This window comes from Pongo pygmaeus, chromosome 6 (genome assembly GCF_028885625.2).
Source record: "Pongo pygmaeus isolate AG05252 chromosome 6, NHGRI_mPonPyg2-v2.0_pri, whole genome shotgun sequence".
Taxonomy (NCBI): Eukaryota; Metazoa; Chordata; class Mammalia; order Primates; family Hominidae; genus Pongo; species Pongo pygmaeus.
The window spans coordinates 33716753-33788841 of NC_072379.2; the positions used below are offsets into that span (position 1 = coordinate 33716753).

The 72089-nt window shown below is 37.6% G+C and overlaps 1 pseudogene; it reads right to left on the reverse strand.

Moving 5' to 3' along the window:
* Positions 1-3013: 3013 nt before the first annotated feature.
* On the reverse strand, positions 3014-46130 carry LOC129041511 (ribosome-binding protein 1-like; annotated as a pseudogene).
* Between the last annotated feature and the right edge of the window lie 25959 nt (positions 46131-72089).

Sequence of the window (72089 nt, forward strand, 5' to 3'; positions counted from 1 at the left end):
ACACTATGTACTCATTTCTGTCCACTTTATTTTGCTTCATATTATTTTTGTACCTTTCATTTGTGGCATTTCATATGGCAATAATCTGTTCCTTTTAAATACTGTATACAATTTTGAATGAATATTCCACAGCTTATTGATACATTTTATTGGTGATGGCATTTAGATTATTTTCACTTGGGACTATTAGAACTAAAGCAGCTATGAGTATTTCTGTATGTATCTCTTGAAATACACATACATAATGTTTTTTTCAAAAAATTAAGACAAATAAGTGAAATTGCTGTGTTATAGTCAACTTCGATTAATAATGCCAAATGATTTTTCTAAGTGGTTTTATATCAATTTATACAGTCACCAGCAATATATGGGCTTCCAGCTGCTTCCTATTCTTGGCCTATTTGGTACTGTCGATCATTTTGACATTCTGATGCATATAAAGTGACATTAAGTTATGGTTTTAATTTGTATTTTTAATATTTTTAGTAAGCATGAGGATACTGGGCATTGACCATTTGTATGTTATTTTTGCAAAGTTTCTGTTCACATTTCTTGCCCATTTCTAAACCCTGAATATAATTTTTTGTTAGTTTCACGTTCACTATTTTTTTCAGTCCATAATTCTCCTTTTCACTCTCTAGAAGGTGAATTTTTATTAACAGAAGTTTCTAATTATAATGTAATCTTATTTATTACTCCTTTTCTTTGTAATTGGTGGGTTATTTTGTTATGCTTAACTCTGTTAAAAAACTCCTTACTTAATAAAATTATGATGGTACACTCCAATATTATGTTTCTTATTGTTTTATCTTTCACATTTAGATTATTAATTCAGGTTTAATTGATTTTTGTGTTAAATATTACGTAAGGGATCAACTGTCATTTTTTTTTTTTTCTGTATTGCTATTGTACTCCTCCCTCCAGGGTCACCAACGTTGGTTTTAATGGCATCAACACTCAGGAGATCGCAGGTCAGTTCTGGTTGGCAATATCTAGGGGTAAGGGGCTGTGGCCTCCAGTCAGCCCCACAGCCTTCCAGAACTTGCTGCCCTATCCCGCCCACCTCCCATGCCACCCCACTGAAAAAAGACAAAATAATTGTGTGTCCAGAATTGGTGGGTTCTTGGTCTCACTGACTTCAAGAATGAAGCCACTTACCCTCACTGTGAGTGTTACAGTTCTTAAAGGCAGCGTGTCCAGAGTTTGTTCCTTCTGGTGGGTTCATGGTCTCACTGGCTCAGGAGTGAAGCTGCAGACCTTCGCCGTGAGCGTTACAGCTATTAAGGTGGCAAGTCTGGAGTTATTCATTCCTTCCAGTGGTTTTGTGGGCTCACTGGCTTCAGAAGTGAAACTGCAGACCTTCGTGGTGAGCGTTACAGCTCACAAAGGCAGTGTGGACCCAAAGAGTGAGCAACAGCAAGATTTATTGCAAAGAGCAACAGAACAAAGCTTCCACAGCTTGGAGGGGGACCACAGCGGGTTGCCACTGCTGGCTCAGGCAGCCTGCTTTTATTCTCTTATCTGGCCACACCCACATCCTGCTGATTGGTCCATCTTACAGAGAGCTGATTGGTCTGTTTTACAGAGAGCTGATTGGTCCTTTTTGATAGGGTGCTGATTGGTGTGTTTACAATCCCTGAGCTAGACACAAAAGTTCTCCATGTCCCCGCTAGATTAGCTAGATACAGAGTGCTGATTGGTGCATTTACAAACCTTGAGCTAGATACAGAGTGCTGATTGGTGTATTCACAATCCCTTAGCTAGACATAAAGGTTCTCCAAGTCCCCACCAGATCAGCTAGACACAGAGCACTGATTGGTGCATTTACAAACCTTGAGCTAGACACAGAGAGCTGACTGGTGTATTCACAATCCCTTAGCTAGACATAAAGATTCTCCAAGTCCCCACCAGATTAGCTAGACACAGAGTGACTATTGGTGCATCCACAAACCCTGAGCTAGACACAGGGTGCTGATTGGTGTGTTTACAAACCTTGAGCTAGATACGGAGTGCTGATTGGTGTATTTACAATCCCCTAGCTAGACATAAAGGTTTTCCAAGTCCCCACCAGACTCAGGAGCCCAGCTGGCTTCACCCACTGGATCCTGCATGGGGGCCACAGGTGGAGCTGCCTGCCAGTCCCCTGCCCTCCACCTGCATTCCTCAGCCCTTGGGCAGTTGATGGGACCCAGAGCCGTGGAACAGGAGGCAGCACTCATCAGGGAGGCTCAGGCCATGCAGGAGCCCATGGTGGTGGGGGGAGACTCAGGCATGGTGGGCTGCAGGTCCTGAGCCCTGCCCCGTGGGGAGGCAGCTAAAGCCTGGCAAGAAATCGAGCACAGTGCCAGTGGGTCAGCACTGCTGGGGGACCTGGTGCACCCTCCACAGCTTCTGGCCCGGGTGCTAAGCCCCTCACTGCCTGGGGCCCCATGGCTGGCCGGTCATTCTAAGTGCAGGGCCGCCAAGCCTATGCCCACCCGGAACTCCAGCTGGCCCACAAGTGCCCTGCGCAGCCCCGGTTCCCACCTGTGCCTCTCCCTCTACACCTCCCGGCAAGCCGAGGGAGCCGGCTCTAGCCTCAGCCAGCCCAGAGAAGGGCTCCCACGGTGCAGCGGTGGGCTGAAGGGCTCCTCAAGTGCATCTAGAATGGGCGCCAAGGCCGAGGAGGCACCAAGAGCGAGCTAGGGCTGCAAGGGCTGCCTGCACGCTGTCACCTTTCAATTGCATCAACGGACAGACCCCAGAGCTCCTGGCCTCCCACACACACCGCAAGGGCTGTCAGAGACAAGGAGGGCTTTGGTGTCACTCAGTGGTGGCCTAGGGCTGTGTCCAGGATCGTGTTTATCAAATGTGACACAGGTTCGTTTACAAATGGGAGCTCTGGAAGGTCTACTTCTGTGGCTCCAAGACACTATCAAGTCTCTAATGGCTTCTCTTAGAGTTACTGAAAGTTGGGCCTGGGTAACGCTGTGTAGGTTGGTTGGTTTATTTGTAAGAAATGTGTACACATTTTGGTAAGTCCAACACTAACTTCTTTTTCCTCAGAGGAGACTCAGACAGAGGTGCCCTCCTTTGAGCTGCTGCCGTCCTCCGTCTTTTCCAGCTGTTCCTGCAGCTTCTTCACTGTGTCCTTCTCCCCTGCCAGCTGCTCCTGGGTCATTTTCAGAAGCTCCTGTAGTTTGGTCGCGGCATGGCCCGGGTCATTCGTTAACTTCTTCTCTTTTTCTAGTCTCTCCTTCAGCTGCACGGCCTCCTCCATTTCTGAAGACTCCAGGATACAGGCTGCACTGAGCTTTTCCAACTCTTCTTGTAACCAACACACTGAGGCCTGAGGAGCCTCAAACTCTGCCGTGAGCTTCTGCAGCTGTGTTTGCTTGTCCTCCAGGATGGCTTCTGTCCGCTCCAGCTGCGTCTTCAGCTGAACGGGGTTGTGCTCGGCTAGGGGGTTTGGGGGTGAGTCTGGGGAGGAAACTGGGGACCCTGCTATGTCACCATCCTCTACATGGCTCTTCATTTCACTCAACTGCTGCCTGAGCAGGGTGAGCACATCCTTCTGTTTCTGGGCTTCACTCTTGGCTGCATCCAGCTGAGATTGAGATTCTAGTAGAAGTTGCCTCAGCAGCACCACTTCCATGGCATAGTTCTGGCACAGCGATGGGGGCTGCCATGTGCTTCTCCAGCTCTGCCTCCAAATTTGAGATGTGCTGCCTCACCTGGTCTGAACTTTCAAGTTCTCCTTTTAGCTTCTCTACAATCTCTTTGAGATGTTTCACGGCCCAGTGACTTCTGGAGTACCTCCTCTGTGGTGCCCACCTTGGCCCTCGACACCTGCTCCTCCTCCTCCAGGATCTTCTGCAGGCCTCTCAGCATCCCCTCCATCTCTGCCAGGATGCTGCCGTGCTGGTCACACCCGGCCTGCAGCGTGCTCGGTGTCTCCTCAGCCTCCCTCAACTTAGAGTCCGGGTCCAAGGAGGGCCGGCAGGAGCTGGCGACTGCTTCAGCAGTCTGGGGCCTTTCTCTTTTAGCTCCTACAGCCACTCAGTGTAATTCTGTTGTGCCAAAATCCACCATAATTTATTGAAAAGCACATTAGTTACTACTGGTCCACACTGTCACATTTGTCCTAAATGGAATACTTATATGGAGGCGTTTATTTCTGGACTTTCTTTGGTTTTATTGGTTTATTTTTGAATCAACAGCACACTAAATTATCAGCTTAAAATAAGTTTTACTATCAAGTGATTAAATTTTCTGTCTGTATTCTTCATGCATGTCTTAACTATTCTTAGTCCTTTATATTTCCAGATAGATTTTAGAATCGGTTTCCAGTTTCTACACATACAAAGAGAGTACTGGACTTTTCTTAGAATGACATTGTATGTACAAATCAATTTTGGGAGAACAAACATCTTTACAATATTGAGTCTTAATAGATTTTACTTTTAAGAGCAGTTTTAGGTTTACAACAAAATTGAGACAAGTTAAAGAAATTGCCCATATACCTCCTGACCCCACATATGCACACTTTCCCCGTTGTCAACATCCCCCACCAGAGGGGTACATTTGTTGCAGCTGATGTGAATCCACACCGAAACATCATTATCATGCAGAGTCAATGGTTTATGTAGGTTTCACTCTTGTAGTCATTCTGTGCGTTTGGACAAACTTATAATGATATATCCATCATTAAAGTATTGTACAAAGTAGCTTCACTGCCCTGAAACTCTTCTGTGCTCCACTTACTCATCTCTCCCTTCCCTTAACTCCTGGCAAGCACTGATTGTTTTACTGTCTCCATAGTTTTCCCTTTTCCAGAATGTCATATAGTCGGAATTTTAAAGTATGTATCCTTTTCAGATTGGCTTCTTTAACTTAGTAGCATGGATCTGAGTTTCTCCCATTTCTTTTCATGGCTTGATAGCTTACTTATTTTAAAATGCCGAGGAACGTTTTATCATTTGAATGTACTGCAGTTTATTTATCCATTTGTCTGCTGAAGGACGTCTTGATTGCTTCCAGCATTTGACAATTATGAATAAAGCTGCTGTAAACATCCTGTGTAGGTTTATGTGTAGATAAATGTTTGCAGCTCCTTTGGGTAGATACCAAGGAGTGTGATTGCTGGATTGCATGGTGAGAATACGTTTAGTGTGAAGTAAAATGAACACACTGGCTGCAGTGAGTGAGCACAGGGTGATTACTCACTGTGGCCAATGAGTTAATTTTTTCCATTATTCCCAGGAGTGAGCAGCTCCAGAGGAATATCCTGTTTGCACCTCTGAGCTAAGACGGTTCCTGTAACCCTGTGTCTGGAGCTGAGGTAACATGGCAGAAAACTCCTCCCAGTAGCCTCCTGAAAGGCATCCAACAGACTTCTGGTTTGGGGTTGGAAAATTCCAAACCAATCAGGACTGAATGAATTTGAGTCATTTATTTGCATATACAGACCTGATTGAGAGCTGGGGCAGGAACTTTCCCTATTTAAGCCAGACACCCTCTTTATCTCCAGAGTGCACTTTTGTTGTACTTTGGAGACTGCATCTCTCTGATCAGCAGATTTATCATTATTATTAGAAAATAAAACACTTCTTTATTTTTCCTCTGCAAACCTCATAGTCTTTTGTTAACATTAGTTTTATAAGAAACTTCCAAATTGTCTTCTAAAGAGGTCATGCCATTTTGTATTCCCACCTGCACTGAATGAAAGTTCCTGTTGCTCCATATCCTCATCAGAACTTGGTGTGGTCAGTGTTCTGGATTTCGGCCTTTCTAATAGGTGCGTAGTGGTATCTCATTTTTACTTTAATTTCCACATCCCTGATGCCATATGATGTGATGTGAAACATCTTTTCCTACGTTTATTTTCCATCTGTATATCTGCTTTGGTGTGGTGTATAATATTGAACCTTTTAATCAATGAAATTTGATATGTATATTAGGTTTAATTTAGTTTCTAGCCATATATTTTTATAGCTTTTTGAGTGGAATCTTGTCCATGTTTTATATATCTGTTCCTGGAAAGATGTTTCTGAAACTATTATAAATGGCATTGTTTAAGATATTTTCTATTGTTTTGTACTTCTATATCGATATAAATGTGATTTTTATGTATAGACCTGATATACATAAATTGATATGTGTATAATAAACATTACATATATTTTATTATATATTATCTTATATATTTTATATGTTATATATAATCTTTTTCTTTTGGGAAATTGGCCCTAATATTTTAAATCTTTTGAGCTAGTTTAAATTATGCACAAAACTCTTGATAGATTTTTGTCAATCTACTAATATGGTAGTTGTGTCAATAGAGGACACAGGAAAAAAAACATGGTCACATATGTTTGATAACATTATGGCATAAATGCCCTATAACAATCATAAAGAATTTTTATGTGATCATATTTTAATTACTTTAATATTATTTAATATTTAACATTGAATTATTTTAATATTTTACTATCTTCCCAATGTAGCCTTATGTTTTGTTATTATTTTTGTTATGATCACATAAAAATTCTTAAGAGTTCTTAAAACATTATGTTTAGAAAAGTTGGAAAAAAGCTCAATTCTCCTAAGGTGTCAATAGGTAATATTTTGCTATATTTGTTCTCTGAGTAGATAGGTAGAAAGATAGAATTATTTTTGTCAAAATTGTTTAGAAAGAATTCTCAAAAAACTGTTAAGAACAAGTATCTCCTCCTACTTAGCCACGTGATGACTTTTACACCTAAGTATGTTAGCATTAATTACATCACCTAATATAGCTTCATGTGTTCCAAAAACGTTTTAGGACTGTTTTTTTTTAGCCAACACTCAATATTGGTTCATTCGTTTCGTTGGGTTTCCATGATTTTTATGCTTTTTTAAAAGTCTAAAATGGGTTACTCCAACTGTTTTTTTTCCTTTTTCCTGACATTGGAAAAGTATGCAGAAATGTTTATCTGTAGAATGCCCTATGTTCTAGATTTGTCTGTGATTAGATGCAGCTGAAAAATATTTGGAAACACTAAAAATGAAGTGATATTATATAGTTTTTATCCAATCCCATCAGGAAGCACATTGGATGAAGTCACTCGTCTAAAATTTATGTACGGATTATTTTGTCAATAGGTAAATATATATTCTGTGTAATAGGATACCATTGTTTCATTTTCAATCCTGTTGTGCTACTTTTTGTGACTTATTATATTTTTCAGGACCGTCCAATAATTGTAAGGAACATTATTTTGCTCTCAACAGAAATATATTGAAATTTTTAACATAACGTGTTTACTCTTTTTTTTGGTATATTAAATATTTCTTTCTACCATCCTAGTTTTGCAGACAGTTTTATTAACACCTATTGAGATAACCATATCACTTGTGGTGGGGTGCGATGGCTCACATCTGTAATCCCAGCACTTTGAGAGGCCGAGGTAGGCAGACCTCATGTGAGGTCAGGAGTTGGAGACCAGCCTGGCCAACATGATGAAACCCCGTCTCTGAAAGTACAAAAATTAGCCGGGTGTGGTGGCGGGCTTCTGTAGTCCCAGCTACTCAGCAGGCTGAGGCAGGAGAATCCCTTGAACCAGGGAGGTGGAGGTTACAGCAAGCCTAGATGGCGCCACTGCACTCCAGCCTGGGCAACAGACTGTGTCTAAAAAAAAAACCAAAAAACTTGTATCACCTGTTTCCCTTTGTTTTGTTACACTAATATCCTGCAGCTGAGCTAGAATCCCTAAAGCCAAATGAACTTGATTATAATGCAGTATTCTTTTCATTGATATATTGATTCTGTTTGCTTTTTTTATGTTTTTATCCAAGTCCATAAAAGAGCCAGAAATAGAAATATTCTTTCTTGTATTCATGTCTGATTTTAGTATCAAGTTCTCTTTTTCCTCAGAAAATAAATTAGAATGTCTTTTTTTTCTAGTTTATGAAAGGTTTTGCCTAAGATTTGTGTTATTTCTGTTTTAAATATTTAATAAGATTCATCTGTGCTTTACATTTTGAGTAATGTTATTTAATTATGGTTTGAATTTTAATGTTTTATGTTAAAAAAGGAAATACAAATTTTTCATTTATATTTTTTGTTTCTTATTATAATTTTTTCTAGCAATTTTGTATTTTATCTAAGATTTTGAATTTATGAGCATAAAGTAGACCACAGTATTCTCTTCTAATTTCTATGTCATTAATATCCATGGTGATGTTCTGTTTTTTATGTCTTATATTGTGTACTTTTGTGTGTGCTGTCTCTGATATTCTCAGGTGTTATAAATTTTATTAGTGTTTTCAAAGAACAAATTTTTATCTTTATTGATGCCTTTATTATAGACTTGTTTCTCATTTCATTATTATTATTCTTACGATGGTGACCAGCTTTCCACTTAGGAACGTAAGACAGGGGAACAAAAGAGAACAGGATGCACAGGTAAATATGAATTCAGGTATGCCTTTTTTTTTTTAGTATCAGTATATTCCCTTCCAATATTTGACACTTGCTTACACTAATATATATGTTTATCTGAAATTCAATTGGACCAGAATAGCCTGTGTTTTATTTGGCAACCCTATTAATACTACTTCTTGTAGATTTAATGCCCTGATTGTTGATTTTTGTTTCTTTGGGTAGATATTTATTTACTTCTAGGCTTTGATTTTTTTTACATTTGCATTTAAGGCTATAAATTAACTCTCGGCATAGTTTAGATGGAACACTCGATTTTTAGCCTGTCTTAATTTCATTACCATTGTGTTTAAAATATTTTCTACTTACTTTGTAAATATGTTTACAAAATGACTGATGAAAGCTCATTCTTTACAACACATACTATGGGAAACTACTGAAATATCCATCAACAATAGAATACCTAAAGGTCTGTTATTTGTACAATATAATACTAAAGAACAATTTTAAAAGAAGAAACTACTGATAAATTTAACAACTGGGATGGATCTCAAAGGCATTAAAAGTAACTACAGGGTTATACTATTCTGGCTGAGGTGCCATTGGCTGGAAAAGCACAGGGCAAACTTTTCTGAGGAGATAAAAATGTTCTATATTGTAATCTCAGTGATTGTTCTAGAAATATATGTAAAAATTTTAAGAGACACATGCTTACAATTTGTACTCTTACTACTTGAAAATTATATTTCTTTTTTAAAGGCAATGAACAAAAAAGAGATTGGTTATGATTAAAACTGCAAAAGGATTTGCATCACCAATTACTGGTGTGGAAGAGAAACCTATCACATTAAAAATACCAGATCTTAGTTGTCGCTAAACAGCTTACTTAACACTATACATCACAACAAAAGAAGTGTTAAATTCAGGTAAGCTTATTTAATAATTATAATTATGAGACACTTTAATATTTTATTTTACTATCTTCCCAATATAGCCTTATGTTTTGTTATTATATAATCAATATTACATGTAAAGAATCAAAACTGAAAATAACATAAACAATTTGTCAATGAATACAAGGTTGGAAAAGAAAATAATAGAGATTTAATTCCATATTACTGAGTTTAATTCTAAGACTAATTCATTTATTTCACAAGCATTGATTGAGCATTTAGTACACCATGGTCCACATCAGAAAATGAGATTTCAGTTTTGAACAGACAACAATCTATGGGTGATGTTCCTTAAACTTAAAGCTTATAAATAGTTCCAATAATATTTAATATAATAGAAAACACACAAATGGGAAAAATGAGGGGAGGCCCTTCTTTTACTTTCATTCACACTTTTAATAATTGCTCTGCAGAAAATTTAAAGAATAAACTTCACACTAAATCTACAATGTCTCCAACTTACTAAAACTCAAAAGTCAAAAATTATCCCCAAGTTCTGCCATATTACTTTCTTACTGAGTCAAATTTTGATCCATTAAACACTTTTTCAAGTAGCCTCTCATTTTAAAAAGAAAAGAAAAAAGATTTGTCAATGTGGGCTTGTGATAGGTGACATCACTCTGGTGTTCTAATCAATAATTGCACTGTTGAGTTATCTCCCCCATTCTGAGTTTAATTATCCAGCTTTTCTGACTCATTTCTTTAGACCTTCAACTCCAGCATACTTAATTGACTATCAGTGACTTACACCCTAAGCCTTATTATTACCAGGAATTAATCCACCTCTGAGTTTTTTGAACTCTATGATTCTCTTAACTGGCCGATATATATTCTTTCATATCTCTCTCCCTTTTATTTCATTCTGCACTTGTTAGACAGTTATCCCATCAGATCATCTTCTCTTCTCTCCTGTGTTCTGAGTCCACTCAAGGTTTTATTTTTGCACCCATACCCATAATAGAATTAGAGGTTTACCAATTTAATTGTGCCCTAAGTTTATGTCTTTCATTGTTCTTTGTCCACAAAGAACAAGAGACATATCTCACTCACAATTATTTAACAATATTTTATCTTTCTTATTATTTTGCTGCTCAGCCTAAGCTGTTGTTGCCATAATTGTGATGACTAGCTTCACCACAATTTCGTGCTAAGCAACTTTGGCCAGGGTCTTAGAGATACCAATGATTTTCCTCATCTCTGATTGACTCATTATAACTCTTCTTTTAGCAGCTGTTCAAAATATTTTCCACTGCCTTCATATCCCCAACCTACTTCCACACTCCACTCTTGGGTGAAGGCTCTGGTTCCTTTGTCATTCTGGAGATAAATGACATTCTGCAATCTACCATCTGTATGATGTTTCTAAAATAAAAACAAAATCCATCATATCACTCTCCAGTGCCATTATCTGGCTTCAGCTTATCTTCCCAGCTGACATTTTTTAGACACTCATGGATTCTACTTTTTTTTTTAACTTCTTCAATGTCTCAACTTATCCTTGCTTTCTCATACTTCCTTGCCTCTGCCTACCCTCTGCCTAGAATTTTATTTGCCCTTTTCTTCATTTCTCTCTCTTCTGAATGCATTTTAAGACTCACCTTCTTTGGACTCCTTCCCCAAGCTAGTTTAAGGGCAGCTCACTATAACACCAGCCCTTTTGTTCCAAAACCACCTTGAACATATACATCTCTTACATTTCTGTCGAATGTGCTTTAAGCAGCTTGAGAGCCAAGACTAGTATCCATTTAATAACTTTTTTCTCCAAGCTAGTCACACTGCCTAACATATGATAAGATGCCTAGTAGATTGTTACAAATATATTTTCAAAAATAAATATTCTGAACGTTACTGACAGCCACCTTGAAATTTCTGGATTGTTTTACAGAATATCTCATTTCTTTTATTTCTGTTACATTTATCTTTTTTTTTCTTTTTTTATCCATTTCCTTTTTATCCCGCATGCGTTTTTCCCTCTTTCTCATTGGTAGAAATGGAAAATCTTTAATCATTGCTATAGCAGTGCAATTTGCTTTTGAAATTCAATCCTCTTCCACCTCTGGAATAATGTACCGTATCATTCTACTTTATATTTTTTGTCTAAAAATATTTTCCCTTCTTTTCATTTTGAGAAAACGTATTTTCTTAACACTGCTTCCAGGTAAAATTATCTTTCCCATGCTTTCCTTTCAAATATCTCTGCACTGCCCCCACAATTCTTTTTTTGAGATGGCATCTTGCTCTGCTGCCCAGGCTACACTGCAGTGGTGCGATCTCGGCTCACTGCAAGCTCCACCTCCCGAGTTCACGCCATTCTCCTGCCTCAGCCTCTCGAGTAGCTGGGACTACAGACACCCGCCACCATGCCCGGCTAATTTTTTTGTATTTTTAGTAGAGACGGGGTTTCACCGTGTTAGCCAGGGTGGTCTGGATCTCCTGACCTCGTGATCCGCCCGCTTCGGCCTCCCAAAGTGCTGGGATTACAGGCGTGAACTACAGCGCCCGGCCCTGCCCCCACAATTCTAAACTCTCCCTGTACATCCCTTTTCATTACTAATTTGATCTTTAACTAATGACAATCTCATTTCTGCCATTACTCTTCTAGTGAGATTGCTTTCCTTATTTGTGGTTCAAAACACGCTCTGCAGCCATGATCCTCAAGCTCTCTATTCTTAACAAACTGTAAGCCCAAGTGTTCTTAGTTAAAGAGATCCTCCACCCAACTGTTAGAATGAGCCATAGACTGGCGTTCTGTTCACTGCCTTTGTCTTCTCCTTTCTACATGTTTTATTCTTTGAACGCATCACCTGGTGACCATTTAAATTTAAATGTCCTGCTAGCAATTACAGTCATGTGCTGCCTGACAACATTTTGTCACATACATGATGATGGTCCCATAAGATTATGATACATACTTTTACTGTACCTTTTCCATGATTAGGTATGTTTAGACACACAACTACTTTGCATTGTGTTACAATTGCTGTACTAGTTTGTACCCTGGGAGCAATAGGTTGTAGGATACAGCCTACGTGTGTTGCATGCTCTTGCATCTATGGTTATGTAAGTACACTCCATGGTGTTCACACAATGATGAAATTGCTTAATGATATATTTCCTAGAACATATTCCTGTCATTAAACATTGACTGTGTATTCAGAGCACAGGGTCTATCTTCCTGGACAACATGCAAATGTAGATTCTGAGCCATTTTGATAAAAATAGGTTTAGTGTGGTTGCCATTGAATTAAAATTATGTGGGGACCAGCTGCACTTTGGGCCACAGGCTACTCAATTCTCCAGAGTGTTACTCAGCCTTACATACCTTACCCACAGCCTCTTCACTGCTACTGAACCCAGCCTTCCAAAAACACAGTCATGCTCCTGGGGAAAATTTGGGATTGAGCTCCTGTGAGCCTCTGGTCACTACATTTTTATCAACTAATCAAGATATTATCTTGCTCTTTGTGTTTTTCTGTTTACAGACACCTTATCTAATATATATTGATAATTCATTAACACTGGACTTACAGCCAACAGTCCTATGAGTTATACTTAAATGAAGTGTTTTCTAACACAGGAATTTTCTCCATAAGGCACATCACAGCCTTCTTGCACTTAGGAACATTAGACAACACTTCAGCACTATACATAGGAACATTTTAAATGGGAAAATGACCAAGAAGAAGCACAAAAATTTAAAAATGTGACACTAAATGGACTTGAAGCAGACACTTGTTGGTTTGTTTATTATTCTTATTTATTTTTTATTTTTGAGATGGAGTCTCCCTCTGTCACCCAGGCTGGAGTGCAGTGGCGCAGTCTTGGCTCACTGCAACATTCACCCCCTGGATTCAAGCAATTCTCCTGCCTCAGCCTCCCAAGTAGCTGGGATTACAGATGCCCACCACCATGCCCAGCTAATTTTTTTGCATTTTTTTTTTAGTAGAAACGGGGTTTCACCATGTTGGCAAGGCTGGTTTCAAACTCCTGACCTGAAATGATCTGCCTGCCTCGGCCTCCCAAAGTGTTGGGATTACAGGTGTGAGCAGCTGCGCCTGGCATAGATGCTTGTTTATAGTATGAAAGTTGAGACAAGAACACAGTGTTCACTTTGTTCAGGCTCAGCTGAGAATGTGCATATTGAATGGCTCCAAATTTTTCACTCCTCTGCACATGTTCACAAATGACCTCAAAAGCACTGAAAATATTGATCTTGGAGTAACAACTCAATTTCAGCAAGTGGGTGGATTTACACATAAAATTCATGAATAATGAGGACATACTTTATGTATAGTTCTGTGGCTTCTTTATTGACTTGCACTCATTTAACAGCTGCTTAACTATTTAGAAACATTTTACAATAAAATTATTCCTACCTCCCTCAGGACACTCTCTTCCTTTCCTTGGCTAATTCTCCGCATATCTACAGTATCTCAAGCCAGATCCTGACTTTTGCTCGTGCTAAACCACAATTTTCACAATGTCATGTCCCTTGTATGCAATTTGTACAGTGATAGACATTGTTTACAAATTGAAGAGGCCCTCATCTTTCCCCAAAGATGCTTTACTTGCCCTCTGCCTGGTAGAAAGATTAGGCTAGATAGAACTAATTTAAGGTTGTGCTGCAATTCTGGTAAAAGGTTTTTGTTTGTTTGGTTTTTGTCTTTTTTTTTTTTTTTTTTTTTCACCTGTGCCTCCGCTCCTGCTATTGTGTGGCTTCCTCAATTTTCCAACTGAGAGCATGGGGTGCTTCCAGTCCTTAACCCCACTACTGTACATCCCAAACTCTGATATTTGTTTCCCCAGTACCACAAGACTGCTATAAATTCCAGTGTTCTTTAGATTTTTCTGCTTTGCTTTTTATCATCCTATGCCATCCAGTTTTAAATTTTGGCAAGTAGCAAGTGATGATTGGACTGATTTCTCTGTCTTTCTCTTCCAAAATCACTAAATTTGTCTGTGAAGCCTCCTAGACTGCCAAAATTTTAGTTGGTTTCTTTGTTTCAGAAAGATGAACTTCTAACTATATGTTTTGCCTGGATTTATATGCTCAGAATTAGAAAATATACTCAGGGAAAATGGCTACAAAATATAGCCTCATCTCTCCCCAGGTCTCAAAGATCTTGGTCCCTCAAGGCTCCAAAAGCTTCAGCAGGTCCCCACTGCCTTCTAGTATATATATATAACATTATGTTTAGGTCTTAGCAGAAATATTTTCCCACAACTAATTAATTCATAATAGCCACAGGTAGACCTCTCAATGAATTTTCCCCAAGAACTCTGTGTCTTCTTCCTACTGCTTGTCTATTCATGGTTGGCCATCTCCATTTTTCTGCTGGTTGACTATTAGATTTTAATAATAGGGCAATGTGAACCTTCATGAATTTCCATACTGAAAACTGATTTTTCTTTCTTTGGTGCTTTTGTCTTCTCTGCGATATCTTGACCTGCATAATTTATTAGGAGTACTAATATTCAGGTGTCATGAGAGCCATTGGTTTCTACGTCCTTTTAATGTTACCTACCTATATCTTTTTCACTGTGAATAAGACCTCTTTATTATTCATTTTCCATGCCCTTACCTTACATGATGATGTGTGGACACCTGCAAGTAGAATGAAAGTAAAATATGCATTTGTTTGATATAAATTAATTCAATGCATAAGTTAAGTATGATTAGGTCTTTTTTTTTTTTGAGACGCAGTCTTGCTATGTCACCCACGCTGGAGTGCAGTGGCGTGATCTCAGCTCACTGCAAGCTCTGCCTCCTGGGTTCACCCCATTCTCCTGCCTCAGCCTCCCGAGTAGCTGGGACTGCAGGTGCCTGCCACCGTGCCCGGCTAATTTTTTGTATTTTTTAGTAGAGATGGGGTTTCACCATGTTAGCCAGGATGATCTCAATCTCCTGACCCCATGATCCGCTTCTAAGAAGGCTCTCTTTCAGTGGAACAACTCTGTATTGGATTTTTTTCTTAATAATAATATTTGTAATACGTTTTAGACACTGCTGACATGCAAATTTACCTTTGCAGAGTAACAAGTTGAAATTCATTTTTTTGTTTCTTATTTTGAATGAGTTTATCAGATTTTTGTTTTATAGAAAGAGGAAATTTTTCAATATAGTTATATTTAAGCTTACAAATGAAGAAAGGGTGATTTTATTTGTTTTGTTTTTTCTTTCTATGCTTGTTGAGATGTTTTTCCAGAAAATATTAAGAGAATCAAAAAGTAAGCAAAAACAAGGAGAAAATAATTTCAAATCACACATTTGAGAAAGGATTTGTATCAAAATATGCAAGAAGTCTTAAATATTAACAATTAAAATCAAACAGCCCAATTACATAATGAAGAAAAATTATAAATAGACTGAATGAATATAAAGATGAAACTTAAAATGACTTGTCATTAGGGAATGGCAAAATAAAACCATAACGAGAAACCCCTACAATCTATTATAATGCCTACAATCTAAAAAAAAAAAACAACTGACACTACCAACTGCTGTGGAGAATTCAGGGCAATAGGAACTCTAATTCTTTTCTGGTGGAAATGCAGAATGGGACAGTCACTTTGGAAGGCAGGGAGTTTCTAAAAACATTAAACATAGTCTTACCATGGTATCCAGCAGTTGAACTCCCATATATTTACCCAACTGATTTCAAAACCTATTTCCACACCCAAGCCTGTATATGAATTTTTACAGTAGCTTTATTTATAATTGCCAAAACTTCGAAACAATCAAGATAGTCTTCAAGAGGTGAATGGGCCTGGTACAGTGGCTCACGCCTGTAATCCCAGCACTTTGGTAGGCCAAGATGGGCAGATCACTTGAGGCTAAGAGTTCAAGACCAGCCTGGCCAACATGGCAAAACTCCCTCTCTACAAAAAATACAAAAATTAGCCAGGCATGCTGGCCCATGTCTGTAAGCCCAGCTACTCAGGAAGATGAGGCATGAGAATTGCTTGAACCCTAGAGGTGGAGGTTGCAGTGAGCCAAGATTGCACCACTGCACTCCAGCCTGGGTGACAGAACAAGACACTGTCTTTAAAAAAAAAAAGAGAGAGAGAAATGGATAAACAATTTTCTTACAAATATATGATGGAATATTATTCGTCAATAAAAAGGAATGAGCTATCAAGTCCTGAAAATTAGTAGATGAATCGTAAATGCACATTATTAAGTGAAAAAAAAATCTGAAAAGGCTATGTACCATATACCAATTATATGGTATTCTGAAAAAATAAAAATTATAGAGACAATAAGATCAGTGGTTTCCAGAGACTAAGGCAGAGAAGTATTGAATGAGTGAATGACGGTAGTTTTAGGGTTATGAAACTATTCTCAGTTTTTGATGAGCCCAGTAATGGTGGGCTCATGACACCAAGTATTTCCTAAGTGCTCATAGCACAAAATGTGTATATTAATGTATACAGTTAAATATTTTCACAGAGCAGAAGTTTTTAATTGTATTGTAGTCTATATTATTATTATTATATTTTTCTTTTTGGATTGTGCTGTTAAGAACTCCCGCCTAGTTCAAAGTCACGTAGAATGTTTTCACTTACTTTTTCTCCTATAAGATTTACAGTTTTGCATTATATATTTAGGTCTATGGTCTTTTTTGACTTAATTTTGATGTAAGGTTGTGTAAGGTTTGTGTCTGATTATATTATTTTGGATATACAGATCCAGCTGTTTCAATACTGTTTTTTGAAAAGACTATTATTTTTTCTATTAAATTACCTTCCCTCCCTTTTCAAAGATTGCTTCACTGGGTTTGTGTGGTTTCATTTTTGTATTATATGTTCTGTTATATTTATTTATGTATCTGTTTTTCACCAGTACCACATGACTCAATTACAGTAGCTTTATAATTTGTCTTGAATTAGGGTGGTGACAGTCTTTCAACTTTGTTCTTCTTCAGTATTGTATTGGCAAATCTGAGTCTTGTGACTTCCCATATAAATTTAACAATTAGTGTGTCAATATCCACAAAACAACTGGCTGAGATACTGAGTGGGAAGGCATAGAATCTATATATCAACTTGAGAAGAGTTGACATCTTAATAATACTTAGTGTCCCTGTCAATGAGCAAACAATATCTCTCACATAACTGAATTTCTTTGTTTTCTTTCATCAGAGTATTGTAGTTTTATACATATGGATTCTATACAAATTTTTGTTTATTTAATTCTAGGCATTTAATTTTTGGAGCTATATTAAATGGTACTTTTAATTTCAAATGTCAATTATTCATTGTTGTTATATTTGAAAGCAATTAACTTTTGCATATTAACCTTGCATCCTATGACCTTGCTATAATCACTTATAAGTTCTAGCAATTTTTTGTGAATTCTTTGGGATTTTCTGGATAGATGATTATAATTATAACCATAATTAGATCATCTGAGAACAAAGACAAGTTTTCTTTCTAATTAGCATAACTTTCATGCCCTCTGTTTTTCTTATTGCATGCACTGAGACTTCGAGAACAATGTTGGAGAGATGTGGTGAGATAGGCATGTCTACTGATAACACATTCCCTGAATTTTTACTTTTCTGAGAAAGTTTTTATTTCTTCTTCACTTTTGAAGAATAATAACAGTAGAGAATTCTAAATTGGCATCTTGGGTTTTTTGTGTTTTTTTCTTTTCTCATTCAACAATTTTTAGTATTTCACTTCACTTTCTTCTGACTTGTGTGGTTTCAGATGGGAAGTCATATATAACTCTTATTCCTGTTCTTCTATGGAGGAACTGCCTCATTCTCCCCATGTGACTTCCTTCAACACTTTCTCTTTGTCCTTTGTTTCATGCAGTTTGACTATGATATGCCTAGATGAAGACTTTTTGGTTTTTCACCCTGCATGGTTTTCACTGTGCCTCCTGGATCCGTGGTTTATTGTATGTCATTTATTTTAAAAAATTCTCAGTCATTATTAATTCAAATATTCCTTTTGTTTCTTTATTCTTTTTCTACTATTCCTATTATATGCATTTATAGCTTTTGTAATTATCCCTCAGTTTGGGGTGTTCTGGTATATTTTTAAATTTTTTGGTTTCTGTATTTCAATTTGGGAAGTTTCTATTACATATGTTCAGACTCAGTGATTTTTCCTCAGCTGTGTCCAGTCTAAGAATGAGTCCATTATAGAAAGTCTTTTTCTCTACTACAGTGTTTTTGTTATCTGGCATTTTCTTTTGTTTGTTTCTTAAATTTTCCATCTGTATGCACGTTACCCATATGTTCTTGTGTATTGATGACTTTTTCATTAGACTCCTTAATATATTATTCTAAGTTATTTTAAATTCCTGGTCTAATATTTCCAGAGTCTCTTCCATACCTGATGCTGGTTCTGATGCTTGCTTGTCTCTCCAGCCTGTGTGTTTTCTTGCCTTTCAGCTTTGCAGTGTGTGTTGAAAGCCAGACACAATGTGTCAGGTCATTAGGGTTTGAATGTGATACTTTCTGTACCTCGGACTAGGAGTTGGTCTGAGTTGAATGTCTGCTCTAACTGCAAGTGACAGACGTTTTATTTTACTATAGTGTTTTTTTTTTAATTGTTCTCCACTTATGTGAGATACAATACTAGAAGATATTGGAATTGCCTAATTGATGTTCTTCCAGCTCAGATAAGGTTCTGGTAAAATGGTTTCTCTACAGAGAAGGTTTCTGTTATTGAGAATGCTCTGAGCGTATTTCAGAATGTTTTTTTCTCCCCTTCCTGCCCAAAACACAAGTGGATTTTTGTCTATTCTTCATTGAGTAAGGCTGTGAGAACTACGTTTGGTAAAACTCATGAAAATGTGGGGCCTCAGTCTAGACCCTCAGAGAGTTTTTACCTCAAGCTAATCCACATTCAGTTGGCAATAATTCATCACAATTATCATTCTTTTTTCCTATCACTTATTGGTTTTAGCATATTTTTATTCACTGCTGGAAGCAGATCTTCACTATACTTCTCTGTGTTCATCTGTCTCTCCAGACTTTGGAATGGCAGTTTGTCTTATGACCTCGATTTCTGATGGATATGAGAAGTCATTGATTTTCAGTTCGCTCAGCTCTTTCCTTATTTGAGGTCAGGAGTGATGCCTTTTAATCTCTTTATATCTTGAAGCTAATATGAAGTTTCTTCTTCATATTTGAAGGATTATTTCAGTGGATATATAATTTTTATGTTGGTGGCTTTATTTTCTTTCGATGCTTCAAATATTTCATTTCATTCACTTCCTGGTTGAATGGTTTCAGAGGATAATTTTATTCTAGTTCATATCTTTTTTCTTCTATAGCTAAGGTGTTTGCTTCTCTAACTTTCTGGTTTCTTTCAAGATTTTCTCTTTTTCTGTATTTTGTTTTCTGCAGTTTGAAAATAATATTTCTAGGTGTAGAGATTTTTGTTGTTGTTCTTAGCAAGCTTGGTCTATTCTGAGTTTTTTTCTTTTAAACTCTGGTTTGATGTCTGTATTAGTCCATTTTCATGCTGGTAATAAAGACATACCCAAGATGAGGTAATTCATACAGGAAAAAGTTTTAATGGACTTACTGTTCCATGTGGCTGGGAAAACCTCACAATCATGGCAGAAGCCAAGGAAGAGGAAGTCACATCTTACATGGATGCAAGCAGGCAAAAAGAGAGCTTGTGCAGGGAAACTCCTCTTATAAAACCATCGGATCTTGTGAGACTTATTCAATATCATGAGAGCAACATGGGAAAGACCTGCCCCCATTAATCAATTACCTCCCACAGAGTCCCTTCCACAACACATGAGACTTCAAGATGAGATTTGGGTGGGGACACAGCCAAACCATAACATTCCACTCCTGGCTGCTCCCAAATCTCATGTCCTCACATCTCAAAACCAACCATGACTTCCCAGCAGTCCCCCAAAGTCTTCACTCATTTCAACATTAACTCAAAAGTCCACAGTCAAAAGTCTCATCCAAGAAAAGGCAAGTCCCTTTCATCTATGAGCCAGTAAAATCAAAAGCAGGTTAGTTACTTCCTAGATACAATGGGGGGTACAGGTATTGGATAGATACAGCAATTCCAAATGGAAGAATTTGCCCAAAAGAAAGGGACTACAGGACCCATGCAAGTCTGAAATCCAGCAGGGCAGTCAAATCATAAAGCTCCAAAATGATCTCCTTTGACTCCATGTCTCACATCTGGGTCATGCTGATGCAAGAGGTGGGTTTCCATGGTCTTGGGCATCTCCACCTCTGTGGCTATGCAGGGTACAGTCTCCCTCCTGGCTGCTTTCATGGGATGGCATTCAGTGTCTATGGCTTTTTCAGGTGCACAGTGCAAGCTGTTGGTGGATCTACTATTCTGGGGTCTGGAGGATGGTGACCCTCTTCTTACAGCTCTGCTAGGCTGTATCCCAGTGGGGATTCTATGTGGGGGCTCACACACCACTTTTCCCTTCCACATTGCCCTAGCAGAGGTTCTCCTTGAGGGCTCCATCCCTGAAGCAAACTTCTGCCTGGACATCCAGGGATTGCCATTAATCCTCTAAAATCTAGACAGAGGTTCCCACACCTCAATTCTTGACTGTGCACCTACATGCTCAACACCACATGGAAGTTGCCAAGGCTTGGGACTTGCACTCTCTGAAGCCATGTCCCAAGCTATACGTTGGTTCTTTTTAGCCATGGCGAGAGTGGCTGGGACATGGGACACCAAGTCCCTAGGCTGCACAAAGCAGGCAGGGGCCTGGGCCTGGCCTACAAAACCATTTTTTCCTCCTAGATCTCCAGTTCTGTGAGGTGAGGGGCTGCCACAAAGATCTCTGACATGCCCTGGAGACATGTTCCCCATCATCTGGGCAATTAACATTTGCTTCCTCATTACTTATGCAAATGTCTGCAGCTGGCTTGAATTTCTCCTCAGGAAATGAGATTTTCCTTTCTATTGCATTGTCAGGCTGCAACTTTTCTGAACTTTTATGCTCTGTTTCCATTTTAAAACTGAATGCCTTTAACAGCACCTGAGTCAGCTCTTTAATGCTTTGCTGCTTAGAAATTTCTTCTGCCAGATATCCTAAATCATCTCTTTCAAGTTCATAGTTCCACACATCTCCAGTGAAGGGGCTAAATGCTGCCAGTTTCTTTGCTAAAACATAACAAGAGTTACCTTTGCTCCAGTTCCCAACAACTTCCTTATGTCCATCTGAGACCACCTCAGCCTGGATTTCATTGTCCATATCATTATCAGCATTTTGGGCAAAGGCATTCAACAAGTCTCTAGGAAGTTCCAAACTTTTTGACATTTTTCTGTCTTCTGAGCCCTCCAAACTGCCCTAACCTCTGCCTATTACCCAGTTCCAAAGTTGCTTCCACATTTTTGGGTATCTTTTCACAGAGCCCCACTGTACTGGTGCCAATTTACTATATTAGTTATCTTTCATGCTACTAATAAAGACAAACATGAGACCCAGTAATTTACATAGAAAAAAAGTTTTAATGGACTTACAGTTCCATGTGGCTGGGAATTGTGTGGGGAAGCCTCACAATCATGGCGGGAGACAAAGAGAAGCAAGTCATGTCTTACATGGATGGGAGCAGGAAAGAGAGAGCTTGTGCAGGGAAACTCCCCCTTATAAAACTATTAAATCTCATGATACTTATTCACTATCATGAGAACAGCATGAAAAAGACCTGCCCTCATGATTCAGTTACTTCCTGCTGGCTCCCTCCCACAACATGTGGGAATTCAAGATGAGATTTTGGTGGGGACACACAGTCAAACCATATTAGTGTTTCATATGGTTTGCGCCTTGGTCCCCACCCAAATTTTATCTCAGTTGTAATCCTCACATGTCCAGGGAGGGACCTATGATCCTCAAGTTTTAAGGGAAGCAGGTGATTGGATCATGGGGATGGTTTCTTACATGCTGTTCTCATGATAGTGAGTGAGTTATCATGAGATCTGATGGTTTTATAAGTATTTGACAGTTCATCCTTCACACTCACTCTCTCCTGCCTGACACAATGTAAGACATGCCTGCTTCCCTTTGTGCCGTGGTTGTAAGTTTCCTGAGGCCTTCCTAGCTAGGTGGAACTGTGAACCAATTAAACCTATTTTCCTCATATATTACCCAGTCTCTGGCAGTTCTTTATGGCAGTGTGAAAACAGACTAAGACAGTGTGACTTATTAATTTTGAAAAATTGTTGAACACTATTGATTCAAATATTTTTTTCTGCTCTGTCTTCTGTTTCTTCTCCTAATATTCATATTATGTGTATATTAAACCTTTTAAAGTTGCTCTTCTTTTCTTGGATGTTGTGTTGTTTTTTTCTTTTAATTTTTTTTTTTACTCTTTTCATTTTGGTTTGAAAAGTTTCCATTGAGAAATTTTAAGTGTACTGATTTTTCCCTTGTCCATGCCCAGTCTTCAGAGGAACCCATCAAAGGCATTCTCCAACTCTGTTACAATGAGTTTGATTCCTAGTGTTGCCTTTTGTTTTATTTTTTGAATTCCCTTTTCATAACCCATTGGTTCTTTTTCCATTAGATCCCTTAATATATTAATCATACCAACGTTAATTTCTCTGTCTGATAATTCTAACACATTATGTCTGAGCCTGGTTCTAGTGATTTTTTTCCTCTTCAAATAGTTTCTTCTGCCTTTATTGCATGCCTTATGATGTTGAATGGACTATAGCATTTAATGCAAGTTTTTATATTAATCTTTCCTGTCAATTTGCTGAGTACAATACATTCTATAGCAGTATGTGCCAGAGGACTCAGATTCTTCTAGTGTTTTTTTTTTTTTTTTTGAGACAGAGTCTCGCTCTGTCACCCAGGCTGGAGTGCAGTGGTGCAATCTCAGCTCACTGCAAGCTTTGCCTCCCAGGTTCACGTCATTCTTCTGCCTCTGCCTCCTGAGTAGCTGGGACTACAGGTGCCCACCATCATGCCTGGCTAATTTTTTGTATTTTTAGTAGAGACAGGGTTTCGTCATGTTAGCCAGGGTGGTCTCAATCTCCTGACCTTGTGATCCACCTGCCTCGGCCTCCCAAAATGCTGGGATTATAAGTGTGAGCCACTGCTCCTGGCCATGTTTTTGTTTTTGTTTCCTCTTTTGACGTTGGGCTTTCCCAACTCCTCCTCCTCATAAAGCATCTGAGAATGACAGCTCTTTCCACTGCAGTCCATTGCTATTCTGAGCCCTATTGGTGTGGCAGTAAGGCGTGGAAAGAGTTATCACTCTGTAATCTTACGATTCCATCCAAGCCTTTCAGTGATCGAACCTTCATAAAAGGTCCTGCAGTGGTGTATTCCACTTACCTCTAGGCCAGACCTTAAGGCTAATGGAGAAGGAGTTGGGCTGGAGTTCCTGCGGATGAGATAAAGGAATTCTTGTAAATTCCTTTCCCCTGAAGAGTAGTCCTTTGTTATAGAAAAAACTCTGGGCACATTTCACAGTGATTACTCTTCCCTTGACAAGAGCCAGTAGGTGTCTTTCTTAGAGCTTTACTGTGAAAATATGATGGAATGCCTGGTGGTTGAACCCACAGTGTGAGGACCTCCCTCAGACTTTGGACTCCAATTTTGTTCTCCACCACACTATTCCATGTTCAGTTCCAGTAATTCTTCATTATCATTCAAGTCTTCCTGAGAGTTTGTAGTCTAGCAGCTCCAGGTCAGCAATCTCAGCTATGATTCTCTTGATTCATCCCTCTCCCCAGATTGTGGAAGGATGATTTGCTCTACAACATCATTTCCCCAATGGGCCCAAGAAGCATTGTTGATTATATTCTTGTTCACATTTGTTTGTTTGTTTGTTCGTTTACTTATTGATTGATGTTATGAGGATGTGGTGTCACCTTTCAGTCTCTTTAAATGTCAAAGCTGAAACCAGGAGACTACGATTTTTGTGCAAAAAGTTTCAAGGATTATTTGCATCACTGTAACTCTATAATAGGAACATTGCTTTTTATTAAAGAATAATTCCTTTCATTTTGTCTTTACTTCACCATTTAAAAAAAACCCTAGTGATATGCAAGGTTCACATATTGCACAATAACAAACTTATATCTCTAAAGGCAGTCTTTTTAATTGTATTTATCACAGGTGTTACAATTTTCTGCTTAACACTGTATTTAGCAAGGCATCAAATTTTCTCTAGGTTACAGATAGCTTTATTTCATCGAAAATCAATTTGCAGTTTTAATGTGGGCACATTTTCCCCACAATAACAACTTCCTGTTGTGAAGCAGAACGAAAAATAATAATTTAATTATGTGCATTAAGGCCTCAAATTTTGAATCTAATTGTTTGTATGCAGAAGCATAGTTTATGAACTATTAGTCTTATTTTTATGGGGAGATTTGGGCTCGGGGTCTTGGTGAATGATTTCTTCATTTAATGGACTTAAATATTATCTCTCAAGCTGCCAAATAACTTGTGGACATGCATTATCATTTTGTGCATGTGCCCTAGAGAGAAACAAATGTAAAAGGTCTACGTGTTAAGCATTCAGCAGAGAAAAGTAAACAACATCCCTAAAATGCAATTATATGAAATCATCTCTCAGAAATATAAGAAGCACTTTTATTTGAATTGAAAAAATTCATCAAATAATGTAGAGTTTAGACATAACTGTTTGATAATAATTTGTTGCTTCATCCAAATTTTAAAATAGCAGCAACGACTATAGAATAACTATGCAAAGTTCTGCATTCTGAAACTATCCATCACACAGTATATTTTAGCCAAGGTGTTTCTAATTTCACATGCTTGTAAATACATGTGGGAGATCAAAGGCTTTTCTAAACTGAGAAAACAAAATGATATAAGCCTATTACTTTTTTGTTTTTGTTTCTTACATGTGTAATTCTCAGCAGAATTGGAAATTTAAAGCTTTTCTAAATGAACAGATTTGCACCTTTACGCCCTTGTCTCCCAACGAATTGGCCATGCTCATTTACAGGGATATATAACTAACACAATGTTAGGAATAAAGAAAGTTTGAGCTTGAGAAAATGTCACAAAGGGACATCAGTAAGAAGCATTTCGAAAATTTGGAGACATGAATTATAAATGAAAATGGAAGCACTGCCTTCCTCAGATAGTAGAAATTTCATTTAGATCCTAGCACGTATGCTTAATTGATTAACTGGAGAATTTGTTACGAATCACAACAGAATATTTTAGCTACTCACAAATCCTTGTAAATGCCTTACTTATATTGCCTCTGTATCTGGCCTTTTGAAATTTTCAATATATTTTTCTTTGCCCTTAGCATACACTTGTCTTCTTTCTTCTTTTCTAAAGAGCACGCATTGCAAAAACATCATGGCTTCTTCATTCATCGTGTTTTCAATGCACGTTATAGCTTGGATGCTCAAATCTGGAATATCTCTATGATATCATTATTTCTTTAAATATAGAAAACCCAAAATGAATCAAGACACTGCTGAGGTTTAGCTTCCTACAAATTATTGAGGTTCTATTACTTCTTTCCCTACTGTATGTAAAAGAATTGTATTAGTCAGTGTTCTCCCGAGAACTAGAACCAATAAGATATATATAGTCCCATGATCTGTTGTCTGCAAACTGGAGATCCAGGAAAATTGGTGGTGTAGTTCCAATCTGAATCGGAAGGCCTGAGAGCCAGGGTGACAATTATATAAATCCCAGTCCAAGATCAAGAGAAGACTGAAGTTCCAAGTCAAGCAGCAAGCAGACAGGGAGTGAATTCTCCCTTCTGCCTTTTGTTCTATTCATGACATGAACTGGTTGAAAGACGCCCACTCCATTGAGGAGGGCAATCTAATTTACTGAGTCCACCAATTCAAATGCTAATTTATTGTGGAAACACCCTCACAGAGACACACAGAAAAGAACTCTAATCTACACACCTGTGGCTCAGTAGACCTAACATAAAATTAACCATCACAAAAGTTAACCTACCAGGCCTAACTGCTTATTCTTAAAATGTCCTGCTTACAAGGTTGGCCCTCTGATGGTGTCCAGGAACTTGGATTTCAGGGGAGTTCCTGCTACTCTCAGAACAGATTGGAGTGGCTCGCTATGCCTAACCGAACAAATCATATGGTTTCTGCTGAACACACTTTCCTCGTGGATTCCTGGCATTCTGGTATGTGCCAGGCAGACAATGCCTATGTAACCAGCTCCTGGTAAAAACCCTGGGCACCAAGTCCCTCTTGAACTTCTACCAACCCTGGTGTCTCCACTGGGATAGGATTCAAAGCCTGAGCCTGATTTCTTCCAGAATTCACCCCCCACACATTTTTCCTTTGTTGAATTTATTTTACATCCTTTTGCTGTAGTAAATCCTAGCCATGGGTATGCTGTATGCTGGGTCCTGTGAGTTCTGGACAATCACAGGATCTGAAGCTGGTCTTGGAGTTCCTGAACATATCTACATTCTAAGGTTTTATTGATTTTGTCTAGAACGACACCAGCTGTCTCACTATATCAAATTGCTACCTCCTACGCAGCTTTACTGTATGTTATTTCAACAATATATTTAATCCTTTTGATTCTAGGATAGATATTTTTGCTTTTCTTCTAACTAGTTTGAGGTAATAAATAAATAATAATAAATAAAGACACCTCTTAAAATCATAATTTATAAACCTGCATATAAAAGAATGAATCTATAAGGCCCCTTTTTCAACAGTCTGGAAATATTGGGAATATTCTGTGTTGATCTTGTTGGGGGGTTGTCTTATCTTTTTTATTGCATAATATTAAAAGCATAAAATGTCAATTTAAATGTAAATATTTTCTTTGTACCTTATCTTACCCTATTGGCACATTAAATGTTGACTGTATTGTTGTTGTTCTGTCAGTTGGAGTGCCTTGGCTGCAAGTAATAGATTACCTGAAGCAGAATTCAATGTCTTAAACAATGAAGAGTTTAACATCACGAACAACAAGACATCCTGGAAAATGTGATTCTAGGATCAGTTAATTAAGTACCACCCAACACCACCAAGGACCTAAGTGCCATTTCTATTTCTGTTTTGTGTCCTCAGCAGTTGAAATGTGTCTTCAGTCTTGCCCTCTGATGACGGAAAGATCATTTCCACAACTCCAGGCATCTGATTCTCACAATCTCAGTCAAAATACAAAAAGAACAGTATCTCCAAGCACAATTTTTTTAAATCAGGGTAAAGAATATTTTTCTTACACAAATACCTGAAGATATATATATATATAATGTATAATTTTTATTTTTAAAACACAGGATGTCTCTGTGTCACACAGGCTGTGTCATGATCATAGGTCATTGTAGCCTCAAACTCCTAGTTCAAGCAGTCCTCCTGCTTCAGTCTCCTGAGCAGCTGGGTTTACAGGCATTTGCCAACATGCCTGGCTAATTTTTGTATTTTTGTAGAAATGAGGTCTCACTATGTTGCCTAGGCTGGTCTTGAACTCCTATCTTCAGTGATCTTCCTGCCTTGGGCTCCCAAAATGCTAGGATTACATGTGTGAGCCACTATGATTGGCCAACCTTTATATATTTTGTTGGCCACTGTGCTAATTACATTGACAAACCTTGGCAAAACCATTCTCTGTCAAGATAAAGAGAATTATCATAATTTTATTTAGATTGGGCAAAAACTACATATTGTGGCCAGGAAGGGACCAATGCCCATGAGTACATGAGAAGATGAACATGAGAAGAAAAGTTCCAACATCTGCCAGGGAGGGAAGAGGAAGAATGGCAACAGGATAGACCATCAATTCTATCTGCCACTGAGCTTCCATCCAACAAGCTTCCTCTACATTTCAGACCTTAACAGCATGGCATGTACAAGAAGTAACTACTCAGATATCAAACAGGAAAGGTTGTGAACAAATCATCTGTTGTTGTTTTCTTAATTTTACCCAAACTGTTTACTTTTCATTGTTTCCATATTGAGTAAAATTGGATTTAAGGAACATGAGCATTTGCAATACCATTCACTCATTTTCTTTTTCTTGAAAGTCTCTTCTTTGTTTTTAAGATAATCCACTTTAAATGCAATTTCATATGCATTCGTCTAATTGCTGAAAATTTCAACTTCATCTACAATGCTGCTTGTTTCTTGGATCTTAGAGCAGTTTTTTTCTGCTCTTCATGAAAACTGTCATCTGGAAAAACTAGATGTTCTCTCATCTGCTTCTGTTATTTACATTTACAACACTTTTCAATAGTTTATTGGATCCAAGAGGTCAAGGATCATTTCATGTTCTTTCGTTGTACTTGCATCTGTTAAGAATTAGCTAAGAATTCAAAAAAACTTTTGACAGGGCATAATACTTTTTTATTTATTTATTTATTTTTTTTTTGAGACAGAGTCTCACTCTGTTGCCCAGGCTGGAGTGCAGTGGCACAATCTCTGCTCACTGCAACTCTGCCTCCTGGGTTCACGCCATTCTCCTGCCTCGGCCTCCCAAGTAGCTGGGACTACAGGCGCCTGCCACCACGGCTGGCTAATTTTTTTGTTTGTTTGTTTTTGTATTTTTAGTAGAGATGGGGTTTTGCTGTGTTATCCAGGAGGGTCTCGATATCCTGACCTCGTGATTCGCCCGCATTGGCCTCCCAAAGTGCTGGGATTACAGGCGTGAGCCACCGAGCCCAGCTGACAGGGCATGATACTTTTTATGATTTCTTTATTTTTTAGTTTTTTGGCTTTCCTATTTATAATTCAGAATATAGTATCATCTATTATAGTTATAACTATACTTTTCTGACAATATTTCCTAATTTTTTTATTTTCCAATTTTATAAACAATACTTTCATTTGATTCCAGTCCATAAACTATTTCTATGTAACAGTTAATAATACCATTTCTATAAATGTCACTTGCTGTATACGTGGCATGGCATATACATATAGTTTTGTGTTTTATGTTTTGTTATATAACCTATGTTGAGTTAAATTTTGTGGAGTGTGCAAGCTCTGTGTCTAGTTTCAATTTGTTTCTTTTTTAATATGTGGATGTTCTGTTGTTCTGGCACCATTGGTTAAAAAGACTTTCCTTTCTCTGTTGAATTGTCTTTGTTCCTTTGTCAAAGCTGAGTTGATTATATTTTGCGTCAATTTCTGGGCTCTCTATTCTGTTCCATTGATCTATTTGTACTTGTTGTTTGTTTGTTTCCAATAACACAATCTTAATTATTGTAGCTTTGCAGTAAGTGTTGAAGTCAGGTAGTTTCAGTTCTCCAACTTTGTTATTCTGATTCAATATTGTATTGGCTATTCTGAGTCTTTGGTGTCTCTATATAAACTTTAGAATCAGCTTGTCAGTATTCACAAAGTAACTTGCTAAGATTTTGATTGAGATTTTATTGGATCTATAAAGTTGGGAAGAACTGACAGATTGGCAATATTGAACCTATCCATGAGCATAGAATATCTCTTCATTTATTTAGTTCTTTGATTTATTTCATCAGATTTTTATAGTTTTCCTTGTGTTGATCTTGTATATGTTCCGTTAGATTTATAGCTAAGTATGTCATTTTTTGTGTGCTAATGTAAATGGTATTGTGTTTTTAATCTGAACTTCCACTTGTTGATTGCTAGTATATCGGAAAGCAATTGATTTGTGTATATTATATTAAACTTGTAAATGCAACTTTGCTATAGTCACTTATTAGTTCCAGGAGGGTTTTGTTGTTGATTCTTTCATGTTTTCTGCATAGCTAATCATGCCATCTGCAAGCAGAACAGTTTTATTTATTTCCTCCCAGTCTTTGTATTTATTTCCTTTTCTTGTCTCATCAGATTAGGTAGGATTTTTAGTACAATCTAGAAAAGGAGTGGTAAAAGGATATATTTTTGCCTTCGTCCTGACCATATTAGGAAAGCTTCAAGTTTCTCAGCATTGCAGTGTTAGCTGTATGTTTTTTGTAATTTTTTTACCAAGTCTAGGAAATTCCCCTTTGTTCCTAATTTGTTGAGATATCAAAATATATATATTTAATTTCAATAGTGGTATCCTTATCTTTTCCCTGCTTACAGGAAAAATGTTTCAATATTTCTTGAGAATAAGGTAAGCTGTAGGTTTTGTAATAAACAAGACTCAAGAAGTTTTCTTATGGCTCTTTTAATAATAGTTCTTTTTTACAATCATTCAAAAATGTTGAATTTTGTAAAAAAAGTGTTTTTTAAACTTCTGAGATTTTTTCTTCTCTTTTGTTTACTGATAAATTTATTACTGATACTAATTTATTTTAGAATATAAAATAAATTACATATATTATCTTAGAATATAAAATAAATTACTGATATTAATTTATTTTAGAATATAAAATAATCTTTACATTTCTGAAATGAATCTTATTTGGTCCTTTTATATATTGGTGAATTCATTTTCAGAATATTTTATGGAGGCGTTTTTGCATCTATGTTTAAAAATTTTGTATCCATGTTATTTTATCGTAATGTCTTCATCAGATTTTGGTATCAAATATATGTTGGCCTCATTAAAAGAGTTGAGAAATGTTTTTGCTTTATTCTCTAGAAGAGTTGAGCAATATTTCTGTAATTACCTTCATAAACATTTCTTTAAAAATCACTAATTAATTTATTTTTCAGAAGGTCTTTAAAAGTGACACGATCAAATTTTTAATTTGGTTCTCCCACATCTTTGATAAATTACATTTTTTAACATACTGGTTAATTTTATCATACTTGTCAAACAATAGGTCATAACATAGTCAATATTTTTACAAATAAGTAATGTAAATTAGTTCATAACATAATCTTAATATATACTAAATCTGAAATGATGTAGCCTTTATCATTACTGACATTGGTTTCACAAATTACTCCTTCCTCTTTGTTCTGATTGACCTCTTGGATGGTTAGAGTTTGTTTAAAAAATGTTTGAGTTTGGCAGCATTTTAAAAACAATTTGAAGTGCACTTAATTCTTATAATTGTATAGAACTTTCACTATCTTTTCATCATGAGCATTCATTTTGTTTAACCTAATGCCAGTCTAAATTTTTTTCCCTTGCAGGAGAATTACAGTTTCTTCTTCCACGCCTAAATAATTACTTATCTTCAAATTCCAGTAATTAACCATGATATATATCACCTTTTGATAAGCGAAGTCTGTCTTTATTGAATGGGAAATACCCCATATTTTATATGTAACTATGCATTACTTTCATTTTCAAAATCCTGTATACTTTTAATATTCTCTATTGTGTGTCATCAATTTTTCTTGCACTTTGCATTATTATTTTTCCTAATTTCTATAATCTTTTTTCATGAATGTTTTAATGTCTTGTATTTTAACTGTGTGAAGTGAACTGTATGTCAACTGCATGTCATTTGATAATTTAGTGAAGATGTCTGTTCATTCAAAGCTACTGAAATTTTTCACAACGTGTTTGGTCTGAATTCTGCTTTAATATGAAAAACTCCTCACTGGCAGAGGGATCCTACACTCTTTCCATGCAACAATCCAGCAGAATTCTGAGACAAAGTCCTCACTAGACGAATGTCTTCACTAGAGTGAGACAACAAAGGCAGGGGACAGATTCTCAGCATATTGAATGCTCTGATACCTTAAGTCTCATATCTTTCTGGGATCTGGAAGCCACTCAGTTTTATGAAGAATATAATTACTAGAATGTGATTTAATAGCTTAAGTTTAGAAAAGAATAATAAGTGAATTGTCAGATTTGCATTTTTTTCCTTAAAAAATTGCTATATTTTCTCTGACTTTGGGGAAAAATTAATGTGCAGGAACCACTAATAATTATTGTTTGGACCGGGTGCAGTGGCTCTCACCTGTAATCCCAGCACTTTGGGAGGCCAAGGTGGGCAGATCTCCTGAGGTCAGGAGTTCGAGACCAGCCCAACCAACATGGTGAAACCCTGTCTCTACTAAAAATACAAAATTAGCTGGACATGGTGGCACATGCCTGTAATCCCAGCTACTCGGGAGGCTGAGGCAGGAGAATTGCTTGAACTCGGGAGGCAGAGGTTGTGTTGAGCTGAGATCATGCCATTACACTCTAGACTGGGAAACAAGAGTGAAACTCCATCTCAAAAAAAAAGAAATTTAGCAAAATATAATTTTAAATTGTGCAATATTTCAGAGATAGTTTTTTATTACCTATTAGAATGTTCCCAGAGAAATAATAATGTAGGTGAGTCAACTAAAGATGAACACCCTATTCTTCTCTCTACTGCCTGTAACCCCTGACACCATGTTCTCTGTGGGCCCATTTCAAAGTTATTTGGGGTTAAGACATACGGGGTGGAAGTGCTTGTGAGAGTTTAGCTTTGCTCCATGAATATAGCCTGTAGTTGGGAGTGGAAGGCACAGACAGCAGGTCTGCCACCACACACACCTAGCCTTTCATGATGATCATGTGGACACTCGGCTTACCTCATCTCATAAGCCAGGCAATACAGTTCAGGGCCAGAAGCAGGCAAGTTACATTCCAAGATCTAGAACTAACAGCACATAATTTCACCACCAAAGTTCATCTTCCAAAAACTGACCGGATTATAATCGCAACCTACTTTGGCATCAGGAGTGAGAAATGAGATAAGAAACCATTAATACTACTATTGATAAATTTTGTGTGTTCCTTTTCCAGAAAACATCAATAAATATCCATTCTTTGTTCTTTTGATGCTTGAAGGTGGGAAAAACTGAAAAAGATTATGTAAACTGCTGGGCAGAGATGCATTCAAAACACTTCCTCACACTTCTATATCTGTCACTCTTAATGTCTGAAATGCATTCTCTTCCATCCCTTCCCATAATTCTACTTGAATTTTAGTTTCCTGCTGCTTATTCTGACAATCCTTTTAAATATCTCTCCTGGATCTTTTGTAGTCCGTGAGTAAAGTCTCCCTACTCTTCAACAATTTTTCGTCAATGAATTCACTTCATATTGATTGACTACCTATTATGCCAGTATCCAGGAATCTCCAACCATATTCTTGGCTTAACTAATATAATACTCTCTTGTAACACTTTTACATGTTGTATACACCATTGGATGCCTTTCTTTTAGTTCTAATTGCTACTGTTATATCATTACTCTTCTGTCAAATAGCTTCATTCATTTGTAGGTAGCTAGGAATTATTTTTTTCTTTATTTTGCTGCTAACACATCTGGAAATGGTTCTGAAAAATGTGTTTATTTTTTAATTTATATATTACACATTCAACATTTGTAAAAGATTAGTTGTGCTTGTTTATATGATGTACTGTGAATGTAAAATCACAGTATTGACAAAGAAATAGTCGTTTGCTTGTTTTTCAAGTATGAATATAAAATTTTGCCATGTTTAATTTAGGATCTTAGGAAAGGCACAAAATGTAAATAAATATTTTATGACTTCCAGGACTTCCAGGTCTGGGGGTACCTGGCATATCTGGAAACCACACACATGGAGGTTAAGGAGTGCAGACAGGGAGAAAGAGAAAGGGACCAGTGAGCCAAGGTCCTTATTGGATCTAGGGCTGTATCCAAGAAGGTTTCCCACAGGGATTTTAATTGGTGGGTTTCAAGCACACAGGCTCAAGTTTAGGAGGTCACCCCATGATGGAGAGGCAGTCTGTGTCATATCGCTACAGGCCATGTCGGGTGTGAGGGTCGGTGGGCGAGTTAAGCAGGCTGCATCTCCCATAGGATGGTGTTCACCAGAGGGCAGTTGTATAAGGCAGACAGCTGCATCAACCCCACCGAGGACCTGGGCGCAGGGCGATGTTGAATTAGAAACTGTGTCAAGGGTGACTGAGCCCGCTTCTCATATGAAAAAAGTCATTTATATTCAAAATGAATGCTGAGGCAACTTAAAATTATAAAAATTCACCAAATGCCAGGTGTGTATTTAATGCAGAAATGTATTACATAGACTTGATATAAAATAGCTAGAATTTTATCTCTAAGCTTCTTGGGACAAATATTAGTATCTTTCATTAAAAGAATAATTTCAGTTTGCAATTTAATAAAGTTCACACATAAATAGAACAAATAGAGTTACTTAAATATAAGTGGAGGCATTACAAAATCAACTGTCAACATACAAAAAGTTCTGAGTTATTTGCTTTGGGCTAAAAAAATATAAAAGTGTTACTTTTTTATTTTGAATTATTTAAAATAATAAATATTATAAAAATAGCTAGTGACTTTACCATTATAAAACTAAAATTATTATACAGTACTTGTACACTACACTACTTCTTGAAGGTATAAGAAAAGAGAAATACTTTGAAGTTCTTAGAAAAAGAATGCTGTAGAAATACAAAGTAATACAATTATATTATGAACCAAATGCCAACACCATTAATCACTGCAAATGAAATAATCACACTGACAATTAGAGTATTATTTTGGAGCCAAAGACCTTTTGTTATCCTAAGCTACAGCAATTTATAATTATTAATGAATCTAGTGTTCACAGAAAATATTACCCATCTAAATATGAAAAGTAGCATATTATACTAAAGAGTAAACTATGTAATTAGTGTATTAAAGCCCTATTATACCAAGTGAATTACTCTGTTGTCTCATTTAGTGAACTGATATTTCTACTTATATTTTATTATTAAGACATTTCAAAAGAATATGCTAGGCAGGATGCTGTATCATCATCCATATTTCAATAGGTTTTGTAACTTTATTAGTGACAAAAATAGTCTCATTATTTTCATTCAGAATACTCATGTTTTCAAATGACTAATTGAAAAGATAATACAAAATTTAAAGACTCAACAGATGTTTTGTTTATTAGAAATATTATGGGGCCAGGCACGGTGGTTCATGCCTGTAATCCCAGAACTTTGGGAGGCCGAGGCAGGAGGATCACCTGAGGTCAGGAGTTCGAGACAAGCCTGGCCAACATGGTGAAAACCCCGTCTCTACTGAAAATACAAAAATTAGCCAGGCGTGGTGGTGGGCCTCTGTAGTCCCAGCTACTTGGCGGGCTGAGGCGGGAGAATCGCTTGAACCCCATGAGGCGGAGGTTGCAGTGAGCAGAGATCGCACCACTGCACTCCAACCTGGGTGACAGTGTGAGACCCTGACTCTAAATAAATAAATAAGTAAATAAGAAACATTAGGAAACTATTTTAAAGTGGAAAGTGAAGAGAGATGTGAACACAGAAACAGGGACAAATGACCGCGATGACTAAGTTCCCTGTTTAGAGTGCAGTCAATGAGAGTCTATGCTGATAACACCCTGCAGTGAGCACTTCCCTCAACAAGAACCACAAAGAACGATGGTGCTAGCTGAACTCAGCCAGCAAGAATAACATCTAAAAGCACGTTTATATCTTCACAATGTGAAGCAAAAGTTCACACTGTGTCCAAGCACATAAAATCCAATTCCAGGAGAAATAAAATAGAGCATTCTATCATTCTATTAGCTAACATTCTTTTTTTTTTTTTTTTGAAACGGAGTCTTGCTGTCACCCAGGCTGGAGTGAGGTGGCTCTGTCTTGACTCACTGCAACCTCCGCTTCCAGGGTTCAAGCCTTTCTCCGGTCTCAGCCTCCTAAGTAACTGGAATTACAGGCACCCGCCACCACGCCGGGCTAATTTTTGTATTTTTGGTAGACATGGGGTTTCGCCATGTTGGTCAGGCTGGTCTCAAACTCCTGACCTCAGGTAATCCACCAGCCTTGGTCTCCCAAAGTGCTGGGATTACAAGTGTGAGCCACCGTGCCGGCCAGCTAATATTCTATATTATGATTTACTTACAACTTTGATCAATACCTGAATGACCATAGGAACAAGGGAGAAAATAATTAACTTTAGGCAATTAGCCCAATTATCAGAAGATAATTTACTCCCTTATAGAAAAAACTTGGCACTTTGTCATTCTATAGGATACTCCCCCAGCTCAGAGATGCATCTGAGATCTGTAAACCTTCAGCACAGATTGCTTGTCACACATTTGCAAATGAGATAGAAATTTTAAACATTTTAATTAAAACAAAGAGTCAAGTGGCTTTTCTCAATGGATAATACAACCTTTGCTTTGACCTCCAATATTTCCCATTATATGTGCCTTGTTTGCAACAAAAAAAAGTGATATTTTGCTTTGAGAAAATATGTTACCCTGCATGGAGACCCTCTCCTTAGCTCAAAAATAGCCTGGTTATCAAATGAGGAAACAAAACACCAAATAGTAAGAATTACAGAGTAGTCAGAGCTTCTTCAAATTTGTACAAAGACGTAAGTAATCAAACCTCCGCTTACCTCTCCAACTTCAGTTGCTTTGGCCTACTTTCTCTTTTTCTCCAGGCTCCCCAATACTGCATTTATTGTAGTTCCCCACTGCAGCCCATAAGATTGTGTTTCACTGATGGTGTAACTTTGCTAATTGAAATGTACATTTTATTCTGGCTTATTCTTTCAATTCTGCTGGAATCAGCCTAAGGATGTCTCAACTTCACTGTGACACTTTTCCTGCCCCCATTTTCAACTCTAATTCAGGGTCCTGCATCTAAGATCACATTCAGGAAACCCAGAAAAATGTATCTATCACTGGACACCAGATGCAGCAAGCAAAGAGTTGTCTACACCCTTTGTGATAGAAGAGAGGAGTTTTCTTAGGATGCACGGGGTCTAGCTCTTTGTCCAAAGCCTAAGTGAGCAGAAACTTCAGGACATAAGCATTGAAATGTCCAGTTGGGGTAGAGGGGATCTGGCAGGGGTCTCCAATCAAACTAAGAGACATGATACAATATGATACAATTATGATAGTATCCACCATTTAGGGGGAATGCATTCTTAATGTTCCAGACACAGTGAGGAAGTAATACTGATTATCCTTACATGACAGAAAGTCTTCCCTAAGCATGAAGGTCATAGCATGTACAGAGTCAGAGTGAGGATCTTCTAATGTCCAAGCTTGTGCATTTTATACGCCTCTTCTCTGCCAGTTCTGTGTTCATAAATGGTGTGATTGTACCTAATTCAAATCCACTGAACAAGGTTGTCCATCATTTCTTTTCCCTAAAGAATGACAGATTTTAAAGAACTTTTACTTTAATTTAGGTGGTTGGTTTTTAACTTTTCATTGTCTGTATAGAACATCTGTGTGTGGGTGTGTGTGTATATATACACACATATATATATAAAACACATATATACACACGTATATATAAAACACATATATACACACATATATATACAAAAACATATTTATATATATAATTTCTTAGTTGCTTTTTGAAGGCTTATATAGGTTTGAAGAATAGGTGGAAAATTGAGTTTATTTTCCCCATGAACTAATTTTTTACTCTATTAGTAATGTTTAAAGAATATTAAAAGTGAATTTTGTTTGCCTAGTTCACTTTCCTAGTCTTTATTCCCAGTGAAAATAGAGAGAATGAAGTAATTAAAATAGATAATGAATAAATAGGTATCGCATCTTCAGCAATCTGCCAATGCCTAGTGTCTGAAGAGAAATGTATATTGTGTGACCTAAGATGGTATTGTATGCAGAAAAAGGTTTCTTCCATTGAAGGAAAGAGAAACTGAAAACTCTGCTGTGCTTTCCCCAGAAGTGTATATTCCCTCCCTCTCCCATCCTTGATTTTTTACCTAAATTTATGTTGGTTGACATTAACTAACGCCCAGGAGTGACTTTAAGCAAAAGAAGAAATATTTTATTTTTACTTATTTTTTTTTTTATTGAGAGTCTCGCTCTGTGGCACAGGCTGGAGTACAGTGGTGAGATCTTAGCTCTCTGCAGCCTCCACCTCCCAGGTTCAAGTGATTCTTCTGCCTCAGCCTCCCCAGTAGCTGGAATTACAGGCACCCACCACCACACCTGGCTAATTTTGTATTTTTGGTAGCAATGGGGTTCGCCATGTTGGCCAGGCTGGTTTTGAACTCCTGATCTCAAGTGATCTGCCTGCCTTGACCTTCCAAAGTGTTAGGATTACAGGCGTGAGCCACTGCATCCAGCTGTAAGAAAATATTTTAAAGCATTTGCTACACTTGAAGTTCCCTGGGAAAGGCTTTGTCTTCTAGGACCTGAAGAACAATTGAAGAGTAACACAGCTGCTCATTCTGCCAGTTTTCACTGTTTCTCTGTGCCATTCCCCTGCATCTCTGCACAAACATGCTCATCAACACTCAAAGCCCCAAACACCCTTCAAATCATAGGAGCCTCAGCTGGCAAAGTCAAATAGAAATAGCAAGTATCTTCTCCAAGTACCTATCTTCTATGTCTCAATTGAAAATGTAGACAGAAAAATTAGGCTAAGAAATCAATGGACTCTCCATAAGTCACATATTTGATTCTGAACTAGTCATCCTTATCCAGGCAGAAGCTGGGGTGATGCGTGCAAGGAGGAAAGGCCATGTGGGGATACAGGGAAGGGCGGCATTGGCAAGCCAAGGAGAGAGGCACAGAAGAACTCAGCATGCTGACATCTTGGACTTGAACTTCCCGCCTCCAGATCTGAGATAAAAATAGATCTCTGTCGTTTAAGCTCCCCAGTCTGTTATTTTGGGATGGCCACCCTAGCCAACTCACACATACATACATACAGATGCGTGTGTGTGTGGCGGGGGAGGGTGTTTGATAGAAGGTCATAGATAAATTTTATAAGAGGAAGGTAAAGATTATTTTTTCTAGAAGATGTTGCCATTTCTTCATTTGTCGCTTCTTTTTACACTCTCTCTTCCTGCTTTCCTGTTGTTTTCTTTGTAGAAAATGATGTTGACCTTTCTTAATTCTGAAATATATCCATCCCTTACCTTCTGTATTCTAGCTCCACATTTACAACAATATTTCTAGCATTCATAGCAAGTTACATCACTTAAACTCAAACACACTTTATCTAAAACTGTTAGTTTATACTCTTAACAAACCTTTTTTCCCCCCTTAAACTCTGCCACCATAAAGTAGAGCAGGACACATTTGTGGAGCACATTTTTTTTTTGTTTTTTGTTTTTTTTTGAGACGAAGTCTTATCACCCAGGCTGGAGTGCAGTACAGTGATCTCAGCTCACTGCAGCCTCTGCCTCCTGGTTCACACTATTCTCCTGCCTCAGCCTCCCAAGTAGCTGGTACTACAGCTGCCCACCATCACGCCCAGCTAGTTTTTGTAGTTTTAGTAGAGGCAGGGTTTCTCCACGTTGGCCAGGCTGGTCTCGAACTCCTGACCTCAACTGATCCGCCACCCTTGGCCTCCCAAAGTGCTGGGATTACAGGCATCAGCCGCCACACCCTGTCCCTGAGGAGCCATTTTTGAGTCCTTGTTCTCTCCTTGTTCTCTGCCGTCTCTGCTGAATCTCCTTGCCCTGGACAATCAGGCATTAAACAACCTTGCTTATTTTCTCTTTATGTGTTTCCATTCAGGTCTCACATCCAGTTGCTTTATTGTATCAGTAAAGTGAATAATGAGCAGCCGAGTATTATTGTTCAATAACAGAACTTACAATGTATGTGTGGGTATTTGTAACATTTACAGGGTCTGACAAAAATGAATTTGCAGGACCAATTACTGTTGACTCATTTATTATGCAAATATTAAAGTATTTTTTAATACAAGCAATTTCTAGCTCATTTCTTCTGAGCAGCTAACAGTGTCAAAGGAAGAATTTATAACTCACTAAGAGAAAACAAACAATATTTTAAAAATAATACTAAAATGTAATACCTGCATTAAAATTACCTCTGTTTTTTTCTATGAGATTCTACTATAAGATGGAATTATTGCAATGATGAAATATCATTAAGTCTTTCAGATAGGCTGGGTGGAGTGGCTAACATCTTCGATGTGAGCACTTTGGGAGACTGAAGTGGGAGCGTTGCTTGAGCTCAGGAGTTTGAGGCCAATCTGGGCAACATAGCAAGATCTTCCCTCTACTAAAAGTAATTTTTAAAAAATTAGCTGGTAGTGGTGGTGTGAGCCTGTAATCCCAGCTACTCTGGAGGCTGAGATGGGAGGATTCCTTGGGCCAGGGAAGTTGAGGCTGCAGCAAGTTGTGATCAGGTTACTGCACTCCAGCCTGGGTGACAGATCTAGACTCTGTCCAAAAAAAAAAAGAAAGAAAGAAAGAAAAAAGGAAAGAAGGAAGGAAGGAAGGGAAGGAGGGAGGGGGAGAGAGAGAGAGAAAAAAAGAAAGAAAGAAAGAAAAAGAAAGAAAAAAGAGAAGAGAAAGAATGGAAGGCAGAAAGAAAGAGAGAAAGAAAGAGAGAGAGGAAGGAAGGAAGTAAGGAAGGAAAAGAAAAAGAGAGAGAGAAAAGAATATTGTATAAGATGGAAAAGTAGCTTTCAACAAATATGGCAGCAAGTTCAGGAACTGAGAAAATATCTGATTCTGAACTACCCAGAGTATCCTAAAAGATCTGACTGTCCTGAGTAGATGCTGAGTGTGCTAGTATTTGTAGGAGGTTTTTGTTGTGGGAGGAGGTGAGATGAAGAGACACTCAAGAAAGAAATGAGAGAATCCAGAAGAATGGGATTGTAGGAATACAGGGAAAGAAAGTTTAGGGATTGAAGAGCGTAGGGAAGGAGAAACCTTCTCTCCTCACCCATCACCAAGTTCAGAGCTGAAGCCCCTAAAACAAAAGACAAACTGACAAGAGAAAAGCATACACATTTATTTAATAGAAGTTAAAAGTTTTATGTTAAACGGGAGCCTTCAGGAGTGAAGAAGACCCAAAGAAACCAGCAAACTTTTACATTATTATGCTCAGGTTTGATGAAGAGTGAACAGTCCTGGAGATATATAATTACAGGACAAAGGGTCTGATCTAATGGTGATATATGGAGGGGACAGCAAGGCTTGTATGTTCATATTCTTCTCTGTGTCCCTGTGTCTTCAGAGATAAAGAAGTCTCTTTCTTTCGGGGATAGGGGCACCTCTCAAATGAGGGTTGTATGGTCTACTTCATGGGAGAAGGACAAGGGAAAGAAGAAAGTCGCCTCCTGCTTCTACTGTTTTCCCAAATGCTAGGGTGCCATATTTTGGGGTAGCACGTCCTAAATCCCAACAGATCCTATCACCTAAAATATATTGTGCTTTGGGATTTGTTGAACCTTATAACTATCAGGGAAAAAATTATTTGTATCCTGTGATTTCTGAATCTCAAGTAAATGTGTAATCTCTCGTGCCCAACATGAATAAATAAATGAACATGAGCAAATACATCAGTAGAGAATCCAACATGTTTCCTATGGCTATTGTACCAAATTACCACAAACTGAGCTTAAGACAACACCAATTTCCTTTCCTACAATCCTGGAAGTGAGAAGTGTGACACGGGCCCCACTGGCCAGAGCTGCCCTCCTCGTGGAGCCTTGGGAGGATCCTTGCCTTGCCTCTTCCAGCCCTGAGAGGCTGCCTGCATTCCTTGGCTTGTGGCCTTCTTCCGTCTTGGAGGCCAGCAGTGGCCAGAGGAGGCCTTCTCTGATTCGGACCTCCTTCCTCATTTAAGGATGCTGGTGATTTCCTGGGCCTACTGAGAAAGTCCAGCGGCCTTGCCTTATCTTAAGGTTGGCTGATTAGGTAAGTCACAACATTAATTCCCACTTGCCACATAACACATTTGTAGGCTCTGAGAAGTAGGACGTGGACATCACTGGGGGACATTATTCTATCTACCACAGTGGACTTGACTGATTTTTATTGACTGCAGTATCGGGTCATTCTGTTCTTATTCTTGAAATTCAGTCTGCTATTACTGTTTTATTTTGTTGTTTGTTTGTTTGTTTTGGTTTTGAGACAGAGTCTCGCTCCGTCGCCAGGTTGGAGTGCAGTGGCGTGATCTCGGCTCATTGCAACGGCCACCTCCTGGGTTCAAGCGATTCTCCTGCCTCAGCCTCTGGGGTAGCTGAGACTACAGGCGCCCACTACCACTCCCAGCTAATTTTTGTATTTTTAGTAGAGTGGGGGTTTCACCATATTCGCCAGGATGGTCTCGATCCCCTGACCTCGTGATCTGCCCTCCTAGGCCTTCCAAAGTGCTGGGACTACAAGCTTGAGCCACCACGCCCTACCTGTTGTCACTGTTTTTTAGTGTATATCCACTCATTATTTTCTAACTCTACTGGTGAATCTCAGAGGACTGACACCTGAACTTGGCAGGTTATTCCACATTTTCCCCTTATAAATGAACCATGTTTTGAAAGTAGACACAGCCAGGGATTCTGAGGTGGGAGACAGGAGAACACATTCCACAGGACACTAGTGTTCACCACAGTATCATTAACGAATTCAGATAATCCTATAAGGAAGAGAAGAGGAAAGAGAAAGCTTAAATTGAATTTCTCTAATTACATGCAAATTAGATCGTGTGGGAAAGTTTGAGTTTAATGAGTGCAAATTGATCCTGAGGGCATCCCAGGCAATTCTCCATTCACAAGGACCAAGCGAGGGGAGCCAAACAGCAGCTCTCAAGAATAGGGCAGTGGGTCCCAGGCCTGCGGGAAGAGCTGGTGCAAGCTCTTGTGAAAACACCTCTTGCTGAATAGAAGTACACAGCCCCATTCATGAGCATCTCTTGAAACACTCAACTGCCCAGTCAAGGACGACCTGTCATAGATTTAGAGTAAGAGTCTGAGAAGGAAAAGCAAAATCCTAAGCCTCTCAACCAACTGAATGGACCCTAACTTGGCACAGGGGATCCCAGAAAAACATCAAAGACTGAGTTCCCAGCCATGACAGGACAGGAGGTTGAACACGCCTCATTCTACCCGCTTCCCTTTTGCTGTTCAGACACAACAACTGACCAGCATTAGAGTTAAAATAGAGGTCATAAGGCTGACAGGATAGACTCTTTGTGGCAATAAGATACCAAATTATAAACAGAAGCTAAGATCATGCCAGGCAAGGGTTAAGTCACTCACCTCTACAGTTAAAAGAATAAACCCTGTTCTAACTGCCACAAGGCTTTTGTTTTTCTTGTGGAACCAAACAACAAGCAGTGGCCTTGAAATAAGTGCTATTTAAACAATTGCAGTTCATCCACTGCCAGCTGCTGACTGACTGACTGACTTCCAGCCCTTGTTCCACAGGCTTACCACAGCTTTGATTGGATAAAAAACTGATTTAAGTAACTTTCTCTTGGTAAGAGACCACTGACCATGGACTGGTTCTGGATGGTTTACAGAGGCTGCACATTGGGTGCCTTCATGTCCCCGCTTTCCCTTTTGATGTATGGGGCCTGATTGCAATACATTTAAACACTAAGCCTGCACAGCCAGGTGAACATGAATCACATATTGCATGCATGTTTGTTCAATATGCATGTATCAGGGCCACCTCCATGAGTATTCATGGCTCCTCCTGTCATCTGTTGAATATGTATGTTTCGCAACCAGTTCAGCATAAATTCCTGTTCTGCCCTCCCCTCCCTTGAAGCACCTGCTAACACACCGTGCCACAGGCTAAGCCTCTCAGCCTGTCAGGATGTCCTCCCTGCAGGCTGTACACCTTTCTAGGAAATAAAAATCTCCTTTGCAAATTTATAAATTGTGGGATTTTTCACTTGACAAGTCTAAGTCCTCCAATGTACCCAGCTCAAGTTGGACGTAGGTGGAGTCTGCGAGGAACGCAGGGGGAGAAGTACTGCCCACAGGGAACTGATGGCTTCAAACACATCTACTGGCACTCAGTGTTTGTGACCTTTCAGTCCCACAGTCTCTTCTCTGGCCTGAATTCTTATCCCGACACTGGAATTATTTTCCAAAACCTCTAGTATGATTCTCACTAAATCTATCCTCTGTACTGCTTCCAAGGAGGCATTACATGACAGCTTATTCTCCACTTTTAAATGCTTCACTGGGTTCTCAGAGCTTCTAGGGTAAAATTCCAAGTCCATGTTTTGGCTCATAAAGCTTTTCATGAATTGGCATTTGCCCTCTTGGATGGCTTGAGCCCTACTCTATAACTGCCACTTTACTTTCTTCTTTGTGAATTGTGAGCATGCTATGCTATGTAGACATCTGTGCCTCTGCACATAAGCCTAAATCAGAGTGTCTATGTGCATACTCTTGCCCCAAATGAACTTGCTTTTATATTTATGTAACTAACACACAGCCTTCAAACTTCAGCTCCAATACTACCTCTTATTGGAGATTTTTGATTGAGAGATTCCTTAAGTGCTTTCACGTGCTCCCTTTGCAAGTGCCTCTCACTCAGAATTCTATGCTTTTATTGTGGGTGGATCTCCCCAACATTCTTAGAGGGCAGAGGACATGCCTTGTATGTCTTTGCATTGCCAGTGGATTGAACAGTTGTTGTCACTTTGTGGACCCAGAAATACCTACAGATTGACACAGGCAAGTGCTGCATTTGAAGGGAGAATTTTTCATTTCTTCTTATTTAAATAATCTCTACTTCAATTCTCCAAACCTCAGGTCCCTCCTTCATAAACTGGTACTGAAAATATCAAATTTATCTCTAGGACTGTTGAGGTGTAATGTTGACAATAATAATACTAACAAAAGTGTTACATAAACTATACATTTGTAAAGGCTCCTACTAAAAATAATATACAACTATTTTTAATCTCTCCTAGTTGCACATTATTAATAAAATTAATTTTACAGTTACACTCTAACCTATGCTATCAGGTCATGACAGGGTTGGTTCTGTTAAAGAAAAATATTATTCAATGATACTGGTTATGTACAATAGAGGAGGCTTTATTCAGGACTATTGCAATAGGTACAGCGACAGTGCAGTGGGGTTTTGCAGTAGGGGAAATGGATTGGGTTCAACTCACAATGCAGCAAGGGCAAGTGGAAATTCATAGCCAAGGAGCATGATGTGGGCTCAATAGACAGAAAAATACTAAGAAGAAACAGCCAGGGTGTTACGTAGCTTTGAAATAGTTCCAGACACATAGTTTGCTACATGAATGACATGTCTTATTATAGTAAGTTCTTGGAACTTATTCCCTCTCCCTTGGAGAATGTGATGTCTTATCAGATTCCGTATGCAAGAACTTCGAGCAAACCCTCCCTTCCCTCAGGAAGGTTATGTCACCCCTTATCAGACTCTATTTGTGAAATACTGACCTCAACTACTGGACTCCAAAATAGAACTACCAATTGATTCAGCATTCCACTACTGGGTACCTACTCAAAGGAAAAGAAATCGTTGTATCAAAAAGATATATGCACTCGTATATTTATAGCAGCACTATAAATATACTTAGCAGCACCTAAGTGTTCATAAACAGATGATCGGATAAAGAAAATGCAGTATATATATATACACACACACACACACCATGGAATGCTATTCAACTATAAAAAAGAATAAAATTATGGGTTTTTGTTGCAGCAACATGGATGGAACTGGAGACCATTATCTTAAATAAAACAAGTCAGACACAGAAAGACAAATGCTGCATGTTCTAACTCATAAGTGGGAGCTAAATAATGTGTACCCATGCAAATAGTGTGGGATTACAGATGCTGGAGACTCAGAGGGGTGGGGATGGGGGTGGGGGATGATAAGTTAATTACTGGGTACCATGCTCATTATTCTAGTGATGAATACACTAACAGCCCTAACTTTACCACTATGCAATGTATTCATGTGGCAAAATTACGTTTGTACCCCATAAATTTATACAATCCAAAATTTTAAAAATATACATAAACTTAAGAGAGTGACAGCCACTCTGAGAGCTTAGGTAAGGCAGGCTGTCCTTTGTCAGCTGCCTCCAGAATACCCAGACTTTAGACAGCAGCAGGCCTGGGAGCCTGCCTGCCAGCACCAGCACCTCTGTCTTGCATGAGGGGCCTTCCGCATCATCAGGAATCTTTGCACAAAGACCTGCTTGTGTCGTCATTGAGCAACTGTATTTTAATGACTTTGAAGTTCACTCCCTATGTGGTTAATGAACCTCATCTCTAAAGGTATTCCCTGTGAAGTTTGTTCATGCTTTACTCCCCCTCTTTAATCATTGTAAACCTAAGAAAAATTCTCTTTGGATGCAAAGAAACTGTGTCTCTTGAAATCATACTTTCACCATCTCCTTGTTTTCACCATACAGAACAAGGGATAAGGAGGATTCTACTTATCTGACCTAGCAGGACTCTTGCTGAAGGCAGGCCAGGGTGATCAGTCATCACCTGGGGGAGGATGAGGAAGCCCATCAAATATTCAAGGGAGTAATCAGATATTGAGGGTGAGGGCTTCTTGCCAAATTGACTTAGCAGTGTTGAAACTGCCTTTGCAAAAGTTATAACAGTGAGAAAATTATGACAGTGAAAGAGATTTGACCTAACTGACTCCATCTTGCCTTTAACCTCCAAATTGCCCTCCTTCATTCCTGGGCATAGGCTGAGCTGATTATAGGAGGAATTTAGTTATAGTTTAATTTCAAAACAAAAATTATAATAGCCTTTCCTGAAACAAACACCCTCCTTGCCCCAAGGAGGGGAGCAGACCTCCCTTGTAAAACTAACGAGTTAGTCGCAAGATTAGAAATTATGGTTTAGGAATCATGCAGCCAGAGGCCACAAGATCACAAATCTCCCCAGTTGCTCCTATGGATAACATCACTGTTATACAACCTAAGATTGGTGTTTTAGGTATTTTTCAGACCCTGCTTTCTAATGGATCAGCTGTCACCATCCAGACTGGTAAACTGGCTCATCTGGTCCTGTGGCCCCCACCCAGGAAATGACTCAATGCAAGAGGACAGCTTCAACTCCCTATGATTTTTATCTCCAACCAATCAGCATTCCCATTTCCTAGGCTGTACCCACCTAACTGTCTTTAAAAAACCCTACTCTCATACTTTTTGGGAAGCTGATTTGAGTAATAAAACTCCAGTCTCCCATTTAGCTGGCTGTATGTGTATTAAATTTTCTCTATTGCAATTCCTCTGTCCGGAAGAATCGGCTCACAAAGTTCTTTGCTGAAACTAAATTCTTAAGGAAGTCCACATATAGGCCTAGGAGAAGGTTCAGGAGCCTGACCCGAGCTTGGCCAGTCCAGTAATATTTTTCAGTTCTTAAACTCAGATAGGGTTTCCACTTAAGGTGCTTTTAAACAGGTCAGATTCTCACCAATTTGCTGGAAGAAGGAAAACTAAATGGAACAAAGGATCTCTCAACCTCCTAAAAATCTTGTGATTCTATTTGCTATTAGCATTAAAATAAGTCAGAAAGTAAACTATTGATTTTATAGTTTTTCTAACCACATAGTTGTAAAAGCCTTTCTGGTCTAATCTTTCTGCCCTCACTGAACCTCATCCAGATTCTGCCTGGGAGTTACATATTCATAACACTTGTAGGTCTTATCAGTACAATGAAACCAAAGTTTAGTTCTGACACACAAAAAATACAATATAACAATGTTTCTGCAGCGCAGAATGAGTAGCTGATTTAAATTACAATGGGGCCCAAATAAAAGGAAAAAAACAAAAACATTCCATGAGGTTTGTTGACAACAAAAGCTTAAGTCAAAGACTCTTTTATCATCAGTCATCGCATCAACCTGCAGCATCAAAGGCCGACTCTCTGTACAGTAAACCCCAGAGGGAGTGCATTTCCCATGAATAAAAGCAAATCGAATCACAAAGTGTTAGAGTGGAAAGGAATATTTCAACTTACTGAAACAATCACCTTACTTTGTAGTTCAAGAAACTCCATTTCCAAACTCTCCCCACCTCTGGAATCTTCCAACTGTGCCCTGAGTCCATGACGAATGCATTCCTTACACTGGCCATGAGCTCTCTATGCCTACATAGCACTATTAGGGTGCAGAAAACAATGCCCCAAATTACGGGCTTTAGCATGCTGAGCGCTTTGAAAATGGGAAGGTCTCAGAAATAAGCCTCGGAACCAAGGTCTGTCTCTGAAGTTTCCCCACCTCCCTATCTCTCAGATCCTCTTTCTCAAAGCACCAGCAGGAGGGACTCTCTCTGGAATTTCCTGAGGTGATCAAGAAATCTTCCCCAAAACACCAGTCATCATTCATCTCCTCTCTGAAATCCTTTTGTCTATACCCAGAATACAACCAACTTGAATGGACTGTTTCATAAGATAATGTCTGCCTCTTGGGCTCATTGAAATTCCAGAGAGAATCATTACAAGCTGATTTCTGTCGCCCTGGCCCGTTCATTCTCCCTAACAATCAGTCATCTCCTGCCCCTCCAAAAAGTTGCCTACACTCTTCATCTCTCCACTTCCTTATGAAAAGGGGTGTATAAGCTTCCATTGGGTTATGGGGTAGTCACTCTATGACCGCACCATGGTAGTTTAAAAATTTTCATATCTTTTCTCCTATTCACTGCCTTTTGCCAGTCAATTTTTCAGCGAATCTTCATGTATTACACAGAAAATGTAGTGGCTTGTATAAAGAATAATCATTTAGTACATCACAGTTACTAAGGGAGCAGCTTCCCTGGGTGAGTTGCAGGAGGCTACAGTTCTCTGAAGGCTGGGCCAGGTGCAGACTTTGCTTCCCAGTGGCTCCTTTTGATTCCAGGAAGCAGTGGTGGCTGCTGAAGGGAGTAGCAACTCCTCCACGGTGCCTTTCCACAGGGCCCTTGGCCCGTCAGCTGGCTGCCTCAGTCGTGAGTGACCCAAGCTAGAGTGAGGTAGAAGCCATAATCTTTTAGGCCTAGCAGAAGTCTCACATTTTTTCTATAATACTTTACTGGTGACTGTGAACCTAAAATAATCAAAAAGGTCAGAATCTAGTTTAAAGAGAGTTATTTAAGCACAAATTTCTAGGACAAGCCACCCAAGAAGCACAGATTCCAAAGAAAGGAAATCAGTATTACAAAGTGTAGAGGCTTGGGATTGCTTATCCAGACAAAGCTTAAGGAAGTTTAACAGAATTTCAAAATTTTTCTATGAGGACTTCATGCATAGGTACAAAAATCTTATTAGTCCAGGTAGTCTTTTTCTTTCAGGAAAGATGTAATTAACATTCTGTTATAAAGGCGAACTGGGGTCTGTTCACCCAGCATAGTAAAACCAGATACCCACAATGAGTTTTTGCAACAATAGAAAAAAAGGCATTTATTGCAGGGCGCCAAGCAAGAAGAGTCGGGCAGCTTGTGCCTAAAACCTGACCTCCCCGATGCCTTGCGAGGAAGGGTTTTTAAAGGTGGGGTAAATTTCACAAAGCGGAAGCTATAGGTAAAATCTTAAATCAATACATGGAAGTAATACGTTGGTTTTGGCCTAAAAGAATGGGATACTGTAACACCTAAGGTTCTTGACTAGCCACGCCAAAGAATTGGTGTGGCAGCTGACCAGGGCGAGTGATAAAGATGTGGACCGAGGGTGAGAAAAAGCTGTAGGCTTTATTGAGCAGAGTGAAAGTACAAAGCTTCCACAGCTTGGAAAGGGTCCCGAATGGGTAGACAGAGTTAGATTACACGATTGCCTTTTAAACTCTTTAAGGCGGGAAATACGTGCTGCGGGAAGATGTTACCAGAGGGAGAAACAAAGACAATTAGCCGTTTGTGACATGTCTTAGATCTTGAGGAAAACCGGAATTGCAACTTAGGCCGCATGGCAAAGGAGACAGGAGCTCACAGGATTTTACAAAATATGTTTACAAGGAACTGGAATTGGGAGTATAGATAAGTTCCGCTGGTTACAGAAAAACAGGCAGTTAACATTCCTTTTACTTTAGTTTCAGGGGAGGGGGAAGGGAGAGAGGGAGACAAAAACACAGGAAAACTTACAGCAAAATTTTCTCTGTTGATAGCTTCCTTGGGAAAGAAAACACATGCACAAATCCTGGTGGTACGAATATTTTAAGCATGTATCTTCAATATTATTCATCCAGGACCGAACTAAGTCCTGATGCAGGAAATGAGTGAGTTTCACAGCTTTCTGAGCCCTTACTCGACCCAGGAAACCCAGCCGGTCCCTCCTCTCAATCTTTGAAACGGGAGCTTACAGGTTGTAGACAGATTTAAAAATCCTCTGATTTGCAATTGATTGAAGAAGAGAAGCTTTATTTAAAAATTTGGGGATCAGTAGAAAAATGTGAACTTCTGGGGGGGGGGTGGCTTTCTCCAAGCTCCTTAGGAAGAAACAGAACAAAGGGCAATATTTAAAATTTAGTCCTAATTTCCACCTTATCCAGGGTCTGTGTGCCAGTGGATTGATTCAGGGGGTCCTCAGTGGTGGTCTGAGCTTCTGACAGATAATTCAGTGGCATAGATTAAGATGTTATCTTTAGTTTCTAAGGGGAAAGCAAACAACTCCGGGATTCTAACTTATTTAACAATTGTTGTAGGCTACTATTTCTTATTTAACAAGTTGGTTAGTTACTTTTCAGGACTAGCTAGGTGCCTAGAATTTCTCTTGAAGGAACTCAGGATTTCTCATGCTTGGGGGCTGCAGGCCCCTAAAAACGGGAGTCCCTGCTCTGTCTCAATTCCACATTGAAGTTGTAACTGTCATGGGGGTGTTTTGCGCCATCTCATCTTAGTTCGGTATAAGACAATTAAAGGAGGCAGCTAGTCTGTATCAAAGATCAGTGATTGGAAGCAAGGAAGTCTGGTATCTGGTTTCATCTAGTCACAGAGCTAGAGCAATGAGCAGGAGAGTGAAGCTATAATTTGAGAAGCAAAATTGCAGATATGCTACTGACTCAGTGGCCAAGGTTAACTTCCCTCTGAATACATTTAGAGGGCCCAGAAATTTAGTTTTCTTTTACAGTGACACAAGTCAGCACTAGTTATTGTGGGAGAAGACTACATAAAAAGTCATGAATACCAACAGGCAAGAATTGCAGAGCTATTGTGAATCTGGGAACCATAATTTGAGTCATGTTTTCCAGATGTTTCCATTACTTCTCCAACTTTCCTGATTTCTTCCACAGCCATTACCTCCATTGCAACCTTTCCAAATGGTGACACCACTCCCAGTCCATTTTTAATTCCTTTTTCAAAACTTGCACCAATTACAAAGTTGATTAGTAGGTACAAGTCCCTGCTCTTCATTTCTGCTTCCAGACACCTACCTCTCTCATGTCCTTACAAAAAGAACAAAGCTATTCTAGCTCTTGTCATCAACTGACATGTCAGTCACACCCCATCTTTCATCAATTTCTGTCATCTGCAATACAGCCTTTCATTCCACATCAGCCCTACTACCATTTTGTCTGAAGACAGCAATCTTCTCCCTTCTCACTACTTTAACTTTCTTGTCTCCAAATGAGTGAATCCATTTTACTTAAGCAACCGATTCACATTACAAGTCAGAATTCCAAAATCAGCCAGTATTCTCCCCATTTGCTCTTATTTAAAAATATACAAACTAGTTTTTATTTTGGGGTAATTTTACATTTACAAAAATGTGGTAAAGGTATTACAGAAAATTTCCATATATGCTACGCTCAATTTTGGTTTATATAATGTTATTATCTTAAGACGTTGTGACAATCTGTCAAAACTAAGAAACCCACACTGGCACTTTGTTAGTAATTAAATTCCAATCTTTGGATTCCACCAGTTTTTCATTAATGTCCATCTTCTGTTCTAGGATGCAATCCACTTACCATATTGCATTTACTCATCATTTCCTTAGTCTCCAGGAGACTGTGACACTGTTTCAGTCTTTTTGTTTGTTTTTCTTTTTTGTTGTTGTTGTTCATGATCTTAGCAATTTTGAGTGCTACCCAGGAATTTTGTAGAATGTTCCATCATTTGAGTTGTATAAACATTTTTCTTATGATTAGACAAGTTTTGTGGAATTCTGCAAAGAATATTGTAGAGCTGAAATGCCCTTCTCCCACATCATGTCTGGAGGTACATGGCATCCACATGACAATACTGGTGAAGGTAATAATTATTACTGGCATAAGGTCATAAAGTAGTATTTGTCTGCACTGCAAAGTTATTGTCTTTCCCTTCCCATACTGTATTCTTTGGGATTAAATAACTAAATTCAGTCCACATTTTGCGGGTGTGAAATTCAGCAGCACCTGTAGTAGGGTAGAGTATTTTGCATATTATTTAAAATTTTTTGCAAGAAATTTTAGTCTATACTCCCCCATTTCTGTATGTATGTGTGTATGATGTATGTTTTTATAAAATTATAGACATTATAAACCCATGTATTATTTTTTACACTTAGGGCTATAACCCTCTTAGCTACATTTTTAACTATGCCAAATACTGCCATTCTTTAATATAACGGATCCTTCCAATCCGTTGAATCTTTTACTTTTGTCTTTAATCTATAAGCTGTCTCCCTTTTCTGGCTTAGACTCTATGGTCCATTACTTCACTAAATTTTTACAAGCATCTCAATTCCTCTTACTATATATCTTTTGTGTTACCTCTATCTGTTATAGTCACAGGCCTAAATGATTTCTATCTTCTTTCATTGTGTTAAACCTCACTCACAGCAAATAAATTAAGAATTATATAAGAAGATACTGAAAAATGCCACAAATCATTACCAAACAAAAATGGACTGTCAAAATTTGTGAATAATCCTACTAAGTTACTCTAATTTGACCCAAGCAATCACTATTTTAAAACAAATAGACATATTTTTAGAGAAATTTTAGGCTTACAATAACTTGTATAAAAAATGTGAAGACTTCACATATCATCTCCCCTTTCATCTCTCACAGAATTTCTATTATTGCTTTCTTGCATTACTGTGGTAATTTGCTACAATTGATGAACGAATATTGATGTATTATTATTAACAAAGGTCCATAGCTTACAGAGTGTTGTACAGTTCTATGGGTTTGCCAAATGCATATTATCATGTATTCACCATAACAGTGTTATACAAAATAGTTCCAGTGTCCAAAATAGTCCCTGTACTTCACCTATTCACATTTTTTTATCCCTCTCCCTAAACTTCTGGCATGGATTGATCTTTTTATTGCCTTCAGAGTTGTGCCTTTTTCAGAAGTGATATACAGTCATCCCTTGGTATATGCAAGAGATTGGTTCCAGGACCCTGGTATATAACAAAATCCGAGCATACTCAGGTCTCACAGTCAGCCCCTTCAAACCTGTGTATATGAAAAGCTGGCTCCTGTATATGTGGGTTTTGCATTTCACAATAATGTGTTTTACATCCAAGTTTGTTTGTAAAAGATACGTGTATTTTTCAAACCTGTTCAAACCCATATTGTTCAAGCATAAACTGTAGTTAGAATCACTCATTTAGTCTTTTTGGGCTGGCTTTTTTCACCTAGCAAAATGCATTTAAGATTTCTCTATGTCATTTTGTAGCTTGATAGTGTATTCCTCTTTATCACTGAATGATAATCAATTGTATAAATGTACTTCAGTTTGTTTATCAGTTTACCTATTGATGGGCAGCTTGTTTGCACCTAATTCTTGGCAGTTATTAATGAAGTGCTATAAAAAATTGTCAGCAGGCTTTTTTGTGGTCCTAAGCTTTCGTTTCATTTAATAAATACCTAGAAACATAAATGGGAGTTGCCATTGCTTTCTGTCCTCATCAGCATTTGATGTTGTCAGTGTTTGGGATTTTAGTCATTCTAATAAGTGTACTGGCATCTCACTGTTACTTGAGTTTACAATTCCCTGATGACATACGCTATGTGCATCTTTTCATATGCTTCTTTGCCATCTATATATCTTCTTTGATGTGATGTCTGTTCAGATCTTTTGCCCATTTGGTAATTGTGTTGTTTTTTGTTGCTTAATTTAAAATAGTTTTTGTGTACTTTTATACCAATCTTTTATTAGATATATATTTTTGCAAAGATTTTATTTCAGTCTGTGATTTGTCTTTTCATTATTTTTACAGTGTCTTTTGAAGAGCATAAGTTTTTAATTTTAATGAAATCCATATGATCAACCTTTTTTCCACAGATCATGTTTTTGGTGCTGTATCTAAAAAGTCATCACCCAACCCTATGTCATCTAGACTTTCTTTTATGATATCTTCTAGAAGTTGTCTAATTTGGCATTTTACATTTAGGTCTATGATCCATTTTTGCGAAAAATGTAAGAGCTGTTTATAGATTCATGTGGATGTACAATTGTTCTAGCACCAAATATTGAAAAGAATGTTCTTTTTTTCCACTGAATCACGTATTCTTTTGTCAAACATTCATTGACTGTATTTGTGTGGGTTTATTTCTGAGCTTGCTCTTCTGTCCATTGAACAATTTGTCTAGTACTTAGATAACAACACACTGTTTTGATCGCTGTAACTTTATAGTAAGTCTTGAAGGTGATAGTTCCTCAACTTTGTTCTGAAGTATTATGTTGGCTATTCTGGGTCTTTTACCTTTCCTTATAAACTTTAGGATCAATTTGTTAATATTGACAAAATAACTTGCTAGGATTTTGAATAGTATTAGCTTGAATTTATAGATCAATTAGAGGAGAATTGACATTTTGTATAATAAATCCAATAAATCTATCCAAGAACATGATAAAACATCCATTTATTTAGATCTCACTTGATTTCTTTCATCAGAGTTATGCAGTTTTATGAATATGGATCCTATTGATATGATGTTAGGCTTATATGTTTTCTATGCTAATGTAAATCATGTTATTTTAAAAATCTATTTCTGGTATATGGGAAAGCAATTAAATATTACATATTAACATTATATTCTATGACCTTGTTATAATTTCTTTTTATTTCCAGGAGGGCTTTTTGATCATCTTTTGGTATTTTCTAAATTAATACAATTATATCCTCTGTGATATAATTTTATTTTTCCCTTTCCAATCTGCATATCTTTTATTTCCTTTTTTAACTTATTGTATTAGCTTGTATTTTTAATAATCGAATACGATTGGTTGGTGAGAGGGGACATTCTTGCTTGCTTTTGGTTCACGGTGAAACAAATATAGTTTTTCACTATTATGAATAATGTTAGCTAGAGGTTTTTGTAGATGTTCTTTATGAAGTTGTGGGTGTTCACCTCTAATTCTAATTTTTTTTTTATCATGAATAGGTGCTAGATTTTGTCACATAATTTTTCTGCACTGATTGATGTAATCTGATCATATGATTTTCTTCTTTAGCCTGATGATGTGATGAATTAATTAATCTTCAAGTGTTGACCCAGGCTTACATACCCGAGTAAATCCCAGTTAGATATTTTGTGTGTCTTAGTTTTTTGTTTGTTTGTTTTTCTTTTTCTGTTGCTTACAACAGAAAACTTGAAACTGGGTAATTTATAAAGAAAATGAATTTATTTCTTAAGACACTAGGAAGTCCATCGTTGAGGGGGCACATCTGAAGAGAGCCTTCTCACTGGTGGGGACTGCAGTGTCTTGAAGACACATGGGGTATCACATGGCGAGGGGGCTGAGCGTGACTGCTCAGGTCTCTCTTCCTCTTCTTAGCCACCAGTTCCACTCCCACAATAACCCATTCATCCATTAATTTATTAATCCATGAATTGATTTGATTTGCTAAAATTTTGTTGAGTATTTTGCCTCTATATTCATGAGAGATAATCTCTCAGATCTGTAATCAGCTATAATTCCCTTTCCTAGTAGTGTTATTTTCTGGTTTTGGTATTATGGTGATGCTGGTCTCAGAATGAGTTAGAAAGTGTCCTCTTTGTTTCCTAGAAAAGATTATACAGAATTAGTACAATTTCTTCCTTAAACGTTTTACAGAATTTACAAAAGAAACCATCTATGTGACTGTTTTCTGTTTTGGAAGGTTAATGATTGTTAACATAATTTCTTTAACGGATGTAGACCCATTTAGATTATCTGTTCTCCTGGTGTGAGTTTTAGTATATTGAGTCTTCAAGTAACTGGTCTATTTCATTCCAGTTATCAAATTTATAGGCATCAAGTCGTTAATAGTATTTCTTTATTATTTTTTAAAGTCCATGAGATCAGTTCGAATGGCTCTTCATTCATTTCTGAAATTAGAGATCTCCATCTTTCCTTTTTTTCCCTCCCCCCTTAAATTTTCCTGGCTAGAGATTTATCAATATTATTAATCTTTTCTAAGAAAGAGCTCTTGGTTACAATTACTTTGATTTCTCTGTTTTTCTGTTAATTTGCTGTTTTTTACCTCATTGATTTCTGTTCCAAATTTTTATTATTTCTTGTCTTTTGCTTATTTGGAATTTACTTTGCTCTTCTTTTTCTAATGTTTTAAGGTGAAAGCTCAGAATATTTACATTAATGTTTTCTCATATATGCATTCAATGTTATCAATTTCCTGCTAAGCTCTGCCTTCACTGCATCTCACAAATTGTTATAAATTGCATACTTATTTTTATTTTATTATTTATAGCTTGTATACTTTTATAGGTTGTATATTTATTTCTTGAGTTCAATACATATTTGTATAATCTCTTGTGTCAGTTTTCATCCGTGTGTTATGTAGAAGTCTATTGTTTAATTGACAAATATTTGGGCATTTTCTAGGTATCTTTCATGTATTGATACCTAGTTTAATTTCACTGTGGTCTGAGAGCATTCTTTTTTTTTTTTTCTTTTTTTTTTGAGAGGGAGTCTCACTTTGTCACCCAGGCTTGAGTACAGTGGTGCAATCTTGGCTCACTGCAACCTCTGCCTCCCAGGTTCAAGTGATTCTCCCTGCCTCAGCCTAGTGAGTAGCTGGGATTACAGGTGCCCACCTCCACGCCTGGCTAATTTTTGTATTTTAGTTGAGACAGGGTTTCATCATGTTGGCCAGGCTGGTCTCCAAGCCCTGACCTCAGGTGATCTGCCCGCCTCAACCTCCCAAAGTGCTAGGATTATAGGCATGAGCCACTGCACCCGGCTGAGAGCATTCTTTACATGATTTCTCTTGTTTTATATTGTTAAGATGTGTCTTGTGACCGAGATTCTTGGTGGATGTTCCATGTGAACTTGGGAGGAGTTTGTTTTCAGTTGTTGTTGGATGAAGTATTCTATAAATGCAAATTATATCCAGTTGATTGATGTTTCTGGTCAGTTGCACTCTAACTTTACTGAATTTCTGCCTGCTGGGTCTGTCAATTAATACAAAAGGGGTATTGAGGTCTCCAAGTATAGTAGTGGATTTGTCTACATCTTCTCACACTGTGTATTTTGCCTTTTACGTGCCTTGTAAATTTTTGTCAATTGACAGACATGATATATCTGGTAAAGGGAGCTGAGTTCAATAGGTGTTCCGAGTACTCTTTTATTTTTATCTGGTTAGATGTTAGGCTGTGTTGACTGTTTGCTGCACCCATCAGTGTCAGAGACTAAAATTCCCTCTGGAGTCTTACTGCTGTCTCCCCTGCTGTTTTTGGTTTCCTTTGAGCTTCATTTGAAGTAGGAGGCCAAGCTTTGCAGATTTTTTCTCCTCTAATCTCTATTACTATATAGGGCCCATCCACGTAGTAGTAAAACGTGGTGGGTAGAAAAAGTGTTCTATAGTATTGTAATTAGGTCTCAATATTTTATTGAACTTATGTCCCTGGACTGCAACCTTCAGAAGCACTTCTGAGTTTTTTATTTTGTTTTGTTTTGTTTATTTCAACTTTCAGGTGAAATGGGAAGGATGGAAATGGGAAGGCCCCCATATTTGAAACCTTGAGTTGGATAATTCCCTCTCCAGTATCAGTTAATTCTTAAAACAGTTCCCACTGAGTGCAGTCCTTTCTATAGGAACACATAATGTTCCAGTCTAATTTTAAAATGCCTATTTTTCTCCTTCCCCTGCCATAAATGTAAGGGAATTTTTCTATAAGATTCACAATGAGAACAAGATAGGGCACCTAGAGGTAAAACTCTAAAATTCTAATGTTTATTTAGCCTGGGCCTCCAGAGATTTTAATCTCCCAAGCTAGCCCACCCCAGTTCAGCAATTTGTCCATTACCCTGTCAGCATTCTCACCCAGGGCTGGCTCCATCAGCGCTTCTGACTGGTTGGTGCTCCTGATGAGCTGTGACTTTCCTTATCCTCCTGTCTTTCCAGCTTTTTTTAGAGACTGCAGAGTGTGATGAGACCTCAATTAGCCGATGGATCTCAAGAGAATTGAATTTCAGCATTTTTAGTGTTGCGAGAATCAAAGGACATGACTTCCAAGCTCTTCACATTTTGGACTGGAAGCCAGATGTCAAAATGACTTTTTCAAATGGTTTTCACGCTTTTGAAATTACCAAATCATGTCCTCATCATTACTCGTATCAACAACGTCGTACCTCTTACTTCATACCTTTTTATTCAATATAGTTATTTGTTTTTATGTGTACTTTTTCTTTTTCTTTCCCTTTGATTACAACTCGTAAACCCTTTCCTCTTCTATCTAAAGCTAGTGCCAACCCTTGTGATTTGCATCTCATTTTATTCTCTAGTTTAGGGCCAATATCTTGAAAACTTTTTCCTTTTTAAATTTTCTTTCTTTTTGTTGTAGTGGGAACACTTAATATCTACTCACTTGGCAACTTCAAGAATGCAATACTATAGACACCATGTTGTACAATCAATCTCTTGAACTTACTTCTATGTAACTCAGATTTTGTATCCTTTGACCAAAACCTTGCCAGTTACCCACACCTTCAACCGCTGGTAATGACCATTCTACTCTCTGCTTCTACGAGTGTGACATTTTTTACCTTCCACATCTAAGTGAGAGGATGTGGTATTTGTCTTTCTATGTCTGTGTTATTTCATTAAACATAATGTCTTCCAGGATCATTCACGTTGTGGCAAATGACAGGATTTTATTCTTTTTAAAGGCTGAATAGTATTCCATTGTGTATGTATACCACATTTTTGTCCATTTATCCTTTGATGAACACTTACATTGATTTTGTATTTCAGCTATTGTGAATAATGCTACAATTAGCTTGGGAGTAAAAATGTCTTTTTGACATTCTAATGTCATTTCTTTGAAGGAACACATATTAGTGGGATTGCTGGATCATATGATTGCCCTATTTTTAATTTTTTGAGGCACCTCCATACTGTTTTCCATATGGATATACTATTTCCATTCCCACCAATAGTGTACAAGAGTTCTGTTTTCTCCCCATCATCACCAACACTTATCTTTCTCATCTTTGTAATAATAGCCATTCTAACGTATATTATGTAATAGCTTATTGTGTTTTTTTTTGTTTTTTTGTTTTGTTTTGTTTTTGTTTTTGTTTTTTGTTTTTTTTTTTAGATGGAGTCTCGCTCTATCACCCAGGCTGGAGTGCAGTGGCATGATCTCAGCTCACTGCAACCTCCGCCTCCTGGGTTCAAGCAATTCTCTGCCTCAGCCTCCCAAAGTGCTGAGATTACAGGTGTGAGCTCCTGGCCCTTAATGTGGTTTTAATTTGCATTTATGTGTTAATTTGTTATTTTGGCATTATTTTTCATATGTCTGTTGGTTATTTGTATTTCTTCTTTTGAGGAATTCTTATTCAGATCCTTTGCCAATTTTTTTAATGGGTTATTTGTTTTCTTATTATTGAGTTGTTTAAGTTTGTTGTGTATTTTGGATATCAATCCCTTATTAGATGCATAATTTGCAAATTTTTTCTCCAATTCACTTTACTGTTTCCTTTGCTGTTCAAAGACTTTTCAGTTTGATGTAGTCCCATTTTTCTATTTTTGATTTTGTGGCCTGTGCTTTTGGTATATTATCGCCCTTCAAAAACCATAGCCCAGACCTATGTCATAAAGCTTTTCCCCTATATTTTCTTTTAGTGGTTTTATAGTTTCAGGTCTTACATTTAAGTCTTTAATTCATTTTGAGTTGATGTTTGTATATGGTGTGAGATAAGGGTCTAATTTTGGTCTTCTACATGTAGATATTCAATTTTCCCAGTATCATTTATTGAAGACATTGCTCTTTATTCATTGTTTTCTTGGCATATTTGTCAAAAGTCAATTGACTATAGATGGATGGGATTATTTCTGGGCTCTCTATTCTGTTGGTTCTACCAGTCTATATGTTTATTTACATGTCAATACCTATGCTGCTTTGATTATTATAGCTTTGCAGTATATTTGGAAATCAGGTAATGTAATGCAGGCAGCTTTGTTGTTTTTTTCCTTAAGATTGCTTTGGCTATTCAAGGTTCCTTTTCTATATATTTGGCCACTTTTTTCTGATCTAGACCAACAACATTTACTTAAAAAAATACTATATGCTTATAAAAGGAAGTATACATAAGTGCAGCATGTATAATGTGTAATAAAATGGACCAGCATATACCCAGCATTCAGCTTAAGGAATAACAACATCAAAATTATTGAAAGCCTCTTGTCTTCTTTGGTTGTGCTCCCACACATGTGCTCCCAAAAAGAAATAACCATTTGCATGCCTGTTTATCATTCTTTTGTTTCTGTTGGGGTTATAATGTGTGTGTTTTTGTATAATGCAATTTAATTTTGACTGTACATATGCTTTTGTGCCCAATTTTTTTCCATATTATTTTGCTAATAGTCACACACATTTTTATGGGTAGATTTTTTTTCATTCTCACTAATGCATTGAATTCCATTGTGTGACTACCCAGCAATTTACTTACCCAAGTTCTTCTCAATAACCATTTCAAATATTTATAGTTTTTAATATTGAAATAAAAATTTATTTATTTTTGTTATGACAGGTAATAAGTGGGATTTGGGGCATGGCCTCAACTTACTGGATACATTCAAATTGTTTTCCAGTATGGGGATATCCATTTGTACTGACACTGCCAGTATGTAAGAATTTATGTTGTTTCACATTCTTAACACAACTTTAAAACGCTTTGTTCTTCTAGTGGCTGTTAAATATTAGCTAATTCATTATGGTTTTAATATACATTTATTTGATTACAAAGAGGTTAAAAATATTTTAAATATTTTTATTGGACATTTTCTTTTCTTCTCTGAAACATTTATGTCATGATTCTTATCCACTTTTCCACTGGGCTGCAAGTATTTGCAATACAAATCCTGATTGAATTTGTTTGTTCACCAAACTCTCTGTCTTCCTGAACAAGTAGCTGTGGTTCATGTGTCTGTGTGCATATATACATCTGTCTATGAATTCTTGCCTGGGCCATGAAATGTGGGTGGACATGTACTGCTCCCAAGATTTGTCCCTAAAATTCCTTTCATTCTTCTCCAAATCTTACCTATATTCTCATCCTGCAACAAAGTCTAGATCTCGTGAAGGATTTAAGGCCCCAGGTTATGGTGAGTCATTATTAGGGGACTCCTTCTCTGAATCACCAGTTGGAAGGCCACAAGTCAAATGAGAAATTGGAATGAAACATGAATGACAAATACAACTGTATTGTGTTAAGTCACTGAGATTTTTAGAGTAGTTTGTTCTAGTAGTTAGCCAACAGTAATTCATCCAGCATTTTTATTTTTTCATTGTCATTCATGTATTCTGTATGCTAGACTTTTTTTAGTTGATATGTGGGAAATATTTTCTGTACTTTAGACTGTCTTTCACATTCCTTATCACAGTTTTACAACAGAAGGTTTTAATTTAAAGAGATTGATGTTCGACAGTCTTTCCCTTGATACTTTGACATATTTGCATCTTATTTAGAAATCTATAGTGACTTAAAGATGAGAGAAACATACTCACTTTCTTTTAAATATTTTAAAGTTTTTACCTTTTATATTTAAGTCTTTAATCCACCTGGAATTGAATTTTATGTTTTGTGTGATAAAGTTCCAAATTTATTTACTTTTCCATATGGATAGAAATTATCTGAGTATTATTAATTCAGTGCTACATCTTTCAGCGTGACCATAATTATCAATCTATAAAATATTAGATTTCATAGACATGAGCTTTTTTCTAGAGTCTCTGTCTTATGTTCTATTTATATCTATGTTTGTGTCCTTATAAACATTATTTATTTTCTGTAATTTTATATAAAGATTGAATATTTTTTATAAAAATATCTTTTCCATTTTTCTTTAGGGATATCTTTTAACTATTGTTTGGTTCTTGTCTTTTCATGTGAGATTTTAATTAGGATTTGAGTGGAATTGCATTTGAGACTATATACAAAACAATATGAAAAAACTAACAACACTAAGATACTGAATTTTATATCACTGAACTTGCTAAAATATTTTATTGTGATAGTTTTTTTAATGTGCATGAAAGTTTTAAAATTTTCTCTACAGCTATGTTTTATTATCCTTAGGTTTTTTGTAGTTTGATATTATAAATGCAGTTTTTAAAAATTATATTGTTCTTGCTCTTGGTATATAAAAATACATTATTTTTAAAGATGTTTCTTATTTTCAGCAAACTTTCAAAACTCTCTTTTTTTTTATTGCAATAATCCCTTCATGAATTATTTGGGATTTGCTTGTGGAAAAAAATTAGATCAGCTTGCAATAAAAATTTGTTGCTGTTTTAGGTAGGTTCTTCAGGATGACATGGAAAAAATAGTAGATATACTTAGTATTTGTTGTCTTGTTCTTGTTTTATATATAATGTTTGCTTTGGATTTTGGTAAGTACTCTTTATCTATAAAAGAAGTTCCCCTCTGTATCATGTACTGACATTTAACTTTATCAAGCTTTTATCCCCACCTATTGATATGGCTATATTGTATGTATTGATATGGTTATGTTATGTTTACATATGTATATATTTCTTAATATATACATAATGTGTGCATATATTATATAGTACATAAACTTTTAACCTATTCATATGGCAAATTACAGTAATAGATGTTTTAGATATATCAACCTTGATAATAAACAAAATACATTTCATATATATTGTTGTGTTGGTTTATCAAGATTGTGTTAATATTTTTAAATTTATATTTATGAGAGTGATTGACCTATAATTGGCCTGTTTTATTCACAGTATTTTTTTTTTTTTTGAGATGGAGTCTCGCTCTGTTGCCAGGCTCGAGTGCAGTGGCGTGATCTCAACTCACTGCAACCTCCCCCTCCCAGGTTCAAGTGATTCTCCTGCCTCAGCTTCCCAAGTAACTGGGACTACAGGCACGCACCACTATGCCCAACTAATTTTTTGTATTTTTAGTAGAGAGGGTGTTTCACCATGTTGGCCAGGATGGTCTCAACCTCTTGACCTCATGATCCGCCAGCCTTGGCCTCCCAAAGTGCTGGGATTACAGGCATGAGCCACCGCTTTTTCAGTGTATGCTTCTTTATTCTATGTTATTGTTACCACAAGTTTATCTATATCATTAATATATATATTTGACATTATCAATGTTTTATGTTTTATTTCCCTATTTTAGTGCCTATTTCTTTATTTTAGTTTACTATCACTTTCTTAATGTCAATTGATTTATTTACATTTATTTATTTATTTATTTTTATGTTTTGACACGGAGTCTTAACTCTGTGCAGTTTGCGATGTAGTGGTGCAATCTCGGCTCACTGCAACCTCCGCTTTCGGGGTTCCTGCAGTTCTCCTGACTTAGCCTCCCAAGAAGCTGGGATTACAGACCTGTACCACCACCCCGGCTAATTTTTGTATTTCTAGTAGAAATGGGGTTTCGCCATATTGGTCTTAAACTCCTGACCTCAAGTGATCTGCCCGCCTTGGCTTCCCAAGGTGCTGAGATTACAGGCATGAGCCACCGTGCTTGGCTCAATTTATTCTTTACCTAGTCTTCTAATTTTTATGGTAGACAATCAGCTCTTTGATTTTTACCATTTTTGTACCTCAATAAGCTTTTAAGGGTATAAAGTTTCATCTAATACAGTTTTCACTTAATACATTATTGCAATGCTTTATTTTAATCATTTAGTTCTAATTCTATTTTTAAAATATTATTATAATTCATGTTATTATCCTAAAGCCATTGAGAATTTTTTTAGGTTACAAACACTGGTTTTTATTTTTTATATTAATTTTAATTTTATTGTGATTGGTGACTATGGTATGTTTTATTTTAATTTTTGAAATATCTTGAGATTTATCTCATAAGAAGTACATGGTTAATTTTTATAAATGTTTTATAGTTACTTGAAGAAATCTAGAGTAATGCTTGGGTACAGGATTAATATCAATTACATTAAGCTTATACATTTGGTTATTCACATATTCTATATCTTCTACACGTTCTTTCACCTTATCATTTAAAGAAAAACCTGACAATCAAGCTGACAGAATAACTAGACTAAAATATAATTTCACCACAAATGACATTAACCTAACTTAGACATGATATTAAATTTACTGCCAAGTGTAATGTAATGTCATAGGAAGGCGTTATCAAGAAGAGACATCAGTTGAAGAAAACGATTGGAAAACACACTCTTCAAAAACATTCCAGGCATTTTTCTCTCTTCATGTCCCTAATATAATGTTTCTTTTAATGATTCCTGATTTTTCTAAAATTCCCTTTACATCTTCTTTGAGAGATCTATTCTAAGCACTTTCTTCGTATCTAGTGCCTCCCTGTAATGAAATCCTAAATGACTCATTTTATTTATTTTCTGAATTTTCTGAGATCTTGGCCAAATTAATCTCTGTGTGCCTCAGTTGCTAAAAAATAGGGTTAATAGTAGTATCCTGCCTAATGTGGTTCTTGGGAAGGTTATATGAGATAATATCACCAAAGCATTTGGAAGGATGTATCAAGCATAATAATGATAGTGATCCTTAGTTATTTTAAGTTATCAGCTTTTACTGTTGCCATCCCTGAAGGATTTCTGTTTTCATTGCTTTGTATAGGAAGCATGCTTTGTCAATGAGATAAAAAACACATGAAACTAGAAACAACACATTTTGCTTTTAAATTAGCTAGGCTTGGTGGTATATTACAAGTTCTTTCTCATCTAGTTTAGGGTCTAGAAATCATCCACTATCTTTTACCTAATTGTGAATATGTCCAAGTATTCATTTGCAGCTTTCCTTTCTAATGACAGCAAGTATCCAGCCATTACACGTTATTGGATCTGATTCATAATTTATATTCCTACTGAAATTTCATGGCTATTTTGGAAAGGACAGAGACACCTCTGACTATTTCGTTCCTGCAACTCTGTCTTGCTCCACAGAGACTGGCACTATGTCTTAAAAGATGAATAACTGTAGTGTGGTGTTTTTATTTGCATGTCTTTTTTATGATCCTGTGGTTCCCCTCTGCCAGGGTACAGTGATTTGGAGTCACCTGATGCTCCTGGACTTCTGTTCCTGACACCTGAAGCTGGTTCTCCCTGCACTAAAGCTAACAGACAGGATGGCAATATGGAGAGAAGAGGATTCCACTGGGATAGAGTTCTAAGAAGGCTGCGGTGATTTTCTAGGGTAAAATGAAAATGAAGCAATAGAAGCATCCCAAGACGATGGGGCCATAAGGGAACTATGGAAACTGCTAAAGTGCAATCTGGGGTTTCTCCACCTGGACTCAACTCCCTTCTCCAGCAGTCCTCACATACAGCATAGATGCAACCATGGAGCTGGGCAGAAAAGGATCCCCATGATCAGCCACCTCTCTGCCTCCTTCCTGGCATTCTTTGGCAGCGTGGTCCGCACATGTTTGCCTTCATGTTCCAAACCCCTAGTCAATTTTCCAGGAAGAAACAGAATGCAATTTATTGCAGTGGCAGTCATCAGGGACAAGGATGTATGTCTAATTTTCTCTTTGACTTGGAGAACGCTTCAGTTCCATGGTGTCACGTTTCTCATGCAGCCACCTCTGAATCCAATAGCTAGGCATGCAAGGCAAATTGTTTGCCATCAACCATTTAACTGGGATGATATATGACCATTTTTTTAAGTGGGAGGAAGAATTATATTTTCTATTTGAAGATGGCAAGATCTATTTTTCAAAAGTCTTTACATGTAAGTGAATTAGCTGCTGTAGTTTTGAAGAAGTAGAACATCTGGGAAACAAGTTTTATTGCTTAAACATATGGTGCTTCCCTACTGGAGAAAAACTATGTTACCAAATGAAACAGCAGAAAAGTTACAGTGTATTTAAGATTAGAAATAAAGAAATATAAAAGCAATATATTGAATTCAAAACTAGAGACTTTTTACTATTTAAAACAGTGAAGGTTTTATTACCAAGTATTACATATTGGCAAATAATAGAAATACAGGATGTGGTGTGGAAGGTGGTTGCTATCACACTTCAACACATGCCAAAAAAGCTTTGTGTTGCACTTTGACCATCTCCAATACATATTTATAGGGAACAGCATCCCTCTGGCTTAGCCACTGGTATTCACTGATGACAGGGGCTTTGAACAGAGCAGACAAACTGAGGAAAGTGCTACTGTGATCATGAAGTAATTAGACAATAGCAGAGAAATCAATAATAAAATGAATTGGGAATAAAACCAAATGGACCACATTGAAAATGGCCAACTGTAGGCCAGGTCTATTCAGCCACACAGGCATCCAAGGCAACTGCCTCAATGGGGGACAGCATGAAATGAGAGGAGACCATGTGGCCAGCAGGAGAAGCAGCCTTTTCCAGTCTGGCTGCACACAGGCACAGCTAGCCTAGTGGATGGGGCTACAGAATCGTTCAGCCAGCCCAATTCAGGACAGGAGTGTGCACGTCTCTTTTAAAGACAAACAACCATTTCTCTTTCTGATAAAGTTTTGGATGGCCATGGGTACACATACCTCTCAACTAATTGGTCAAAGGCCGGGGACCTGTTTCTTAGGGAATCATGCCCTTACCTACCAACCAGAGATGTATCTCCAGGCAGGGTGTCTTGCACTAGGGTTTGTTCCGTGAGTTTCCAGAGTGACAGACCGAGATCTTCAATATTCATCCACAGATTGGAAAGAACAAGAGACGAGTCATTTTCCCAGAGCAAAGGCCAGGAATCTGTGCCCAGAGTTAAATAAATCAAGACGATGAGTCGAATCATGGATAAAGAATAGAGATGCAGGAAGATGGGGTGACAGAAAGGAGCAGCAGAAAGAACCCAGAAAGGTGAACCGGGAAAAGAGAACGCTCTGGCCACACAGCAGCCATCTAGTCATGTGAACATCTTTCCTGCAGAGAAGATCGTGCATGTGTTGGATTTCAAGCACAAATTATAACCCATGGGTAAATATGCATGAGCAGGTTTCAACTCCCTGTGGGAAAGAATTTCATTATAATTAAAACTATTTAAAAATGGAATGGATTTTCTCACGAGATTAGGGAAATACTTGATGTTCAAAGTATTCAAAAATAAGCTAGAAAGAACAATGGAATCCTCCTAGAATTGTGTGAGTCCCAGAATATACATACATATACACATACATACATACACACACACAAACAATATATCAACAAGTAATTATCAACAAGTAATATAACATACACACACACACACACACAAACGTGTGTGTGTGTGTGTGTGTGTATGTTATATTACTTGTTGATACAAAATAAGGGTTTCCAGAACTCTTTATTGATGGTGTTAGAAGTGTGGTGATAATCAAGAGTTATTGAGTGGATACTTGGCCCTGGGAACCAGACACACCCAGCTGTATGAGGTCCCTTAGGGGAATTTCTGCACAAGAAACAATGGCAAACAGAACTTGTAAAATTTCACTGAGGCATTGGCCTCAAAGAATACAATTAGAAGCCCAGAGGACAGAGAATACAGCTAGCCATGCAGGCCCCCTAAACTCATTAGGCCTGAAGACTTGCCCCCAACAGCCCCTGGCAACACCTGGGGAGGCAAGCCTACCCATGCCTCTGCCTCTGCACTCTGGCCCAGATGTGAGTGTTGGTGTCTCTTTAGTGCATGGAGTAAAGAACTGGTAAGATGTCATAATTCTGATTATACCACTAGGAAAGGGGAGAGGCAGATTACACAGTGATCATTCAGCTTCCAGAAGGAAGAGAGAAGAGACAAAAATCCTATCCAGAGGCTAAACTTTTCTGTTTTTATCATTTTCCTTTTGAAATAGAGATAAGTTCAGAAAAAAATCAAACAGTAAAAACATATTTAAGATAGAAATTTCAATCCACCCCCTTCCCATGTTCTTGTACTCCAACGGCAACTACCTCCACAGCCTTCTTTTCTGTAGGTGTAGATTTGCTTAAATCTGGGATTTAGCCTTCTGTTTCTTCTCTTAGTGAGATCAAACAGTATATACTTTCATGCATTTAAAAAATTAACACTAGATGGAGTGTTAATTGTTTAAATGCTTGAAAATACATGCAGTTTTAAATACATGATTTTTTTTATGAATGACATTCACCTATTTGGGGTCTTTGTCCTTCTATATCAGGAATCAGTAAACTTTTTCTATGAAGGCCAAGTAGTAAATATTTAGACTTTTCAGACCATATGATTTCTGTTACAACTACTCAACTTTGCCATTGTGCCAAAAAACAGCCATAAGCAATATTTGAACAAACAGCCAGGGCTTTGTTCCAATAAACTTAATTTAAGAAATCAGGCAATGGGTCAGATTTGGCCCACAGGCCATAGTTTGTTGGCCAATGTTCTATATAAAGACTTAAAAAATTTTTTGAAAGGAATTAAATTGAATTCAAATATCAATTTGTAGATAATCATTATATTGAAGTGTTAAGTATTTCCATTGTTGAAGATGATAAAACATTCCTCAGTCTTTAAAAAACAAAACATATAGACTAAAATTTTAAACGAACTTCATAGAGAACTTGAGACTGTTGTTATAATTATTCCTAGGTGCCCTACAGACTTTGCCATCCCTTCTGTGTCTAGGTAGATAATCTTATTAACTAATTAAATTATATTTTATTTATTCTTCTCTTCAGATTTATAGTCTACTGTTTGACTTGATCTTATTGCACTGACTAGAATCGTCAGTTCATTACTGAATTGCCCCAGCAACATTGAGCATGCTGGTCTGAGGGTTTCCTTCAATGTTCCAACATTAAGCTCAATGTTTGCTGTAGGTTTCTGGTAGGTTTCTTTTAAGTTATCAAGTTATCTTTCTAGTTTGATTATATGTATATTTAAATCTGAAATGGATCTTGAATTTTATCAAATAATTTTTCTCATAAGTGGTGCAAGGTTAAATATAACCAGATTCATGTACATTTGTGTCTTTCCAAATGTCAGACTTTTATTGATGCAGTTTCAATCACAAAAGCCACAAGCTACCCGGTATTCTCAAGGATGCAATTTTTTTCCCATTCACTTAGTAGCCAGAGCCATGAGCACAGAGGCTGAAACCACTCTCCAAGTTAGTCAATATAAAAAACCATACCTATTGTTATACCTAATCAACATATAAATGTTAGAGATTAAACAGACCACAGCAAACAAAGTAACACTTAACATCAAGAGAAAAGAGATAGGGGAAAGGGTTAATAAACCAGCCCAAGGAGAGTGAAAAAGACAAAAAAATCTCCTGGTCTAGGCCATATGTTCTGTGGGTCTTTCAAGGAAGAGACTGTGATGTGGCAGAGCCTTCAGTGGCAGATGCCAAGTTCTTATCATGAGTGAGAGCAAAACAGTTGTGGATTAAGATGGCCATTTGGAGCTACTGAAGGCCTGCTCTTTTTATGACCACAGAGTCATCTGGTGAGGGCTGATAGTGGAAGAGTGTACCTGGTTGGATACAGTCTCTATATTTTTACTTGTTTATTAAGCAAAATATCATATCCTTGTTGGCAAAGTTCCCTATTACATACAAATAGAGTCTTTTTCTAAGATGAAGTGAGTTATGTCAAGGGTGCTCTATACAGTTTTCAAGATTTATGGTGAAGATAATAACTTTATGTTTTTCTCTTTTAATTTGTTAGTGAGGAAATGCAACTTGAATGCTTTAAGTAAGATCTAGTTGATTATAAAGCATTATTCTTTTCCTATTAAAATTTATTTTAGTTTTCTACATTTATATTAAAAACTATAATTAGTCTATATCTTTATTTGTACTCCTTCTGTCTGATTTCCATATGAGATTAATGCTAAGCTAGTCTCTTTTGGATATTTGAGAATCATTTCAATTTCTGTTATATCCTGAAATAGTTTAGCTAATAAATCAATATCAACAATGTATATTATTAATAATGGCCGATTATTTTAAATCAGGCATAGTGTGCCCAAATATGACCAGCCCATAACAATTGCTCCCCCAATGGAGAAATGGAGAATAGAGTTATGGCCAAATCATTCAACTATATGGTGGAAAAAGTAGCTATTGAATAAGCTAAATAAGCAAAGGGTATAATATATTAGATGGCTATTAAATAATAAGGAGAATGATACAGTAGGGAATGAAAATAAGAAGGAGTTGCCAGTTTTTGTATGGTGGCCAGAGCAGATCTCAGAGAGAAGGGGACATATGTGTAGAAACTTGCAGAAGCTGAAAGATTAAGCCCCATAAGTATTTATGGAAAACAATCAGCAAAAAGACACGGAGATTAGAGGAAGTTATACTGACTTGAAGGACAGCAAAGAGGGAAGGAAGACTGGGAGAGAAGAGGAAGATGAAGACAGAGAAGTAAATAGGAGGAGAGTAATCAGAAAAGAATATCTACAAGCCTGCTGCCATATCACCCATTTACTTCTTTGGTCAGATATTTTGACTTTCTTCCTGTAACCAGGAATGAATTCCTTGTGCTCCTTTCAAAGCCAACCCTTCAAACTGTATACTTGTTCTGATCCTATTTCTTTTATTCAGGAAGATTACATAGAAATTATCTCTGTTCTATCTTAAACCTCAGTTTCCCCTTCAATGTTCATTAATTTTCATCAGCAAATATAGTATAATTTCCCTCAGTTTGAAAAAAAAAAAACTCTAGATTTTTCTGCCCACCTCTAACTACTTCTTTTTCTCACTGCTCATTTTACAGCAAAGTTTTGTGAAAATATTGTTTATTCTCACTGTCTCCAATGAGTTATCTCCCATTTACTCTTAAATGCATTACACTTAGGGTTTTACCCCACAACTGCACAAAATTCACTCCTGTCAGGTATACCAGTTGTTTGCAGACTCACAAGCCTAATGGTTACTTTCCAATCCTTACCTTACTGAACTGTCAGTAGCATTTGACATGGCTGATCACTCTATACTTCTTGAAAGCTCTTCTTGAAAGATTTTCTTCACTTGGCTTCCAGGATAGCCAGTCATGCTGGATTTTTAATATTTATTGTTTTTATTTTTTTGGTTCTTACTTTACCTTCTGCTCCTCTTAGTCCCATATGTTTGTCTTTTTCCATATCATTGAACTCTAAGATTGCAATGTCTTACACTCTTGAACTTCCCTTGACACTCCCCTCCATAGTGTAATATAACACATAAATTTGCCGATAGTTGCCAAAGTTTTGTCCCAGCCCAGACCTCACCTGAGTTTCACATCATGTAAACAATGTCATTGCTGACATCTCCATTGGTATGAGGAGTAGGCAACTCAAACCATACAAGTCCATAACCAAAATCCTGCATCAGGAAATGGGAACCCTATCTTTTCAGCTTCTCAGGCTAAACACATCTTGTGTTCATTCTTTTTGTTTTTTAAAATAGGATCTCACTCCAACACCCAGGATGGAATGCAGTGGCACAATCATGGCTCACTGTAGCCTTGATAGACCTCCAGGGCTCTGGGGATCCTCCCACCTCAGCCTTTCGAGTAGCTGGAACTACAGGTGCACGCCACCACATTTGGCTAATTTTTTGTGTTTTTTTGTAGAGACAGGGTTTCACCATGTTGCCTAGGCTGGTCTCTATCTCGTGGGCTCAAGCTATCCATCCACTTCGGCCTCCCAAAGTGCTGGAATCACAGGCATGAGCCACCGCACCTGGCCTTGTGTTCATTCTTGATTACTGTTTCACACTATGTATCCAACCCATCACCAAATTCTATCACCTATGTTTTCCAAATACACCTGGAATCCGTCTACTTCTCCTTATTCCATCCCTTAACATCATCACATCTGCCCAAGCCCTTACAGCCACTACCAGCCTGAATGGT